Consider the following 64,841-nt stretch of genomic DNA (forward strand, 5'->3'; position numbering starts at 1 on the left):
GCTGGGCACTGCTGGCACCTGGCTCATCGCCCCAGGTTTCACCTTTCCTGACCTGGACAGAGAAGGTAAAGCCACCCTGTGCAGGGCACCTGAGCGATTTCTCCTCCAAGCAGTCAGTGAACCGGCAAGAGCCGAGCTATTCCCGACCTGCTTTGGAGACCAACTGAGGGCGTGAAATCACCAAGTTCATTACCACAGGATGCTGGGGAGGCCAAGTATGCAAATGAATTGGAGAGGGACGAGGTCTGTCAGTGGAGGTAGATTCATTAGAGCTATTAAGGTACTTCCGTCCGGATGCAAACCCTTTCCCAGGAAGTCCCCAAAGTGCCTGCCAGCAGCTGGGAGGGACGTCGTGAAGCACATCTTGTTTCTCCTGCTCTTCCCGTGAGTAGTGTTACAGAAGTGCCAGATATGGAAAACTACCCGTGAAGTTCAGAACTGAAAAAGAAAGAAAAACTAACAAAAATCTTTGCTGGGGGTTTCAGCGCTGAAAAGGCCTGCAGCGGTTAGTGAGGGCAAGCTCCAAGGCGGGGAATGGTCCTTACAGGATGGGGGAGAGCCCAGAGCTCGCGGCTCAGCGAGCAGCACGGGAAGCAGGCGGGGAAGAAAGCTGGCAAGAAAAGGAGACAGACAGCCGCTGCTGGGACAGGGAGGGCTGCCAGGAACCCAGCGGGGCCAGGCCCGGGGAGCCCAGCCAGGCCCAGAGGCACATTGCTCCCGGCCGCGGCTGGGACGAGGGCGAGGTGTGCGAGGGTGGCTGTGCCGGGGCAGCACGGTGGGGCAGAGCTGGACGCAGCCGCCCGCCGGGCCGGGGCCAGCAGCGGGGCTGGGCTCAGGGCAGAGGGTACCCCTATATCGGGGCCATGTGAGCAGGGGGACCCCCCCTTTCTGCAGGGGGACCACCCCGATGTGGGCAGGTTAGGGAGAGCCCCGTCCCCAGGGAATGCAGTAGGAGCACCCCATCCCCACGGTAATCCGGACAGGGGACCTGGGGGTGACAAGGGCGGGGGACACCCCTCCCCCAGGTGACAGGAACGGGGCACATCGCACCCCGGGGACAGCGATGTCCCCTCCCCGGGCGGAGAGGGAGCTGGGGGGATGCCGGGGCGAGCGGCCGGGGGCGGTTCCCGTCCCGTCGGGCCCGGGGCCGGTCCCCGCCCGCCCCCGCCCCGCCCCGGCCGCTCCCGCTCCCGCTCCCGCCCGCCCTCGGCCCGGGGCTGCGGCGGGCAGCGCTGCCCGGCGCCGCGGAGCTGCCCGAGAGTCCCGGGCCCGGGGCTGTGTCCAGGCTGCAGCCCAGGAGCCCGGCGGCACGGTGAGGGACGGCGGGGACCGGGCGGGACGGGACTGGCCGGGCGGGCCCGGCGGCGGCGGGGCCGGGGCTCGTCCCGGTGCGGCCCCCGCAGCCGCCGCCGCCCGTGGCCCCGGACGGGCCGCGCTGGAGCCCCGGGAGCGCGGCGGGATGGGGCGGCCCCGGCAGCCGCCGCCCCGGGGGCTCCGCCCCAGCGGCCCCGGCGGCGGGAGCGGGAGGGGAGCGGGGCCGGGGCCCGGCTGGAGCTGCTCCCCTCGGGTGGCGCCGGCGGGGAGAGCCCGGGGCCCGGGGCTGGGCACGGGCTGCCGCCCCGACGTGCGGGTGCCTGGAACGTGCTGCCGGGGCGCTGGGGATCCCCCGGGGGTGCCGGAACCCCTCAGGCTGGGGATGCTGGCGGGAACTGCAGGGCTGGGGGCTCTGGGGACACCCTGGGGACCTCGTCAGGCTGGGTGTGCTGTGGGTTCCCGGCTGGTGGGACACGGCACCCCGGGCTGGGTGCCGAAGGGCCCAGGAGTGCTCGGGGCCCTCCTGGAGCACATGGAGATCCCTCCCCGGCGTTGGGCACGGAGCTCTGGGTGTACCCCGGCTGTACCTCGGCTTCCCGCGGGTAAATTTAGTTTGATCTCCGAGCCCCTCCTCACAGCAGGACAAGCCCAGGCCATCGCTGCTGATGCAGCCCCGAGGGAATCGGGAGGTGTTGGTGGAAGGTGCTGCTGGGCAGCAAGGAGAGGGGCTGATGCTCTCTAGTGAAGCTGTAGGGAGCCTATAGTGCTGTAGGTGTGAGGGGGCTGGTAGAGCTGATCCCCACGTGGGTAAGTTTGTGTGTGGACTCTACACCTGTTGTGAGTGAGCTCAGGGAGGTCCCTGAGGGGCTGGAGTGGGTGCAGAGCCTGGGCGGCCCCTTTGGCCTCCCAGCCAACCGGGCCATCAATGACGACAACTCCAGAAATAACAGTCCAACCCTGAAATTAGGCTGTTGAGATGATCATTTCCCTTTCTCTCCCTGGGTCAGCATTGTGCACCCACCCACCTGGATCCAGCTCCTCCAGGAGCAGCTCCAGCACAGACAGCTGGCCACGGCTGCCTGGGCAAACAGGAGCAGGCTGTCCCATAGAGCCCCTGCAGCAGGGACAGGGACACAGAGGTGGCCTGAGCCCTGGACATCTACTGCTGCACCCAGCCACAGTGCTGGCACGTAACACTGCAGGTGACAAGCACGTGTGACAGCTGGCTGTGCGAGGAGCCTGAATCCTGGCAGGCTGCTGGCAGGGGAAGAAGCTGTGTGCTTGCTCAGTGGTTTCCCCTCAACTTTGGAACAGCCTCAGTTCCAAGCTTCAGGGCTTATCGCCTGCTCAGCTACGAGGGAAGCATGCCTGGCTGAGATAAATCAAGTTGTGCTGGCCAGGGCTGCTCTGGACTCTGTTCCTCTCACATTCCTCATGACCTCAGTATTTTGGCTCAGGAGGAGAGCCAGGGAGAGCCCTCTCTGTGTCCAGGCCTGGCCCCGCCGGTGGAGCAGCTCGGGTTGTGCTGCAGCAGGTGGTTGAACTGGGCTGAGGGCTGCTACAGCTGTGGCCCCCCAGGAAAAGGGCACAGAGGTCTCCAGCTTTAGGAACAGCTCTCCCTGACCTCTCCTCTGCCAGTCCTGGGGCTTGGGAAGCCCAAGGGGAAATTGCCCCATGAGGCCAGGGCTCACACGGTGCTGCCTGCAGCTGGGGCTGGGGCACGAGGCCCGGGTGGTGCCTGGGCTGTGCCAGGGTGCCCAGCCTCCCTCATCCCTGATATGACATCCGATTGCAATTGAGCAGAGCAGCTCCAGTTTTGGCCCCATGTTTCCCATCAGTACAACAGCATGAGGGGAAAATACAGGTGTGAGCCCAGGGCAAAACACAGCCCTGCCTCCACGGGGGTGGCTGGATGCCTGTGCATCCTCCTCCTCTCCCCCTCGCTGCCAAACCTCTCTACCAGTCCCTTGCTTGTACCATCCCGCTTTTCTGTTGAAACACCAGCGCTAGAAACAACACTCATTGCTTCCAAAGAGAGCTGGGATCATGTAAGGGCTCCCACAGGGGTGCATGTGCCCAGGCTCTTCAGCAACCTGCGCCAGTGCCCAAGGGAGCAGCTGAAGCTGCTGAAAATCAGCCTTTGGCACCAAAGTGGCTGATAGAATTGGCCCCAGCAAGACTTGAGCCCGGGTGGAGGGTGGCTGCCCGTGTGGTGCCATGGGTGTGGCAGCCAGGTCCAGCTGGTGCTGACAGTGGCTGGGCCACAGGTGTGGGGGCTCAACCTGCTGCACACTGGGACATCTGCCCCCACTTGTCCAGTCCAGCCCCACACATCTTCCCCAGCCCAGGGACAGTTTGCACAGCCCAAGGAACCTGGGGGGTTTTTGCTCCTTGCAGGAGGGTTTGAACATCAATGGAGTCCCTGGGGCCACTTGGACTATGGTTGGTAGCTGGCAGGTCCCATCACCATTTTTGGATCTGGGTGAAGACAGAAACTCGTCTTCACTCGCCCTGGTCCAGCCCATCGTATCAGACCAGAAGAAATGGGGTCTGAAGCAGTGGGAGGATGTCCCCACAGTTGGGATGCAGCTGCAGACATTGGCTGAAGGGGCCACAGGAGCTGGCAGGTGACAAGCAGCCTGTCCCCAGCTCAGTGGAGGGGACACCAGTGCAGTGCTGGTGCAAAGGGCCCCTTTGCAGCTGGAGTGGTGTGGGAGGTGTCCAGGCCTTGGCAGAGGAGGCTTTTCCTGTCCCCGGGCAGGACAATGGCCAGGCTGGGCGGCGGAAGGGAGCTGCCGGCCACTTCCCCCCGAGGAAACGCTCCCGCTGCCTCTGGCTCCTGCTGCTCTCTCTTCCTCTTTGATTTACAACGTGTGTGGAGCCCAGGGGAAGTTTGTCCTGGCCCCAGCACTGTTTAATTACCTGCAGCAAGGACCATGCAGAGGAGGAAGCCAAACTGTTCCCAGGGTGGGAGGGATGAGAGGAGGTGGGGGATGTGTGGACCCCCTTGGGCATGAAGCCAGCAGCTTGGGAATGGTGGATGCCAGCAGGGATGTTACCAGGGAGGTGGCATGGGTGCCTGCTCCAAGGTGGGATGATTCCAAGGAAGGTGGAATTTGGGATGTGCATCGGCTGTGGGTGGGTTGGGAGAGGAGTGGGAGAACCCCAGAATGTGTCCTAGTGGGAAGTGTTTTATCTCTGCCCGGTTGAACTCAGTGCCCAGCCCGAGCCTGGCCTGGTGCTGCCTCAGCTGCTCCAGGGGGTCAGGGGGGCCGAGGGCTGGGGCATGGCTGCAGCATTGGTGTGAGGGGCAGATTGAGGGCTGGGGCATGGCTGCAGCATTGCTGTGAGGGGCAGACTGAGGGCTGGGGCATGGCTGCAGCATTGCTGTGAGGGGCAGACTGAGGGCTGGGGCATGGCTGCAGCATTGCTGTGAGGGGCAGACTGAGGGCTGGGGCATGGCTGCAGCGTTGGTGTGAGGGGCAGACGTGGGTGTTTCTGTGCAGCCAAGGCCACATCCCGCGCCGTTCCCTGGGCAGCTCTGAGCCTCAGCTTCCCTGGGGGCTGTGTCCAAGCGCCACCATTCCTCTGTGGCATTTCTCCTCCCCTGCTTTCTTCTGAAAATAGCCCAGTGCCAAATGCTTTGCCCACCAACAGCTGCTCAGCCCCATGGCCACCTGTGCCCCATGGGCACAGCCATCAGAACTCTGGTGCCATGCACAGCAGCAATGGGTGCTCCCAAAGTGCTGTTGTCCCATCCTGCTCCTGCCAGGAGCACTTCACACCTGGGCCCCAGCATCCAGATGCTGCCTGATGTTGCAGCAGGTCCTAGCTCAGTGCTCAAGCTGGTTGCACCCCCAGCCATGATCTCCCTTCTGGACCACAGCCGTATCCTCTTGGTCCTCCTCCAGTGTGTCCGTGCCTGGCTTCTGGGAAAACCAGGCTCCCATTTCATTCCCCTCTGCCTTATCCCGCATTAGGGGCAGGGGAAAGCAGTCAGGTCCCTCCTGGGGGTCATTGGCCCCTCAGGACACCCCTGAGGCCTTGTGGGGCACCCTGGGTGGCATGAATGGGCATCACACCCAGCACTGACAGATGCTGGCTGCTCCCTGCAGTCTCATGCCTTTGCCAAAGCATCGTTTCCCTTTATCCAGAGCAAACCTCAGACTGAGTGAGGTTTTGCTCAGGGCTTTGCACCTATACAGGTTTCAGCCTCTTTTCTTTCCTGGCCTGCTCCCACTGTATGGCCAAGCTCCAACTCGTGACCCTTGGAGCTGGCAGCACAGCCATCCCAGCTGAGCTGTGGAGCATTCCTTTAATGTACAAACAATCCTGGCACCACAGGCAGCACCGCACTCGCCCAGCCACCAGCTCCAGCGTCAGCCCTGGGCTGGGGAGGCCTGGGGACCTGGCAAATGGCAGGGGGCAGCCACAGGGCTCTCCCAGGTGGGGGTCAGGGCTGTGTGGCTGCCTGGGGCTCACCAGCCCTGCAGTTACAGGGTTTGGCTGGACGTGGTCTCGTTGCAGGTTGATGGTCTTCTGGTCAGCAGCATTCCGGGAAGAAGATGGCTCAGCCGGCACCCCTGAACCAGAACCTCCCAGGTAAAGAGATCAGGGTTGTCACCGGGTAGTGAAAGTGGAAGGGGTGCAAGGGGGGTGGCAGGGCTGAGCTGTCCCGTCCCATCCCAGTGGAGTTCCTCACTCCAGCACCGACCCTGACATGGACTGTGTGCCCTGTGATACCCTACGGCACTGAGGGTGCTGGAGACAGACCCATTGCACATCATGGAGGAGATGGGCCTGCAGGCTGTAAATTCCAGTATAACCCAGTTAGGAAAGCCATCCTGTCTTCACTAACTCCTCTGTCGCTTCTCCTCTTGCAGATCTTGGGGGCCCGTTCTTGTATCGGGACCAGGATGATGGAGAGAAGAGCTCATATTCTGTGGAAACCCCTTATGGCTTCCTGCTGGACCTTGATTTCCTGAAATATGTTGATGATATTGAAAGTGGCCAAACACTCAAGAAAGTGCCGCTGCCTCGCAGGGCGAAAGGGTCCCGTGCGCCGCCCAGCACGCTGCGCAGCCCCAGCAGCCACACCAGCGCCTGGACCTCCACCGAGTCGCTCACCTCCACGGCCAGCGAGGAGGGCAGGACTGCGCTGCTGCTGTCCCCGCACGGCCGAGCAGCCCCGGAGCCTGCGAGCAAGCCAACCTCCCACCCCATCTCACCACCGCCAGTGCGGCTGCTCCCGCCTCCCACCCGCAAGTGCCTCGTGCCAAACCCACGGGTGGAGAAGACCTTGCTGGAGACAAGCAGGAGGCTGGAGCAGGAGCAGGGCCGTTTGCAGGATATCGGTGGTCTCTCCCACGTTGGCCTGCCGGGTGCCCTGGGCCAGCCACCCCACTGGGTGCCAGTTGGCGCCGAGGGCCAGGCGGGTTGGGGCCGGGTGAGCCCCGGCAGCTCGGGGCGCAGCACTCCCGCTGCAGGGCTCGGCACGGCCCCGCTGCAGCACGTGCGGGAGCAGATGGCTGCAGCCCTGCGGCAGCTCCGGGACCTGGAGGAGCAGGTGAAAACCATCCCCCTCCTGGAGATGCAGATCTGCGAGCTGAAGAGGGAGAAGGCAAAGTTGCTGGAGAAGCTGTCGGCGGAGCCTGGCGAGGCATTGTATCACCCCCGTGGCTCTGAGGCAGGGGCAGGGGGTGAGGAGGGGCCCCGTACAGGGCCAGAGAGTGAAGCAGAGCCAGTGAAGGGGCGAACGAGCAAAATTGCAGAGCTGAGGAAGCTGACAGAGAAGCTGGCCGTGCCGGAGCGGAACGCCAGGGCTTGGCCAGGCAAGAGCCCCAGGGTGGCAGAGCGGCCGTGCCGCTCCGTGGCGGTGGGGGAGGACCGGGCCATGACAGATGCCGTCTTCTACTACCGCTCGCGGCAGGAGAGTGGGGACGCGCCAGACAGCGGCACACGGGGACGCAGGGACGTGGCTGTCTGGGTGATAGAGTCCTCGCTGGGGCTGGCCACTGAGGCAGAGCGGGAGCTGGAGCTGCTGCAGCAGACGGTAGGGCACCAGAAGGAGGTGATCACCCTGATGGAGGGGCACCTGCAGGAGGCCACACGGGAGCTGGAGGAGCTGCGGCTGGAGGTGTGCGCCCGCCGGCCCCGTGGGCAGGTGGACAAGGAGGTGATGGCCGTGCCGCAGGTGGCCGAGGCACTGGTGGAAGCTGTGGTAGTGACACAGAGCCGGGCAGCTGGTGACCCCCCAAAGACAGCGGAGGCGGGTGTGGAGTGCTGCCCCCCAACCTCCTGTGTCGCCGTGGGCTGCCGCCCCGACGGGCGCGACGTGGCAGTCGGACCCGATTCAGCTGCCAGCTGCGATGACAAGGGCAGCCAGACAGATGTGGGCAGCGTTGTCCTGGCAGGAGAGGAGAAGGAGCCCGGTGCAGGTGAGGTGATGGAGCCTGGCCGGGGTGATGGCCTGAGCAGCCCCTCGGTGCCAGGTGCAGGAGCAGCGGCAGGGACGTGCCCAGAGAGCCAAGGCCCTGGGCCCGCTGTGCTGGAGACAACAGACAGCAACCGGGACCCAGCCCCAGCACAGGACAGCGGAGCTGCCCCAAGCCCTGCAGCCGGTGAGTGTCACCAGGGATGATGCCAGGGTCTGGGTTGGAATGTTCCTGCAGGAAGGGAGAGGATGGCCTTGTTGGGGACAATGCCTGCAGGGCCAGTGCTACCCATGCTCCAGCAGTTGCCCCATGGCCCTTCCATGCCTGTCTGGAGGTCTAGTGGGTTTGGGGTGCTTGGCTAGCTCCAGGAGAGACTGTTTACATGAGCATGTAGTGACAGGACAAGGGGGAGTGGTATCAAAATGACAGTAGGTTTAGATTAGATATTAGGAAAAATTCCTTACTATGAAGTGGTGATGCCCTGGCACAGGTTACTTAGAGAAGTTGTGGATGTCCCGTCCCTGAAGTGTTTAAGGCCAGGTTGGATGGAACTCTGAGCAACCTGGTCTAATGGAACGTGTCCCTGACCATGGCAGTGGAGTTGAAATGAAATGATCTTTAAGGTCCCCTCTAACCCAGACCATTCCATGATTCTAAAATTCTATGATTCTTGCTCACTGGCTCTTGGCATCCATCTGTTTCCCTGTAGGAGCCCTGAAGTCCATCATGAAGAAGCGGGATGGTCCTCCCCGGAGCGAGGCAGAGGGCAGCAAGAAGAGCCTGCAGTTTGTGGGGGTGCTGAACGGGGAGTACGTGTTCAGGGGCTCCGCCACCCCTGTGAGCCCATCCTGGTCCCCTGCGTCCCTGTCCTGGCCTAGGGCCAGTGGCAGGGCCTGAAGGGGGCCAGACTGGTGCTGTGTTGCCACTGAGCATCCTTCCTCTGTGCAGGTATGAGAGCACATCCAGCGAGGAGGATGAAGAAGGCAACAGCTCCTCTGAGAAGGCTTCGGCTGACAGCTCCAACAGTTCAGAGCAGGGAGACACCGAAACCTCAGAAGAGGAGGCAGGAGAAGGCACCTGCGAGCCCAGACTGGAGTGCAAGGGGACTGATGTAACCCTGCTGGAGCCCCCTGAGGTGAAGGAAAAGTAAGTGCCAGTGGAGAAGGCTCCCTGCTCCCTGCTCAGCTGGGAGCCATGGCACCGGCCCTGCCAGGTTGGGGCATCTGCCCCAGTTTCAGTGCTGCCAGTGGGAAAAACCCATTCAGCTGCAGAGACCATTCATCAGGAACAATTCTTCCAGTTTCTTGGGTCTGCTAAGGAAAGGATGAGAGGCCCCAAAAGCTTCTTTGCTGCAGAAAATAATTTAGAGGGGGACAAAAAAAAAAACAACAGCATTCAGTAGCATTTTTCAACAAAAGGAAAAAATGTGGCCCAAGAATGGGTGAATGGTGCCTGAGCACATCCATATAAGGCTCTGTTCTATGGTGGTTTGCAGAGGCTGGAGCAGCCAGGGTGCAGCCACTGGGCTGGAGGTTGCACTCTGGGGACCTTGTGGGGAGTTCCAGGCACTGCAGAGCTCACAGGTTTGGTGGGTGATGCAGCCCCACACCAGGGACATCCTCATGCTCTCCACAGGTTCGAGCTGAGCCCCAGGATGAGGGAGGCCTGCCTCATTGTCAAGACCCACCTGGGCCACCCGGGTGCTGCCAAGAGCAAAGAGGTGGTGAGTGGAGCACTGGGGAGGGATGGCTTGCCCAGTCCCTGCCAACATCCCCCAGAGCTGGCCCTACTCAGAGAGGGGCCAGCAAAGCCTGGCTTAGCACCTTCCCCCAAAATACAGCCCTTGGCTCCAGGTTTTGTCCAGAAACCCCAAAACCCCCATGTGGACTCAGCTGAGGCTATGCCCAGCATGGGTTTGGGCAGTTCAGGGTCCTGCCTTCACCCACCCCCTCTGGAGCAGGGATTCTGCTCCCTGCCACCTGGGCTGGCAGCAGGGGGTGGGTGCCAGGGTGCCAGGGCACGCAGAGGCTCAGCCCCTCTCTGCCCACAGCTTGCCAGCAGCAGCCTGGTCCTTCAGGAGTGGTTCCGTCTGTCCAGCCAAAAGTCGTCCATCCCTGACACGGTTGCCAACCACCTCCTGGCCTTTGCCGAGCTCTCGCCGGCTCTCCTGGCCCACGTGGTGAACCTGGCAGACGGGAATGGCAACACAGCCCTGCACTACAGTGTCTCCCACTCCAACTTCCACATCGTGTCGCTGCTGCTGGATACGGGTCAGTGCCCCCCAGCCCCAGAAACATCCCCTGGCCACCATCCCACTGGACCCAGGTCGTGTCCTGGTCCTGCCAGCACAGGGGAAAGGCATTGGCAGCAGAGGGCGAGGAGAGCTACCCTGGGCTCTGTGTGCTCATAGCTGTGGGGGTCAGAAGGCACCCCAGCCCGTTTGGGTGTCCAGATTTCATGGGGCAGATCCATCAGCAGTTCTGTGCCTGTGGGAAGGTTCACAGCACCGCGGGCAGGACTGTGAGGGGGAGCCAGGCTTGGTCCATGTCCCACACCAGCCCTGCAGCATCCTGAGCCCCCTCTGCCTACTCCCACAGGGATCTGTAACGTGGACCACCAGAACAAAGCTGGGTACACTGCCCTGATGCTGGCAGCACTGGCAGCTGTTGAGCAGGAGGAGGACATGAATGTGGTCAGGAGGCTTTTCAGCATGGGCAACGTCAACGCCAAGGCCAGCCAGGTTGGTGCAGTCTGAGGGCCACCACATCTTGATCCTCCCACCCCCAGGCAGATGCCAGAGCCACGCTCAGCTCTTCTGAGGGCAGGACAATGGCTCCAAAACCTGGAGGTGTCAGTGCATGGGGAGGGCATCACCTTAGGAGCTCCTCCTGCCTGGGCTGTCCCAGCAGTGGTCCTGTGGCGTGGGGACAAGTGGGTAGCACGGGGGCAGGGGTGGCCTGGCAGTGTCCCTCCCTTGCAGGCTGGCCAGACGGCGCTGATGCTGGCCGTGAGCCACGGGCGGCAGGAGATGGTGGGAGCCCTGCTGGCCTGCGGGGCCGACGTCAACCTGCAGGACGAGGAGGGCTCCACGGCGCTCATGTGTGCCTGCGAGCACGGCCGCCTGGAGACCGTGAGGCTGCTGCTGGCCCAGCCCACCTGCAACGTCTCCATCGTGGACAGTGTAAGGTTCTGCCACTGGGCCTGGGCAGCTCCTGTCCCCAAAGCCCTTCCTGCACGCTCTCCTTTCTTTCTAGGACGGTAACAATGCTGTTGCCATCGCGCTGGAGGCCGGTCACGGTGACATCGCTGCGCTCCTCCACGCCCACCTCACCAGCACCAAGGTACCCGTGAGAACCTCAGCGCTCCCCACGGGAGGGGACAGGGCTGAGACACACACAGGTGTCTCCAGCAAGAGGCTGCAGGAGCAAGAGCAGAGCATTGCAGGTGCCACGTGCTCAGAACAGCCCTGCTGGCCCTGAGCAGGAGGCACTGGAGGGGTCTCAGGTGACTGCTCTCTTTGCAGCAGGGGACTTCACCAACAACCACAAAGAGCCCTGGGAGTCCGAAGAAACCAAACTAGAGTGACCTTGGGATCCAGCCAGGGGCCACCACCAGCACTGGGCTGTGATTCACATCCCCCACCTGCCACCTCTCTGTGCCGAACTGCTCTCTGCAGCTTCACTCCTGCCACAAGCACCGTCCCCGCGCCTCCCTCACCCGTCTCCCACACGTGGCCACCTCACCACCAAGTCACCAGAGCCAAGTGACCTCGGGGCAGGACATGCAGGGAGCAGAAGCCACCCCATCCCCTGTGCTCCCTGCCACGACCACTGGAGCTGTGCCACCTCTGCAAGGAGCAACAGCAGAGACAGCACCTGGTTTGTGCTCTGGCAGCTCTGAGAAGGCAGCAGTGGCAGTGACACAGAGCCAGGAGGGCAAGTGACAGGTCCTGGCCCCAGCAGGGACACTGTGCTCTGCAGGCACATCTGTACAGCAATGGGAGAGGGAATGCTGCCTTGGACAGGGGCTGGGAGTATTTCCAGACTCATATACTTGCCCTTCTTTTCTGAAATTTCCTTTCCTGGCTGAAATCTGATTTTTTTCCTCTTTTCAAGCACGTGCATACAAAGAAAAAAATATATTGCTTGGCCAAGGGATGAAGTTTAACATGAAATCACTGGGGAGTTGATTTGCTCAATGGGAGCCAAACCTCTGAGCAGTCAGGGTGGCAGCCAAGTGACAAAAGGGGCTGAGGATGCATTTGGGGACTAAATCTGCCTATCTTATAACCCACAAGGGGAGCAGGTCCTTCTCCCAAGGAAGAGAAACCAATTACCTCCTAAACATTTCCCTAATTAGCCAGTCCCACAGACTGTGCAGACAGCCAGAGCCTACAGCAAAGTCCCTCTGCCCACTTTCCATCCCAAAAGGGAGAGCAGGTGAAGACACCACGAAAAACACATGGGCCAGAAGAGCTCAGAGCAGACACATGGAGGCTGCAAAGGGAACATGAATGTCAGAGAAGTGCCTGTGCAAGTGTGTGAGCACTGTGTGGGGTGGGAAGAGGGTAAGGACAAGGACAAGAAGGGTTTTGCATGGCAATGCAGCTCTGCTCTGAGCCCTTGACAAAGGTAGGGTGTTGTGGCCCCCAGCCCTGCTCCCTGGCCCAGCCTCCCCACTGCTGCCCCTGCCTGGCCTGCTCTGAGCTGGGGAGCCCCACAGCCCTGCCCACAAACTTGCTCTCAGCTTTGCACTGGAGTTCATATACAGCGCTTGCTGCACTCCCTAATACACTACTCTGTCTACTGGTATTTTAATACTGATGTTTATTTTTAAGATATAAATAAAATTTAAAGTTATTTTGAAATATCACAGTGACATCTGCAGTCTCCTGCCTTCTTGTCTGGCTCACAACAAACTCTGCAAGAGCTGCAGCAGAGGCACAGCCCCTGAGCTGAGCAGGTGACCCCACATTCCACATCATTCACTGCAACTTTCTGCTCTGGCTACATCCCTGTCTGGTTTTCTCCCTGCTGGAGTGTCCCAGGCAGCTGCAGCAGTGTCACTGCCCATTTTTCTGCAGCCCTGCACCAGCCCTGGTTCTCTGTGGTGCTCATATTACACTGCATCCCTCAAGGGCAATCACCAGACCAAGTGTGAAGATGCCAATTGCCTCCCTCCTCAGTGGACAGGGACCAGGCTGACCCCACAGGGATATTCTAGAAGCTCTCTAAGCCACTCTATCCCAGTCACCCAGCTCTGAGGGCTGGCAGGGGCCAGAGCAAACACTCTTGGGTCACTGGTGAAGCTGAAGTGGGGGAATGAACAAGAGCCACAAAACTGAACTCTGAGAGGACTTGTGGCACCCCCCAGTTCTGAGCTCTGCTGCATCACAAGCCAGGGAGCAGAGCCTTGTGCTGATTCTCTGAAACTGAAACCCCCAAAGAATCACAAACTACATCAAGCAACGGCACAAACACAAGGGCTTTCTCCATGGCACAAACTCCTCCCCTCATGTTGCCCATGAGCTACCCAGGGCACAACTAAAACTGGCAACAGGGACAAATCCCAAAAACACTCTTTAACATCAGCCCTTAACAATCCCCAGTGCCTGCTCCAGTTCAACACAATGCACGTCTGTCCCAGCAGTGCTCTGCTCAGCTTTAGGACACCCAAATCCTCAGTCACAGCTGCCACTGAACTGCCTCAGTCAAGCTCAGGACTCTGTAGACAAAACTCCCATCAGAGACCATACATGAGGCTGCACATCTGGACCATGCTATAAACAGATAAAAAATGCCAATCCTTAAAAACATGCCCTTGAACCAGCAGCTTCAAGGCTCATTCTAAACTTCTCAGCCCTACTTTTGATTAATGTAATCTCCTAAAACACCACATCTTGCTAACTGATTTTGTGATGGAAGAGAAAGCCAAAGAAAGTGAGATGCAGTAGTCAACAGGGGTGCCAAGCACATGCTGTGGATGACTGCCAGGCAGGACAGCAAGTAGGTGTTATTTATGGCAGCATTCACTGAGCAGTTTACTGAGAACAGACAGACAGAAGCAGCAGGCTGTTGCTTTGAAAGCTGGTACCAAGCTCGACTTTCAACTTGTGATTTAATTCCACTGAGGTCCAGTACGTTTCTAATGCCACTTCACCATCACATACAGAAAATTGTTTACCAGGAAAGTCAGGATTAAGACTACTGTAATCAAAACAGAATTATTTTTGTTGTGACAGGTCAATAAAGGTGCAATAACAGTGATATTACAACGCAGGCACTATGTGTAACCCCAGTAACAAGCAGGGCATGTTGCTACCGAGCCTGAGGAAAGCGGCAGGTGCTCAGGGGTGATGAGACAAACCAGAGCTGTCGGGTGGCGCTTGATGAGTGAAACCCGGGCAAGAGGCTACTGGAAAAACCCTTTATTGCAGTGACCCGGCCGCCCCGCTGCTCCCCACGCCCCACGGCGGGACGAGCGGCGCCAGGCTCCATCCCCGACGGGCGGTGGGCAGCGGGGGCGGCTCCAGCTCAGCGCAGCCGCCGGGCCTCGCGCTCCGACTCCAGCAGGGTGAGAACGTCTCCCTCGCGCACCGGCCCCTTCACGTTGCGGATGATGGAGCGGCTCGTGTCGTCCATGAACTCCACACGCACCTGCGGGGCGGGCCCACGTCAGCCTGGCCAGGCCCGGCCCGCGGCGCCGCGCCCGCCCGGCCCCGCCCGCTCACCTGAGTGCACTGCCCCTGAGAGCCGGTCCGGCCCAGCACCTTGGTGACCTGCGGGGACAGAGCGGAGAGTGAGCGCGGTGTCGCGGCCCGGCGCGGATGCCGCGGCCCCCCGGTCCCGTACCCACCCTGGCCAGCTTGATGGGCTGCACGCGGCTCGTGTCCATGGCGGCTCCGGGGCGCGGAAAGGGGCGGCCAACCCCCGCGTCCCCTTATATAGCCCCGAGTCTCGCGAGACCCAGCGTTCCGCGCGCGCGCTCCCGGCGCCCCCCGCGGCCCTGCCCTTCACCGCGGCCAACATGGCGACGGCGACTCGTCTGATCCAGCGGCTCCGCAACTTCCTGGCGGGGGTAAGAACGGCCCCGGGCTCGGGGCGCCTCTGCCCCGCGGGACGCCGCGCTGCGCCCCCGGCTCCGCGGAGCCTCCGGCGCAGGGCGGCAGCTCCGCCTGAGCTGCTCTGGCCTTGCCTTGCAGCGGGATCTCCAGGCGAAGCTGCAGCTGCGCTACGAGGAGATCGCTAAGAGGTGCCGGGGCCGGGCCGGGCGGGGCGCTGGGCCGCCCCCACCCCGGGCCCGCCGCTGACGCTCGGCTCGTTCTTTGCCTAGGAGCCAGCCGCCGCCGCGGCTCCCGGTGGGCCCCAGCCACAAGCTCGCCGATAACTATTACTGCAGCCGCGACGGGCGCCGGGAGTCGCTGCCGCCCGTGGTGGTGGCGACGGCGCTGAAAACGCTGCCCGCGGGGGCACAGGCCCGCAGGTGGGTCTGATGCGGGCGGAGCGGGGTCAGCCTTGGTCCTGATCTGTACCAGGAACACAGAACGCGCCCAGTTACCCAGATTGGCAGAGGACTGTGGAACTGATTGTTTGAGTTTATATTTCCTTGCAAATAAGTGAGGCGGGAGGAAGTTCACTCTGCTTTGGCAATACCGCACCTGCATCATTTCTGTCCAGCTCTGGGGCCTCCAAGAAGGGACCCATTACAACGAGTCCAAAGGAAGCCACAAAGACCCTCCGAGGGCTGGAGCCCCTCTGCTCTGGAGCCAGCCTGGCAGATCTGGGAGTGCTCACTTGGTGAAGGGTCCAGGGAGAGCTCAGAGCCCCTTTTGGGGCCTGAAGGGGCTCCAGGAGAGCTGCAGAGGGACTGGGGACAAGGCCTGCAGGGACAGGACACAGGGAATGGCTCCCACTGCCACAGGGCAGGGCTGGGTGGGAGATTGGGCAGGAATTGTTCCCTGGCAGAGTGGGCAGGCCCTGGCACAGGGTGCCCAGAGCAGCTGTGGCTGCCCCATCCCTGGAAATGTTCAAGGTTGGATGGAACTAGAAGCCAGAGGGGATGGTGGAAGGTGTCCCTGCCCAGGGCAGGGGCTGGAATGAGGTGGGCTTTAAGGTCCCACTCAATCCAAACCATTCTGGGACTCTGATTAACAAAGACCTCCAGCACTACTTTGCGGCTTGAACTTCTGATGAAATTCAAGTGTGATTTCATCAGAAGAGTGTTGCTAAAGCCTCTCCTCCTTTCGCTACCGCAGTTCAGGTGATGCAGAGACAACAACAGGGAAGAAACCAGTGACACCAGGACCACCACTGAGGAAGTGGGAGATTTCCAGGGACGAGCCCTACTTGTGAGCAGGGAGCGAGCTGAGGCTGCATGATGGGCACGGGTGGTTCCAGAGCAGCTCTGATGGGGAGGCTGTGCTGGATGTGGCTCCAGGCTGCTGGAGGGTGCTGATGTCTGATTAAGAAATGTATATAAAGCTGTGATTATTAGCCCCCATTCTGTGTGTTTTATTTGATTTATTCAAGTTACTGCTGTTTAATACCAGTGTATTTGTTGGTTGGAATAGTGACACAGGACAGGGGCGTTTGTAAGCTGTAGTCAGTCAATGAAGAGCAGAGGTGATAAAGCACAGCCCCGCTCACAGGGCTCCTTCCGGGCCCAGGTTCTGCGAGAAAAGTTCAGCGCCGTGGGGCAGTGGCCCCCACCGCCAGCGCCGCTGTCTTGCCGTGACCGCTCCCTGCTCGGTCCGGCGGAGCGCTGAGCGGCCCTCCCCGGGACAGCGGGGCTCTGCCGGCCGCGGTGCTGAGGGACTTCCGGGGAGCTGGGAAGGGGCTGGGCTGGCCGGGGCCCGTTCCGGTGCCGTTCCCGGTGCCGTTCCCGGTGCTGCAGGGCCGGGGCCCGTTCCGGTGCCGTTCCCGGTGCCGTTCCCGGTGCCGTTCCCGGTGCCGTTCCCGGTGCCGTTCCCGGTGCCGCGGCAGCGCCGCTCGACATGGGCGGGCCCCGCCCCCGTCACGTGACCCCGCCCCGAAGGGCACCCGAGGTGGGCGGGGCTTCCTCAAGGGCGCGCGCCCGCGCCCCGCCCCCGCGAGCACGCCATTGGTGGAAGTCGGGGTGGAGCGCACGCGCTTTTCCTGCACATTGCGTTTGTAGCGGCGCGGCGACCCCAGCGAGTCCCTCCGGTGCGGGCCCGCGGCATGGCTGGGCCGCGACTGCTGCCGCCGGGGCTCCCGGTGCTGCTGCTGCTGCTGGCGCGGCCGGTGCTGCCTCTCCCTGCCGGCACGGGTGAGCTGGGGGAGCGGCCGGGCGGGCGGTGCCCATTGGCTCCCCGCGCACGCCCTTCACTCTCATTGGTCGGAGCCCTCGTGCGCCCCGCGCGCGGGCTCCCCTGGTTGCGGGGCGCGGGGGGCTCTCCCCGCCGGGCCCCCCCCCGCTCCCCTCACGCTCCCGTTCCCGCAGCCGCCCCGCCCCGCTGCCCCCCGGACAAGTTCCAGTGCACGTCCGGCGACCTCTGCTACCCCCTGGGCTGGCTCTGCGACGGCCACCCCGACTGTGACGGCGGCGAGGACGAGTGGAGCTGCGGGACCGCGACCGCGGCGGAGCCGAGTCCCGGCGGCCCCGCGGTGACCCTGCCGAGGAGCTCGGCGGTGCCGCCCACCGGCAGCGCAGGTACGGGGCCCCGGGGGGCGGGGGGCGGCGAGCCGGACCGAAACCTTTGCTCCACGCCGTCTCTGGCCGATGCGGGCAGCTGCGGTCCCCGCGGGTCACTGTGAGTGGAGGAAGCGCTGTGGGGGACGCGAACCTTCAGCTTCCTTTGGAACGGCAATGACGCCCCTCAGGGCTGCCTCGGGAAGGGCCTTTGAAGTACATCCTTCCTTCTTCCAGAACATGCGATTCCCAGCAGCTCCTTCGAGAAGACACTGGAATCTCTCCACCTCCCGAGCTCCTCTGACCTCTGGGGAATGGGCAGGCTGCAGGGAAGAGGATGAGGAGGAAGTCTGGGCCATCAGGGCTGGCCAGGAGCTGCAGACACAGTGTCTGGGCTTGTGTCCAGCTGTGTCTGCACCCCAGTACTGTCGGTACCAGAGCCCTGGAGCATCCTCTGTCAGACCCATTGGCTGTCTGGGGTGCTTGGGAAGGCACTTCTGGCTTCCCTCACCCAGGGGTTTCTGAGGATGTGGAGAAGGAGGGGGATTACTGCAGGTGCAAGAGACTGGGTTTGGGTTTGGTGTCTGCACATGTTCAGTTGGCAGGTGAGGTGAAGAGCTGCATTTTGGTTGTACCTGTGGGTTTTCAGTGCCATGAGAACAGGCTGGGATGCTGCAGTTCCAGCTCCAGGTGGGAAATTTCCCACCTTTCCCTGCTATGCATTTCCAGTAGAACTTTTCCTCCAGTAGCAGTAGATAAGGTTTTGCTTAAGTTGAAAAAGGCCTTTTGGTGCACTTGAGGTGAGCTGGGAACTCAGCCAGGTGTAGATTGCAGACTGCTTTGAGTGCTGCCCATAAGGTGAGTTGGAAGCCTCATGGACTTGTTTCTCTTTCCTCACAGAGCCTTCAGCTACGCCTGAGGCCTCTGTGCCATGGAGCAATCAAGGTTACACATGGATCTTGATTGTTGCAGGTATGTGAGACTCAAGAGTGCTGCACATGGTCTTGGACCTACCTACCTTGGCCTATAAATTGAGTAGGGATCAATTCCAGACCTCTATCGGGAGCTGCTTTTGCTGCACCGGGAGGACTAAGGGAGGCCTGACACCACAGCTTAACTACTGCTGTGCCTTGGCTGTGTTGTGTCCTTGGAAAGGCCATTCCCTGCAATCTGGCACTAGCTTACCTCCTCTCTGTCTGTCCCTTGCCCTTGGGGACACTGCTCATCTCTGCTTGCAGGCTCATGGTGTTGAGCAGCAGTGCCCTGTTGCAAGAGCAGAGCAGTGAGTGGGTTTCTGCTTGTGCCCTCTCCTCTCTAGGGCTCCTGATTATCCTGGTAGTGGCAAGTTCTGTTGCTGCGTGGGCTCTGTCCAAAGCAAAACGCAGATCTGACACCTCCAGTCTAGAAAAAGCCTCCAGGGAGCAGCTGATGCCTGGCAAGGGCCAGAAAGGCTCCTTGCCCTGAAGGGTAAGTGTTTTGCATCCCATGTGCTCCAAGTGCCTGAGGGAGAAATTTGTTCTTGCCTTGTGTTTCTGGCTTCTAGAGCTTTCCCCTTGGAAGGGGGGTAGGTTTTGGGGGTTAGGTTTTCCCAGCTCCCCTGATTCTTGCCAACCAGGGGCATGGGGTTTTGGTCTGCCCTGCAGCAGCAGAACTCTCCCCTTTCCTCCCTGCTGCCAAGGACATGGAGCAGTCCTGCTGAGATACTGATCTTCTAGTGTGGGACTTTTTCCTCCACTTTGCATAAATTGAATTCAAACTAGGTTTCTTCCCAAAGGACTGTCAATAACCAGGTGTTTTTCTGGCTTTGTAACAGGGATCCTTCTCCCAAGGTGATAAGGTGAGACTAGCCTGGTCTGTCCCCTGCTCACCACAGAGCCTGACTGAATTGGACATCAGCTCTCAAATCTGGCTTGTTACACTGGAATACCAAGAGGATGCTCCCTTTATGAATGGTTCTTAGATTGTAGGACTGCCTTGGCTCCAGAAATAGCACAGGACCTTCCCTGGCACTGTCCATCAGCACCCCCAAAGGTGTCAGAAATGCCTTCACTGTTCTGCATGACAGTTGTTACTGCAGATGCCCATCAGTGTGGCCTTGGACTCAAAGATGTTTTTCTCCTTGAAATGCCACGTGCTCTTCAACTGTCTTCTTCCACTTCCAGCCAAGAGCCGTTTGTCATCCGTCCCATTCTTCCCCCTGGATTTTGTTAGGGAACAGGAACTTTCTCACCTATTTCCAAAAGCACTCACTGGCTGCACAGGTCAGACAAATACTCCATGTTTGCACTACTGTTTGATGCTGCTCAGCCCCCTGCACGAGAGGCTTTACTGACAGTGCCACTGTGGGGGTGACAGTTGCTCTGGCTTTGCTGTGCTCTCACCTGAGCCCATGTGGGGCAAGGAGCTCCTTGGCCCTGGGCTGGCAGCTCCTTTCACACTCCCTTCTTCCACAGCATCTCCATGCTTGGCAGACCCGCTCTGCCCACCCCAGTGCTGAATGCTGCATGGGGCTTCTCTTAACATTCTTAATGCCATCTCCTTAAAACTGTTCTGACATGAGTGGTGTCCCTCAGGGTCCGTACTGGGACCAGCGCCATTCCGGGTTTTCATCAGCACGTAGAGTGAGATCAGGTGGACCCTCAGCCAGTCTGAGGATGAGACCAGGCTGAGGAGTGCAGCTGGGGAGGGGGATGTCATCTGGAGAGACCTTCAGGCCCACAGGAATCTCATGAAGTTTGATAAGTTTGCACTTTTGTTAGGGCAAACCCTGGAGAAGAGATGGCTCCAGGGAGCTTTGTTGTGTCTTGTCCATGTCTAAAGGGGAGATTGTAAGAAACAGGGAGAGAGGCTTTTCACCAAGGCCTGTAAGGACAAGGGGCAGCAGGTACAAACTGACAGAGGATGGGCCTAGGTAGGACACAAAGGAGGGTTTTATGGTGAGGCCCTGGCTCAGATTGCCCAGAGCAGCTGCGACTGCCTCATCCCTGGGACCAAGCTGGACAGGACTCTGAGCGTCTTGGTCTAGTGGAGGTGTCCCTGGAAGTAAGCCATGTCTTTGGCCAGGGCTCCCCGTGCCACTCACACAGTGTCTGAACCAAGGACTGATGCTGTGTATCTATCTGTCAGAACTGACTGTGCAGGGGCAGATTAGTGCCCAGTGCCTCTGGTTCAGCATTGGCCACGTGTACCTTGCACAAGTGATCACTGAGTGTGCCAAGCTGCTGCCTTGACTGCTGACCTCTGTGCCTTGAAGGTGGGAGCTTGGCTTGCCAAGCAGACACCAGTCACCAGCCTTGGAGTAGGAGTCTTCCGCTCCTGGATAGTGTGAGTGCTGCCATACCCCAGGGGAGTAACTTCTATATGTGGTGTGGAGTCCTGAGTTATTCCAGGGCTGCTATTTTTAGTACCAAGGAGTTATTTGCAAGGGCACACACAACCTGTTTCCAGGGACAGAGATAGCTGTGGTGACTGACACAGGAGAATAAAGAATGTAAAATGAACAATTTCTGGAGTTTTTATTTTTCCTGGATATGGGCATTTGCATGGATTCTGTATTTGGGAGGCCGGGGGCTGTATGACCCTTTGGATTGTCACATCCTGGGAAAGAGGACTTGGGGTGGGTGGGCTGGCATGGGGTGCAGTGAGGAGGCCAGTGCTGCTGTGCCTGCCTGGGACAGATGTGACTCCAACACACACCAGCTGTAGCAGAGAAGATGAAATACAGGAACAAAGCAAACAGAGAGGGTGGGGACAGAAAGAACAGATGCCACAGTAGCACCTCTGCAGGGAGCTCAGCCAAAAAACAAGGTGGAAAAAATGCCTGAACTTGTCCCTTCTTTGCCAGAGCTGAACACGAAGTGGGGAGCACTGCAGGGCAGGAGGGGCTCCAGGAGTCCTGGCAGGACTGGGCTGAGCTGGGGCCAGTTGAAGCGCTGGTGCTGGCAGGGCCATGTGGCCACAGTCAGCTGTCACCAGCCGGTCCCGGATCGTGCTCTGAGCTGCAGTGCCGAGCCCAGCCCGGCTGTTCTGTGGTACAAGGCAGAGTGTTCCTCCCTGCCATGGGGACTGAGGCCCTGGGGCAAACTCACAAGACATTGCAGGTCTTGCTTTCTGCTCACTGAGCTGAGTGCTTCAGGGTTGAAAGAAAAACATTTTATGGATTTGTGCCAAAACTCGGGGCTGTGTTTCTGACAGCAATTTCCCTTCCTCTGTCCGGTGCCGGAATTGTTTTTGTTGTTCTAATCCCCAGGCTCAGAGACTTCAATTGTAGTGGAGCCCAAGCTGCTTTTCAGGCCAGGAGCATCTTTGTGCTCCATGTCTCTGTATTTAATTAGACCAGTTCATGGAGATCAGTGTGATGTTTTACATGTTGAAGTAGGGTCATGTTTCAGGATAAGACCTCAAAGATCAGCCTGTTGAATTTTGGTTCCCCTTTTACTTGCAAATCCAAAGGATTATTTCCTCCTTTTCAATTCCAATACTTCAGAGGAACTTTTACTGCCTACTTGCATTTCCAGTGTCCTGTTCCCTGTTCCTGTCCCTGCCTGGGTGAGTCGTGGAGCTGAAGGCTGATGTGATGGCACAGGGCAGGGACACAGCAGCAGCTTGTCCCTCAGGGAATCTTCTCGGACACTGTGGAGGTGGAGGTGGTGCCTTCACCTCATCCCCTCTAAATCTGCACTGTGGGACTTGAGGGATGAGCTGAGAGGTCATGACCATCTCCCTTCCCTGGCTGTGACAGCTGACAGCCGGGGCAACTGCATTAGCCTTTAGCGAAGGGCTGGTGCCAAGAGCAGCATCTGGTGTGGGGATACAAAGCCAGTACAAATCCTGCATGTCTGCACCTTCCTGTCCCATCAACGGGGTAAATTGAGGCAAGTTTGTGCTGTTTCCAGTTTGCTGTCATGGATGTCCTTCCAGGACACAGCATCCAGCAAATGAAAACAGCTAATAAGAACAGAATAAGGGAAAAGAGAAGTGCAGAGCTAGAAATAGTTCCTTACATAAAGGACTAGTGCCTCAATCTCATTAGTGTCTTAAGGAGCGGGCACTTGGCCGCCTCCGGGTGCTCCGATGCAAACCCCGATCAGATCAGCAATCGGCTTTGGGACCCCGGCAGGTGCCACGTGGCACTGGGACACAGCTGTGCCCCTCTCGCTGCCCCAAGCCTGCAGCACCGTCCCCGTCAGCGTGTGGCCATGGGAGCGTTCCCATGAAGGCAGAGCTGCTGTCCTGTGGCCAGGAGCAGGAGTCGCCGCTGCGGGAGGCCGGGCACCATGAGGCCGCAGCGCGCCCGGCGCGCGAGTCTCGCGGCCAGCCTCAAGATCGGGGATCACCGGGGCCGCTGCCGGAGCCCGGAGGAAGAGGAATCCTACATCCCGTTTGCACAGGATAGCCTGGTAAGGCAATGGAACTCCATGCAGAACGTGGCAGATGGTAGCCAGGAGAAGAGCCAGACTCCCATCCAAAGGAACAAGTATCTGCTCAACATTAATGTGGGTGGCAAATTGTTCCAGATAGCTTACAAGGTACTTGCCCAATACCCCATCACCCGGCTTGGGAAGCTGGCGCTCTACACAGACCCCGTGAAGAAGCTGCAGCTCTGTGATGATTACTTGGTGCAGAAGAACGAGTACTTCTTTGATAGAGATCCTTCAATTTTCCACTACATCTTCCACTTCTACCGCAGTGGGGTCCTGTGGGTGATGGATGAGATGTGCCCCAGTAACTTTGTGGAGGAAATCGAGTACTGGGGAATCCATTTGAAATACTCCCAACGCTGCTGCCGGATCCTGTTAGAGGAAAAGCGAGATGAACTCAGTGAGTACCTGAAAATAGAGAAGGAACTGGAGGCAGAACTGGAGCCCCTGGAGTCAGGGACGCAGTTTGATGGCAAGTTTCTGGGTCGGTTTCGGAAGATGGTCTGGAACCTCGTTGAGAACCCGTACTCTTCTGTCCCAGCCAAGATCATCGCTGTCATGTCGAGCTTCTTTGTGCTTATCTCCATTGTGGGCATGACACTGAGCACAGTGGAGGAGATGAAAAACAAGACAGGGAAAATGTGGATGGAGCAGATGGAGATGATCTGTGCCATCTTCTTCACCTCTGAATATCTCATGAGGCTCATATCCTCCTCCAGCTTCAAGAACTTTCTGCGGGCAGCATTTAATGCTATAGACCTGGTGGCCATCCTGCCCTTCTACATCCAGATCCTCTTTGAAAATCTGGATGATGGAGAAATGCAATACCATGAGGAGCTGCACAAGGTGGAGAATGTGAGCAAGCTGGGCAAAGTCCTCAAGCTCATCAAGCTCATGAGGATCTTCCGCATCCTCAAGCTGGCACGGCACTCCACTGGCCTCCGGGCCTTCAGCTTCACCATGCGCCAGTGCTACCAGCAGGTCTGCTGCCTCCTCCTCTTCATTGCCATGGGGGTCTTCACCTTCTCTGCTCTCATCCACTCGGTGGAACATGATGTCCCTGGCACTGACTTCACCAGCATCCCCTGCGCGTGGTGGTGGGCAGCGGTAAGGTGGGAGCAGCTTCTGGGAGAGGGGCTGGGGGAGGCTCTGCAGGCAGGGGCTGCCCCAGTGCTCGGGGGATTCACCGCTGCTGCTGGGCACGAGGCAGGAAGGGCCCAGCCTGCCCACCTGCTCAGTAATGGTGGGAGTGCCCTGGTGCTCTGAGAAAAGGAGTCAGAGGTTTGGACTGAGCCCAGAGGCTCAAAAGCTGGTGCTGGGGTGGGATGGTGGGACAGAGGTGGTGCCTTGGGAACCTCCAGAGCTGAGTTGAACAAGCAGGATGTGACTCAGCTTTATCTGTCATGGGACCCAAGTGTTGAGTGGATGCAGCCTGTGGGTATGGGGACAGCCACCCTGGACAGCCTAAGGCCTGGGCAGCATTGCAGCCCCCCTGAGCTCAAGGGGCACAAGAGCTTGTGGGTCTGAGATGGGGAACCCATGGCCACAGTGCGACTATGGCTGCAGGTAGCACCCACAGTCACACTGTGCCTCAGCCCGTGTCATGAGAGTGGACACACACTGGACACAGCTGCCCATTCACTGCCCTGCTTGTGCCAGGAGCTGGCAGCTCTGCAGAGCTGAGCGCTGTAATAAACCTGGCATTACCTCCGAGATGGGCAGCAGCTAAAGCACTTGAGAGCCACAGGTTATGAGGACGTTTTGATTTACAGATTAAATGATCCACAGATCACTTCTGCTCTTATAATCCCCTTTGGCCACTGAAGGCTGTCTGGTTCAAATTCATCCCTCCTTGAGGAAGAGCAACATCACCAGGTTCAAGCATTTCAACATCCCTTTCCCTGGGAGCACAGCTCCCTGCCAAGCCCAAAACTCTCTGGCGTCAGATCTCACCCTAGCCCTGTCCCCATTTACTAAACATGGTTTATTCCCAGGCAATGCTTCTGTTTCTCCTGGAGGGAGGCTCCAGGAAGCTTTGTTTGTCTGGGACCAGGCAGCTCACAGCCAGGAAGCTCTGGAGCCACGGCTCTGAGGGGGAAGGAAGCTCCTGCAGATGCTGACTGCTGGAGAAGGCTCAGTTCAGGGGTGTCCAGCTGCCTTTGAAGAGACACACACAATAGCAGTGAGGGAGCAGGGTGTGGCCTCTGTTCTGTGTTTCTTGGGTTCAGCCAGCCCTTTCCTTCATCTCTGCTGGTCAGCCTGCACAGCCTGGTCAGTGCAGGTTCTGGAGAGGGGACAGCTCAGCTGGCTGCATCAAGATCAGGGTCTGGCACTGGTCACAGGGGACAGGTGGCTCCACAGAGGGGCAGGAGGGAGTGAGTTCCAGCACCAGCTGTTGGGGTCTGCTGGGCTTGTTTCCATGGGGTTTTATCCTATTCTGTCCCTGCACAGGTCAGCCTCTCCACTGTGGGCTATGGAGACACTGTGCCTGACACAATTCTCGGCAGGATGGTGGCATTCGTCTGCATCTCCTTTGGCATCATCCTCAATGGAATGCCCATCTCCATCCTCTACAACAAATTTTCTGACTACTATGCCAAGCTGAAGGCCCATGAGATGAGCCAGTCACTTCAGCTTTCCAGGAGGATCCAACTGAAGCAGCGAGTCCTGCGCAAGTTCTCAGAGTGCTGGAGAGCTGACCCCCGCTATTACCGCTGAGCACAGGCTCCCCACCCCAGACATGCCCTGTCCTGGCCATCCTCCCTGCAGCTCCTGTCCCCCAGGGAGGCCCCGAGCTGTGGGCAGGGTCACAGCAGTGCTGGGGCTCTGCTGCTGCACAGGGGCTGCTCCCAGCTGGGACCTCTCTCACTGCTGCTGCTGGACAATGCTGTCCTGCAGAGCCGTCAGCCAGGGCTGTTGGTCTGCCCTGGGCTGAGGCAAGGGCACCCTGACATCATGGGGAGTGAGGATGGGACTGAAGTGTCACCTGTGTGAGGCAGGTAGCCCGGTGTGACTCATGTGCAGGTGCTGCTCCATTCCCTGCTGAGTGGGACACACACAGGCTCCCCCTGCCCAGGGCCCCTCCCAGCCAAGCAGCCCAGGCCTGGTCCAGTGTGGAGATTTCAGTGAAGGCCCAGAGGAAAGGCTTGCAGCCATACATCCTTCCAGCCAAATCTGCTCTTCTTCCCACTGCCCTGGAGTTTGGGTCCTGACTTGGGGTGCTGCTGTGATGGGACCCACAGGCACTATAGGCACACAGAGCTCGTAGCCAGAGCACCCCCAGGAACAGGATTTAATAAACCAGGCCCAAACCTTTATTGTCATGGATTCTTGTCCAGCCACTGTGTGTGATTCAGTAAACTGCTCATCATTTGGGGTGAGGAGGGGACATCTCCCCAGGGCTCACAAGTCCCTCAGTGCAAGGACAGGGCTCTGTCCATGCATTAGTTTTGGAATGAGGTACCTGGGTCTGGGTGCATTGGAATTGGAGCTGGGATGTGCATATGATCAGGACACACCAGTTGGCTCTGCCCTGTATTCACATCATGGGAGGCAGTGGGGAACATATCTGGGGGCACAGGGCAAGGATTTGCCCTCCACTGTGTGACCATGTCCAGTGAAAGGGCTTCCTGGAGGGATGTACCCTTCCCTTGGGTGACATGGAGAGAGGGACCTCGGGCTGCAGGGAGGGTTGGCGTGGGGAAGAGCCAAGAGCTGCTGCTGCTGCTTCCAGGTGAGCAGGGGAAAGAAACTGGTGCCAGCCAGGCCAGGGTACAATTCACTCTCTAGTGAGCTGGAGATGCCAGGGGGACTCCTGGTATCAGCCTGTGGCTGTGGCTAAGCTGCTGATGTTGGGAACTTGGAAAGAGACTTGGAGGAGCTGAGTGCTCTGGCAGGGACAGCCACACTCCTACTGAGAGCTGGGCTGCAGGGGACAAGGGGGCTGTGCCACCAGGTGTGAGGGGACCCCTGCGCTGACCACCAGCACCTAAACCCACTCCCCAGTAACCCACACTGACACCCACCCTCTGTGCACCTCCCCAGCACTGACCTGACCCCACAGCCTTGGGCAGCTCTGGTTCCACCCCATTTCTCTTCCATGAGGAACATTCTCTCTGGGCACAGCAGTTTCCTCTGACCATCTTCCCCCAGAGCTCTCCTGCCCCACTGTCCTGGTTTCAGCTGCAATATTGTTCATTTTCTTGGCAGGGGCTGGTACAATGCTGTATTTTAGATTCAGGGTGAGAATATTCTTGATCACACACTGATCTCTCAGCAGCCAGTTGCTGCTAGGAGACAGGCTGGGCACAGATCAGTGGCTGCTGAGCAATTGGGTATTGGGCATCATTTGTCTGTCTTGGGATTTATGACTCCCTCCTTATGGTGTCTCCCTTTTCATTACAAATATTATTAAATATTACTATATTTTATTTCCATTATTGAATTTTCAATTGGGTGTCTCAACCCAGGCGTTTTACCTTTTCTTCTGATTCTCCTCCCCATCCCACCAGGGTGGAGGGGGAGGCCAGTGGCTGCATGGTGCTTGGTTGCCACCTGGGGTTAAACCTCAACAGTCACCACTCACCTGCCCCCGCAGCATCATCTCCAGGCACCTCTACAGACACCCCCATCCCACCCCAGACCCCATCACCACATTCCCCCAAGCACCTCCATCACCTGCTCATCTCCCTGCACCCCCAGCTGCAGGCTGATGGTCCTGAGACCGTTCAGCTTTCAAGGAACCAAGGAACGGGGCACACCCACCCCATCCCCTCGCCCTGGAGACTGCGCTGCAGCTGCATCTTCATCCCTCCTTGTGCACCCCCTGCCCTGTGCCTGAGATGTCTCCTTGCCCTGCTCCTGGCAGCAGTTCAGAGTCCACAGGCAGCCTTTGGAGAACAGCACTTTTAAATAGTTGCTCTGAATTAATTTTACAATTCACAGCAATGCAGGAATGTACAGACATTTACAGGACATTGTACAGGCAGTTTCTCTCATATATTAGTGCTCTTGCTATATACATATAGTACAGCCTGCAGGAGCCTCTGCGTGGGCAGACACTCATGGCCCTGCACAGGGCACCCCAAAATGGAGCTGCGGCCCTGGGGCTGCTGTTTCACACGGGCTCCTTCGGGTTGGCTTAATCAGAGCTTGGCCCTGAGCCTCCCTTGGCTGGCCCTGTCAGGGGGTGACACCATCCTGGGCAGGCCCAGCACCCCCTTGCTTTGCTCGTCCCAGTCTCTTTTAGAGGGTTTGTGGGACAGAGACCCCGCTGGTGCTCCGGAGGGAGCGGGTGCAGCCCCACTGCAGCCCCTGCAGGTGTTCCCAGCCCCTGCTCCTCCTGCCTCAGTGGCAGCCGCAGCTCCCGGCCACCATGTCATCGTACTGCTTGAGCACCACGTTCTCGTCATCGTCGAAGTAGAGGAGGTTGATGGAGAAGAGCTTGTCGGGCACGCAGCAGGGGCTGCTGACGCCCTCGCTCAGCTTCAGGGCGTTGATGATGGACTGCACTGTGGCGTGGTTGGTCGGCCGCATGTTCTCGCCCAGAGGGAAGGGGCAGGAGCCTTTGCAGTGGAAGGCGTTGTACCCCCGTGGTGAGATGATCCAGCCAGACCAGCCAATCTCCTCAAAGTCCACGGACAAGGGATGCCTCTGGCAGGGCCGGAGCCTGCCCAGCGAGCGTGTGCTGCGTGACCTGCCCGGCTTGGGCGCTGGGAGATCGGGAGCCTGAGGCGTTAAATCTGTCAGAAAGGAGCATCCCATGTCATTGGCCACTGCGCGAGCTTGGGTGGAGGGAGAAGATACTGCAGCCCCCCCAGCCACCCCTCCCCACAGGTTTTGTCTGCAACCCTCTGGTCACAGCCTGTCACCAGCCCAGACAGAGCCAGCAGGAGGTGACAGCCTCAGTCTCACGGCCAAACTCAAAGCCAGCTTCACATCTGCAAGCAGGCAACACCCCTGAGCAGGCTACACCAGAAAGGAAAGAGCCTCTCCCAGCAGCCAGGGAAGGAGGTTTGGATTTGAGGAGCGCACATGTGGGGAGCACCTCCTGAGAAGGGATGTTGGCACCGAGGGAGTGGTGCCAGGCGTGTGGGACCCACCTGGGAAGCCGGCTGTGGGCAGCGACGCTCCGCGGCGCCCATCGTCCGTGAAAAGCACCAGCATGGGCTTCTTGCTCTCGTGGTGGCCCCGGCCAGACGCAAACTGCAGTGGTGGAGGGTCCAGCGGGGCCCCCTCCCGGCTCTGGACTGTCACCAGCAAACCCTGGTTGCTGCTTTCGTCTTCCGTCCAGTCGCGAACCTGGGGAGCCAAACCAGTGTCACCACGGGCTGGGACAGGCACTGCGGTGTCCCCACAGGCAGGTCCCGGGCCAGCAGCAGGACATGGTGACTCGGGACCCCTTGAGGCCACACTCTGTGTGCCGTGGGAAGGGATTGCTCCGGGGCTGCAGCACAGGGGACACTGTGGCAGGAGCTAGCACCAGCACACCTTGCGGAGCAGTGAGACAAGTTTGGGGAAGGATGAAGCAGCCCCGGAGCTCTTGGCAGGACTATTTCCTCCCCCTCCCAGAGGGTGTATTCGCCCCATGTCACTGCAGAGACTACAGACAGGAAACTACACTGGAGCCTGAAAGGTGAAAACAGAGGAAAAGTGACTCACAGCTGGCGTGATGGTAAAGACCTCCCAGCCCGAGGTTTGCAGTGAGACAAGCCGTGCTGCCAGCAGCTTCTTCCCTCCAGGGGTGTCTGGCTTGTCTTTCTCCAGCACCTGGTACACACTGACCTAGGGAAGGCAAAGGTGGTCACCCCGGTGTACTCTGCCCGAGGGGTTGACCCTGGACAGAGGTGTGGGGGAGATGGGGAGTTGTCAGCATGGATTTGTAACAACCTTGGTGTGCCTTTGCTGATGTTTGCACAAGCCAGAAGGATCTTTAAGAACCTGCCGCAGTTAAACCATCATGATTCTCTGTGAAACATTTGTTCATGGGATCCTAGAGCCAGGCTGTGTTCCCATTGCAGGCAAATGAATGACCACAGTGTGCCAGTGGCACCGCTGGGCACAGGCTGGGGGACAGCTCCATCCCCATCCCCGTCCCTGTCCCCGTCCCCATCCCCGTCCCTGTCCCCATCCCCGTCCCTGTCCCCATCCCCGTCCCTCACCTGGCAGAAGTGCTGCCGTTTGGGCCCATCTGTGATATCTTTGACCCTCGGCCAGAGGCGGAAGAGGTGCAGCTCTGCCGTGAGGATCTTCTCGTTCTTGGCCACGCTGGAGAGGACGAACAGGAACCGCATCTCCTCGCTGTGAGCTGGAGAGAAGGACGTGCTGAGGAGAGCAGAACCAGGGGCGGCACCGCCACCGGCCGCGTTCAGCCCCTCCCCAGACGCTTCCCAGCCCCTCGGGGACGACCCCCGCCCTTACTTTTCTCCAGGAAGCTGCGGACGGTGTTGCCCTCCAGGATGTCGGGGTTCTTGGTGACACCATCCGCGTTGGCGACACTGTTGAATAGATCCACCATGTACTGGGGCGGCTGCTTGGAGTGAGTCGGAGGGGCTGGCGGGTCTTCCATGCCAAAGACTTCCAGGAGTTTTTTCAGCGCCTCATCCCGCCGGATGGCCACGCTGGCAGGGCCCGGGCTTGCCGTGTGGGCCAGCAGCAGCAGCAGCACGGTCCGCAGCATGGCTCTGTGCTCGCTGTCCCTGCACCACTCCCGCGGCCTCCTCGGTGCTGCATTTATAACTGGACTGCAGTGAAATATGCACAGGAGCAATCAGGAGGGTAAAGAGAGCTAATTGCCGTGCTAACAAGGTGAGAAGCCCGGCTCCCGGGCCCCCTGCATCAATTAGCCCCAGTACACAAGCGGCAGGCAGGACGGCTCACCAGGCTGTCCCAGGCTGGCAGGGACACGGGGCTCCATGACCTCGCCAGGGCCTCGGCTGGGCTGCATTCGCTCTCCGTAGGGGACTAACTGGATTTTAATGACGGCACTAATGGGACAAATCGGAGCACCTTTGTGCGGAGGAATGCAGCCCATCAAGATGAGCATCCCCTGCCCGGGCCGGTCCTGCCCCTCTCAGCCGTGCTGGGAGCGAGGATCGTGGCGGGGCTCAGTGCCACCCTGGTGTCCCCGCACCGAGGATCGTGGCGGGGCTCAGTGCCACCCTGGTGTCCCCGCACCGAGGATCGTGGCGGGGCTCAGTGCCACCCTGGTGTCCCCGCAACGTGTCCCTGTCAGTGCGCAGGGTGCGGGCAGCCCCGCCTGTGCTGTGTGTCCCGCCAGAGCCGAGCCCATGGGCACAGCAGGATCCAGCAGGGATCCGGCGGGGCAGCACCCTAAGCCAGCTTCTTCTTCTTCTTTTTTTTTTTTCTTTTTTTTTCCTTTTTTTTTTTTTTTTTTTTTTTTTTTTTTTTTTTTTTTTAATAGGCTATTGGCTTCCGGGGAATTAAAAGGCATTTGCTGCTAATTCCTGAATACTTGAACTTTTACGAAATATCCGAGTAGCGGGATAAAAGCAAATTCTTTAAGTCTTATTCCAGAATCACACAGAGAAACTAAGCTGGTGCAGGTGGACATGACGCACTGTACAGCTGCCATGGGAATTAACGGAAAATATTAGCATTAATTAACTAATTCATCAAGCGGCTGATGCCCTGCTAGGACCACCTGATGGGAGACAAGGTGAAGGCTGACGTCCAGCGGTGCCCACAGTTTATTCCAGCCCAGAGGGCTGTTAATTATGCAGAACAGGCACGGCGGCACCGACCGGCTGGAGTCAATGGCGAGAGGAAACTATCGGTGTCCCCGAGACCCTCTCCCTGCTCTTGCCAGCTCTCCAGCAGCACGTCCCACGGGATATCTGGGGGTGCTGCAGAGGAGGCAGCTCTGCCCCGACGCGCTCAGCTCCCTGTTCCCTCTCCTGTCTCCGGCTCCGCGGTTTGCAGCCGGGAGCGGCCAACCCGTGCACCCCCAGCCCGTGCCAGACGGCTGCATCCTCCGGGATGCTGCATGCGGAGGGGCCGTGGAGCTGCACAGCGGAGCCCCAAGGACCTGCAAATTGCCCACGATGTTTATTTTACAAGCTGCGAAACATTTTGTAGAGAGTTCATTTATACCCGCTGGTTAAAGTAGCTTTTATTAAAAAAAAAAAAAAAAAAAAAAAAAAAAAAAAAAAAAAAAAAAAATTGCCTTTTCTCATTTACATATCCTACAGACAGTCTGGCGGGGTCTCGGGAGCCCCACCCGCAGCTGCCAGCCCCGCTAGCCCGGCGCTCCCGGATGGCAGCGACCGTGCGGAACCCGTGCCTGGCAGAGCCGAATGAGGCACCGCGTCCCGGGCAGCCTGTGCCCAAACCAGGCATTGCTCTCCGTCCTGTAACTCCCTGCAGACAGAGAAATAACAGTGCATCCCCAGGGCATCCCCAGGGCATATCCAGTACAGCCCCAGTGCATCCCCAGGGCATATCCAGGACAGCCCCACAGCCCCAGTACATCCCCAGTACAGTCCTAGTGCATCCCCAGTGCATCCCCAGGGCATATCCAGTACAGCCCCAGTGCATCCCCAGGACAGCCCCAGTGCATCCCCAGTGCATCCCCAGTACAGCCCCAGTGCATCCCCAGTGCATCCCCAGTACAGCCCCAGTACATCCCCAGTACAGCCCCAGTACAGCCCCAGTGCATCCCCAGTACAGCCCCACAGCCCCAGTACATCCCCAGTACAGCCCCAGTACAGTCCCAGTGTATCCCCTGTGCATCCCCAGTGCATCCCCAGTACAGTCCCAGTCCCAGTACAGTCCCAGTACAGCCCCAGTGCATCCCCAGTACAGTCCCAGTCCCAGTACAGTCCCAGTACAGCCCCAGTGCATCCCCAGTACAGCCCCAGTGCATCCCCAGTGCATCCCCAGTACAGCCCCCCAGTACACCACTGGCCCCCGACGTCCTGGACCTTCTGTTCACACTCAGGGGAAGGGCAGATGCTCTGGAGTGGGATGGAGAAGGGAGGCAGCTTTTTCCTACAGCATCTATTCCTTACTCCTGGAGTAACTCCACTGTCACCTCCCCCTGGCTGAGCAGAGCAGCTCTTTCTTCCTGCATGGCTTGATTTGCTTCCCTTTGCAAGCAAAGAATCCCAGAATGGTTTGGGTTGTAAGGGACCTTTAAGCCCTTAAAGTCCATCTCATCCCAACTCCTGCCATGGCAGGGACACCTCCCACTGTCCCAGGCTGCTCCCAGCCCTGCCCAGCCTGGCCTTGGGCACTGCCAGGGATCCAGGGGCAGCCCCAGCTGCTCTGGGCACCCTGTGCCAGGGCCTGCCCACCCTGCCAGGGAGCAATTCCTGATTCCCAATCTCCCACCCAGCCCTGCCCTGTGGCAGTGGGAGCCATTCCCTGTGTCCTGTCCCTGCAGGCCTTGTCCCCAGTCCCTCTGCAGCTCTCCTGGAGCCCCTTCAGGCCCCAAAAGGGGCTCTGAGGTGTCCCTGGAGCCTTCTCCTGTCCAGGTGAGCAGGCCCAGCTGTGCCAGGCTGGCTCAGAGCAGAGGGGCTCCAGCCCTTGGAGCATCTCCGTGGCCTCCTCTGGCTCCAACTTGTCCATGTCCTTCCTGTGCTGGGGACACATTTTTATGTCTACAATCAACACACAGTCCTGCCCCTTCAGCCTGAAACACCTGCCTGCACCCACCCTGCCCCAGCAACCTCCTGCTCTTCCTGCCCCACAGCTTTGCCAGCAGCTGAGGGACACGAGTGGCACATTCCAGGCTGCAGAAGCCACTGTCAGGATCTGTGTGTGCTGTCCTGGGACACCACAGGCTCTGCAGCCACCTGCCCAACTCAGCCCCATGGCAGCAGGTCTGGCTCTCCCCCGGCACAGCACAGCGTGGGGGGGAGCTGGGGGTGCTCCCCAAACCCTGCTGGGCTGGAGAGCTGGGGGTGCTCCCCACACTCTGGGGGGCTGGGTGAGCTGGGGGTGCTCCCCACACTCTGGGGGGCTGGGTGAGCTGGGGGTGCTCTCTGCTGGGGTGGGAGAGCTGGGGGTGCTCCCCAAACCCTGCTGGGGTGGGAGAGCTGGGGGTGCTCCCCAAACCCTGCTGGGGTGGGTGAGCTGGGGGTGCTCCCCACACCCTGGGGCCTGGGTGAGCTGGGGGTGCTCCCCACACTCTGGGGGGCTGGGTGAGCTGGGGGTGCTCCCCAAACCCTGCTGGGCTGGGAGAGGTGGGGGTGCTCCCCACACTCTGCTGGGCTGGAGAGCTGGGGGTGCTCCCCACACCCTGCTGGGCTGGGTGAGCTGGGGGTGCTCCCCACACCCTGCTGGGGTGGCAGAGCTGGGGGTGCTCCCCAAACCCTGCTGGGCTGGGTGAGCTGGGGGTGCTCCCCACACCCTGCTGGGCTGGGTGAGCTGGGGGTGCTCCCCACACCCTGCTGGGCTGGAGAGCTGGGGGTGCTCCCCAAACCCTGCTGGGGGTGCTCCCCACACCCTGCTGGGGGTGCTCCCCACACTCTGGGGGGCTGGGTGAGCTGGGGGTGCTCCCCGCACCCCGCTCCGTGTTCCCCCCCGGGAGCCGCAGATGCGCTGGGTGAGAGGAGCGGGGGCAGCCCCCGCCTGGCCGGGTGCGGATGTGCGGGAGGAGAGCGGATGGAGCTCGGCAGCTGTGCTTACCTAAGCAAGCAGGGATCCCCCGAGGAGCAGCTGCCCAAGCACCTTCCCACATCGATTTCCTGCAAAGATTTGCAAAACAAAGGCACAAAAATCCCCTGCAGCACCTCAGCAGGGACACCTCAGGACCCTCCACCCTCTCTCCAGCCTCAGGCTCTTCATTCATCCCCAAAGAAGGGCAGCAGCAAGGCACAGCTGGCAAGAAGTATTTTGGGGGCATAGCAGTGGTTTTTGAGTCAGAAACCCCTGTGCACAAAGGTACACTCAACTAGACAGTAGGGTCTCTGTTAAACTGAAGACATACCTAACAACTAAATATTTTTAAAAATAAATATCATTGTTCCTTAATTACTTTTTAAAATAAATCCTCACTCCAAAGAAAAAGCCATTTGTTCCTTTATGGCCCTGATACATGCATGAATTAGTGGCAGTACATTACATTTCATACACAAGAAAATACAAATGTGAGGGTTGTACCACTCTAGTTTTATGCTAGTGTGAAGCTGCCGATGTTAGAGCATCCACCTAGGAGCTCAAACCCCACATGAGGGCCCAGCTGGGCCCACCAGAGAGGAGCCAAACCCTTGGAAAGCCACCTTGAGCCATTCCTGTGTCCTGCAGAGCCTCCAGACAACTTCATAGCATTCCACCTGGGAGACACAATAGCATTTTTCCTTCATTTCGCAGTTCTCCCGGGTCTAAACCGTCTCCTCACAACGTGGGGTTTTGACCAGAGCAGTGCTGAATTTTGTGGGCACACAGAAAAGTCCATCTGCAAGGAAACAAGATGGAAAATGAACCTGGAGCTGCGCCGAGTTTCCTGTGGCAGCAGCTCAGGGCACCCAGCTTTAGGCATCCAGCACCCAAAGGCTGTTCTCTGTGCCAGGGTCCCAGCTGGGAGCTTGGGGCTCGTTCCTTCACCAGCTCAGGGCCTCAGTGGTAGGTTTTGTTCCTCCATGCCAGCTTCAGACCATGAGGAAAGGGAGGTTATTGCGGGTGCAAGTTGTGACTGCTGTCCCTGACCCTGTGAAAGCCCCAGCCATGGGGAGTGAGCACATAATCTCTGAGAAAAACTGTATTTGAACACAAAATATTGACGGCAGCACTTTTTCAGAGCCACACTCTCACACCAGGGATGGGGAAATGTGATTTAGCATTAACTCATTCATCATTTCCCTCTGGATTTGCCAGCGACTGTGCCCACAATGGGCTCCTGAGGTGCTGGAGCCAGGGTCAGGGGCTCTCCTGGAGATGCATTCCCCAGGTTTGCTCTGAATGGGCTCCAGGTGTGGCATGGGATGGCATGGGATGGGATGGGATGGGATGGGATGGGATGGGAAGGGAAGGGAAGGGAATACCCCAGTTCTGGGGTGTGGTATAAAGGAAGGCTGGTACCAGAGGGTTGGAAGGGGCAGGTGGACAATGACCCCAGCTCTGGGGGTGCAGAAAAAAATCCTGCTTTGCCTTTTCTTTCTCTATTGCAGCTTTAACTCAATGAAAAATTCCCAGGGCACAAAGCAGTTCTGTCTGGATTTGACATTCCTGGTTTGGTTGGGGGCTGTTTGGACACACCAACAGCCACATCCCCGCTGCTGTGTCACACCACACCAGGACATGCCACCGTCACAGGGCGGCCCAGGCAGGGGCTCAGCAGCTGGAGAGAAGGGACAAGGGTCCTCCAGCTGCAGCGACATCTCCTTGGCAGGGCAGAGGCACTGACTGTCCTGCGTGGCTCAGCCCTGAGCTGATGTTCTGTGCAGAAAGAAACAATATTGTTTCTGCGCTAAATCCCCTGGCTTTGCTCCCTTCACCAAGTAAATTAGGGTTAAAAATCTGCAATGCATGAGCTAGAGGAAGGGGACAAGGATGGCTGAGCTGATGGCCAAGTGCGTTTGGGCTCTGTCTGGGACCTGGTCCTGCCCTGCCCCAGCCCTTGGGTGTGCATCCTTCGGGGTTTGTTTGGCTCCTGGCTGTGAACGGGTTTTGAGAGTTTCCTGCCCCCTCACAACTACTTCAGCAGCTGCTGGAGGGGATTTCTTTGTTCCACGATGGAGCTGTTTCCAGGGGAAAGAAAAGTGATTTCTGAAAGCAAGTATCTCTGGGTGGGACACAAAATGACAATGGATTTCTGGACGTCAGTGATTCTGGGTGAGATTTTAACATACTCCTCCAGCCCCGCACCCCCGTCCCCGCCCCATTCCTCTGATGATTCCAAATTTTGACCATGACACTGAAAGCATCAGCCCGACTTTATGCAGGGAAATGCAGAAGGAAAGTGCAGAGACTGCCCTAGGGCAGAGGCGAAGCTGACGGCGAGTCAACATTTGCCAGCCCTGAGCTATTACTGTGACTGAGATTTTCCCTCCCCGGGGCAACAGAATTGTCCAGCACCTTCCACTAACACGTCTGGGAAGTAAATGTTGATTCTCCCAGCTGTGGAAGAAAGCACTTCACGCTGCCTAATTGCCTTTTCCATTTGCAGCTGGACCAGCAGCAGCTGCTGCAGCTGTGCCGCCCTCCTGCGCTGCCCGGAGGGGACCGGGCCTCAGGCAGCGCCGCTCCCGGCCCAGGACTGTCACCGACATCTTTTCATAAAAATCCTTTCTTTAGGCTTTTTCCCCCTTCTGAGAAGCTGTAGCCTCAGCAACAAAATGTAAACAATGGTTATCTGCTGCTGTGGGATGCAACAGGTGGATCCGTGATTGGTCTCGGGTGGATGTTTGGATTTACTGACCACTCACGGCAGAGCTGGGTCTCACTCTGTGCTGAGACACAGCCCTTTGTTTATTCATTCCTTTTCTATTCTTACCTTAGCTAGCTTCTGAGAACTTTTCTCTCTATTCCTTTTTACATAGTTATAATGTAATATATATCATAAAATAATAAATCAAGCCTTCTGAACATGTAGTCAACATTCTCACCTCTCTCTTCACCCTGAAGACCCTTGCAAGCCCTGTAACACAGGAGGGAACCCGGCCTCAGGCAGAGCCGCTCCCGGCCCCTGCAGCCCCGGGATCGTGGGGTGAATGCCCGGGTCCGGGATCGTGGATGAATCCCCGGGTCCGGGATCGTGGATGAATCCCCGGGCCCGGTATCGTGGATGAATCCCCGGGTCCAGGATCGTGGATGAATCCCCGGGCCCGGGATCGTGGGGTGAATCCCCGGGCCTGGTATCGTGGATGAATCCCCAGGCCTGGTATCGTGGATGAATGCCCTGGTCCGGGATCGTGGATGAATCCCCGGGCCCGGGATCGTGAGGTGAATCCCCGGGTCCGGGAACATGGGGTGAATGCCCGGGTCCGGGATCGTGAGGTGAATCCCCGGGTCCGGGATCGTGGGGTGAATGCCCGGGCCCCGGGATCGTGGATGAATCCCCGGGCCCGGGATCGTGGGGTGAATCCCCGGGTCCGGGAACATGGGGTGAATCCCCGGGTCCGGGATCGTGGGGTGAATGCCCGGGCCCCGGGATCGTGGATGAATCCCCGGGCCCGGGATCGTGGGGTGAATCCCCGGGCCCGGGATCGTGGGGTGAATCCCCGGGCCCGGTATTGTGGATGAATCCCCGGGCCCGGGATCGTGAGGTGAATCCCCGGGTCCGGGATCGTGGGGTGAATGCCCGGGCCCCGGGATCGTGGGTGAATCCCCGGGCCCGGGATCGTGGGGTGAATCCCCGGGCCCTGCGCTGCTCCCGGGGCTCACCCGGCCCTGCCGCGGTCTCTGTCCCTCCCTAGTGGCCCTGCCCCAGCCCTGCCGCAGCAGCTCTGAACGGACTGGCTTCTAGAAATGCCAAAAAAATGAACATCAGCAAATTCCAGCGCAATGGAATTTGTCACACAGTTGGGGTAAATCATTTCAACACCACTTTCAATTCTGATAAAATCAGTTCATCTCCACTGACGTGTCTGGGTTGTTTTATGAGTGAACTCACGAGACAGCTCACCAGTTGACAATGAATGAGTTCAGCTTTGTCCCAGTGGGAGGTTTTGACCCATCTGGAATGATTTCGTTTGGAGTCTCCATTTCCAAGTGATTTTTGAACCAGCAGTGTAGTTCTCTGGTACTAAAAGGGTATTTTAGAGTGTCAGTAAGGAAATTTGAATTTTCCAGTGCTCTGTTTCCAGCAGAGCTTTTATTATCAGGTTGGTTTCCTTGCTTTGATTGGGAGGGTTGGAGCAGAGACCCCCGAAGTCCCTCCCAGCCTAGGTTACTCTGATTTCATCTCTGGCTAGAGGACATTTCCCTGCGTATGAGGTGCCTGTATCCCCATCCTCACCCATTCACACAGCAAAGAATTATCAGTGTGCTTGCAGACCTGTGTGGTAAAGGGCCAGCAACAGGAAACTCAACCCCAAAACACAACCCCAGTACTCCCCAAGGCAGAGGCTCTGCTCAGCAGGCTGGGTGCCCTGAGCTCGGACACTGGTGCCGGTCACACAAGAGGGCTTGCTCCTGTATTCCCAGAGGGAGGGAGGGAGCAGGGAGGAAGAGGAGCTCTCCCTGCGCTGTAGGCTGGGTCAGAGCATTTCCCCCGCTAATTGTGACCTCCCAAGGAGTGTCTGGAAGGGTTTCCAGGGCCAGGAGCCAAAGCCATCCCCCAGGGCAGGTGCTGCAGTGGCAGATCTCCACCACCCCCAGCTCCCTCGGGCCTGGAGGAGCAGGAGCCAGCCCAGGTGCAGCTCTCAGCAGGAACACAGGGCCCTCCTCTCACCTGCAGCACAGGACACGGCCAGGGGACACACCCACATCAAAGCACTGCCTGCATACCTTTAATGACCCACATGGTTGACCCAGAAATGCCAGTTGATGTAATCTTTTTGAATTTCAGTGAAGTTTTTGATACTGTCTCTCCCAGGATCCTTCTGGACAAACTGTCCATCCCAGAGCTGGATAAACACATCATGGGATGGGTGAGCAACGGGCTCATGGGTCAGGCACAAAGGGTGACGGTGACTGGGGTGACATCAGGCTGGCACAAGTCACCAGTGAGGTTCTGCAGGGCTCCATCCTTGGTCCTGTGCTCTTCAACAGCTTCACAAATGTCTTGGATGCAGGACTGGAAGGGACACTGAGCATTTTCACAGACGATGCAAAACTGGGCGGAGCTGCTGACTCCCTCAACCACAGACAGACCTCAGGAAATCAGAGGGCTGGATCATCACCAACCATATGCAGCTCAACAAGGGAAAATGCCAGACCCTGCAAGTGGGATGGGGCAGCCCTGGGTGCAGGGGCAGACTGGGGATGAGAGGCTGGAGAGCAGCGCCCTGGGAAGGGCCCTGGGGGTCCTGGTCAGTGCAAGTTGGATCTGAGTCACTGCTGGGTCCTGGCAGCCCCAAGGGCCACCCTGTGCTGGGGGCACCAGGCCCAGGGAGGGATTGTCCCACTCTGCTCTGCCCTGGGGCAGCCTCAGCTCCAGTGCTGGGGGCACTCTGGGCACCACGAGATCAGAAGGACCCAAAGCTGTTGGAGAGTGCCCAGAGGAGGGACACGGGGCTGGGGAAGGGCTGAGGAGCAGCTGAGGGCACTTGGCTCGTTCAGCTGCAGCCCAGGAGACTGAGGGGAGGCTCATGGCAGCTACACCTTCCTTGTGAGGGGAACAGGAGGGGCAGACACTGATCTCTCCTCTGGTGACAGTGACAGCCCCGAGGGAATGGGCTGAAGTCATGCTGGGGAGGTTGGGGCTGGGTGTCAGAAAACGGTTCTTCCTCCAGACAGTGGTCAGGCACTGCAACAGGGAATGGCCACAGCACCAAACCTGACAGAGCTCCAGGAGCACGTGGACAATGCTCTGGGGCACATGAGGTGACTCCTGGGGACGCCTCTGTGCTGGGCAGGGAGTTGGACTTGATGATCTTTGCAGGTCCCTTCCAACTCAGCATATTCTGTGACTCTATGATTACATTTTCATCATTATTTATTCTTCTAAAGTTGGTGTCTCTGGAGCTGACAAGCTGTCACTGCTGGTAACAGCTCTTAATTTAGGTAATTTTATCACTCCTATTGTACACAAGTAGCTGGTATTTGGCAAACACTAAAGGTTAAATTTGTACAATGCTGCTCTCATGCACTGGAAAATCCTAAGAAACCTCAGAGAGTAAAGCTGCTGTGTCCTTACAGCCACTGCAAAGGGGAACAGGGCCCACAGATTGCTGCTGAAGACCACAGATGAACAAATGGAGCTCCTTTCTACTTCATCTGCTTTCTCTACTTTTACAGGGCAGCTTGTTGTTTACCTACTAATAGCACTTACAGCATCAGTCCTGGGAAGCAAAAGCCTGCAGTTGCCCTGAATTTATGCAGCAATAAACAGGGAATTCAAACACAGGATCAACCATGGTGCAGCTCAGGTCCAGGGAACTGAGTACCTTTGTGCAAAGAACAGCCAGGGATCAGGCTACTCATCAATTCCTGTGCTACAAAAGATGTTTAAGTGTTGGATTATCTGGACAGCAGGTCCCCAGCACATTTCTGTCCTTAATTCCCCAAGGGAAAAGCCACTTGGAAAACTTCAACATAAAAAAAGCACCAAGGGATGGGCAGGATGTGAGTGTGGAAGCATCAAGAATCTTGGTTTCTGGAGGGTGAAGGGGAGCTCAGAGGAGCTGTGGCTGTCCCATCCCTGGCAGTGTTTAAGGCCAGGCTGGACAGGGCTTGGAGCAACCTGGGATAGTGGAAGGCGTCCCTGCCTGTGAGAGGGGTGAACAAGAAGAGCTTTAAGGTCCTTCCAATCCAAACAACTCCATGGTTCTGTGAACTCACCACGCCCAACACGGAGGAAATGGCTCTGCCTCCTGCAGCAGCCCCTCTCTGCAAACAGATCCCCATGCTCCTGCACTCTGCTGACAGCTCCTGCACCTGCAGTCACAAACCACTGAGCCCAGCATTACCCCAGGTACGATTCCCCCCCATTTCTGCCTGACCTGGGATGAGGCAGCTCCAGCTGCCCCCTATCCTGAACAAAATGGCTCCAGCACAAAGAAGAAATTTTATTACAGATGGACAGGACACATCTGACCCTGGCTGGGTGGGCTGAACACCCTGTTTAGTTACTCCAGGAAAACACTTGCCCTGTTTCTCCCCCTTTCATCTGCTCTCTTCATTTCTACCTTTCTGCAGACCTGGGTGAAAGGAGCCCCCTCCCACAGCACAAAGGAGCTCATGGGCACTAAACCCCCAGACTCCTGCACAGCTTCTCCTGACACAACCCCACACTGCCTGCCAAGGGCAGCCACCCCTCCGTGCTGCTCCCCGTGGGAAGCTCACACCAACCACAGCAGCACCGTGTGTGAGCAGAGCCCCCACAGCCCCACAGCACAGCCCTGCCCTCCCTGCCAAAGGCCAAGAAGGGAAAAGGAACTCACAGGCAAAGCTGGGAGCCTGCAAGAGCCCTGTGAGGAAGACCACAGCTCGTGGGTCCTGCAATGCTGCACCCTGGGAAGCACAGGAAAGTCTCCAGCACCTCTGACACACACCCCTGCCCTCCCTGGCAGGTGACAAGGGGACAGCTCCGAGCCACACAGGCTCACACATCCTGACACATGTCCTCACTGTGATCTGAACAAACACCTTGGCCCTGGGAAATGAGCATCTCTCCCCCATGATCAGGATTGTGCTCCCAGCTTGGATCAGGCTCTTAGCAAACTTCCAAGTGTTTCTTGAGAGCCACTGGATTTGCTGACAGCCTGGGGAAGCTCCCCTGAGGGGTCCTTGTTCTTATCACCACTTCCAAACTAATTTAAGTTTGTGGTGATTGGGAGCCACTCTCAAACATCCTCATTTGAAAGAGCGTGCATCCTTCATCCTCCTTCATCCCATGCAATGGTTTTATCTGGGGACAACCCACACCAAGTGCAGTCAGAGCTGGGAACACAGCAGCACATGTCCCAGCAGGGATGGCAGCATGTCCCCCACAGCCACACAGTTCTGCTGTTAACCCCAGGGAGGAAAGCTCTAACTAAAGTGGAAAAGTTCCAGTGAGCAGAGTCCTGGCAGTGCTGGTGCCCATGACAGGGCTGGTGGCAGCAGTGCCCCTGAACAAGGATGGACTCAGATCCTCACCAAGAACTCAGGGTCTCTGCACCAACTCCTCCAGGCTCGGGGCAGGGAACAGATCCAGGTCCCAGGGAAAATGTTTTGCCAGATTCAGGAGTGGGAGCACACACGAGAACAGTGATGGCAGCACGGACACTCCCCTGGCATTCAAAATGAGGTTTGGGGGATTGGCTTGGGTTTTTTTCCTACAATTACTTACAAGTGCAACAGCCACAGACACTTAGAGAAGCTGCTCAGCCCTCGGGCCAAGCCAAGCTCCCCTGCTCATCCCCAGCTCCTGGAGGACAGCTGGGTTTCTCTGGGATGGATGCCTTGAGAAAACAATTAGCAAAACCAAAATGCTAGAGAAGGCATCCTACCAAAACTAAACCATTTCCCACCAGGCTACAGGAACCCCAGCCCAGAGCAGGAATCAGCACAGCTGCTCAACACCAACAACATCAACAATTTAATTGTGTTAAGAGACAAACATATTAACAAAATCCACATTTAAATAAAAAAAAATTCCTTGTGCCTGGGCACCTGAGCCAAGCCACTCTCTGTTCACAGCTCCGTGGTGCTGCAGAGTATCCAGAGAGGCTGGGACTGCTACTGGGAGTAACTGCTGTGTAACCTGGCCAGAGCAGAGAGCTGCACGGCAGCCACATGGGAAGGGACATACAAAATAGTTATGAAAAAATATCCATTTTAAATAAAGAACTTACAACAACTTTATAAAAAATATCATGGTTGCATGTCTCAATTCTAGGAATTATTTCTGAACTCTCGGCATCCTGTTTTCCATCTCACACCACCTCTGCAATCTCCAGAGAGCTCTGTTCCTGTCCTGCTCAGTCCAAAGTACCTGAAAATGGAAAAACACATTACAGTCTCAAGAATTAGAAGTGCAATTCTGTGAACAAATAAATCTTGTTTACAAACTGGCAAAAGAAAACTTTAAATTTTAAGCAAATCACACATGAGTAAAACCAAATCTAGCAAAAAAACCCCAACTACTGCACGTGCCTCAGGGTCCAGCTGAGCCATTCCAAGCCACACTAGGAATTACTGAGGATGGGGAAACAGAGAGCTTTGCAAATGATTCAGTTCTTTCTCTCCTAAGTAGGTTATTACATAAAACACTGAAATCAAGTAGAAACTCACCTTCCAAAAAAGCAAATTCATCAATAGCTTCAATGGCATTATCTGAAAAGCAAATTGAGAACAATTAAAATAGATAAACTAACTCCATCTTTGCATATGTTCCAAACTGCAGCATTTGAAATTACATCATAACACAGTTACCAATTTCAAAGAGATTTATTTGATCTGGAGATGGTGTGTGAAATTATTAGTGTAGTCTTTGTCTCTCCCATCTTCAGGGAAAGAAAGAATAAATCCATAATTACTTCAGCACCTCCAGACAGGTGGGCAAATCCCCCATTGGAGCAACCCTTTGCTAAGAACAGCACAGAACATGCTCCCATACCCAGGTCTTTTCTTTGCAGGGTTTTCCTTTTTCCTTGCTGGGCATACATGTAAGCATCTTTGGCTATGGTTTCAACAAACAGCTCCTGCAAGGCAAAACGGGACAGGTTCACACGGGACAGGAGAGAGAGAATATCCTGAGGAAAAAGAAAGGTCCTACAAGGCTTCAGGATTAGCTCAGAATTTCATCCTAACATTACTCATTCCTAGTAAGCAGGTGTGAAAATACCAAAGGAAATGGCTAGGCAGTGATGCCCAGGACAAGCAGTGAGGGAGAGAGCTGGGAAGCTCCCACAGTCTCTGGGAGACCCACTCCACACCAGGGGCTCCCAGGGCACCTTCCGAAGGGGGAAAGGTGTCCTGTGCTCAGCAGATGAATCATAGAATCCTTCAGGAGGAGGGAATCCTTCAGGGAATCAGGAATCCTTCAGGAGATCATTGTGTCCAACCACCGGCCCAGCACCACCTCCACATTCACCCCCATGCCTTGTCCCCAAGTGCCACATTGTTTGAACAGTTCCAGGGACGGTGGCTGCCCCGGGGAGCCCGTGCCAGAGCTTGACAACTCTCTCCATGAAGGAATTTCCCCAATATCCCAAACCTCCCCTGGCGCAGCCTGAGGCCATTTCCCCTTGTCCTGTGCCTTCCTGCTTGGGGGAAGCGACGGACGCCCCCCGGCTGTGCCCTCCTGGCAGGGGCTGTGCAGAGCCACAAGGGCCGCCCTGAGCCTCCTTTGCTCCGGGCTGAGCCCCTTCCCACCCCCTCAGCCTCTCCTGGAGCTCCAGCCCCTTCCCCAGCTCGGGCCGGCCGCAGCCGCCCCGCGGGTCCCTGGGAGAAGGAAAATCCTCCTGGGCAAGACGGAGCAGCATCCCCGCAGCGACCCGGGCCCAGGAGCCGCGGGGCCGCCCCTCACCGTGGCCCGCGCCAGCACGAACACGGCCTCCTGGCTGGCCAGGGTCACGTCCGGGTCCGCCTTCACCAGCGCCTTCACCCGCGCCAGCGGCAGCCGGGCCAGGCGGGCCGGACCCGGGCCCTGCTGCCCCGCGGCCGCCGCCTCCTCCCCGGGCGCCGCCGCCTCCGCGGGCCCCGGGCCCGGCCCCGGCACGGCCGCCGCCGCTGCCATCCCGCCCGAGCGCTGCGCCTGCGCGGGGCCGCGGGGCCGGGCGGCGCTCGGCGGGGCCTCGCTGCATCCCCGGCCGGGCCCCGCGGCGCCGCCGGCCCCGAGCACGGCCCCTCCTCCTCCGCTTCGGGCCGGCGCCAAACGCCGCGGCTCGTCTTCCCCTTCATCCCATTCCCAAACGGCCCCTCATCCTCCCCTTCACCGTGTCCCCTAACACAGCCCGCACAGCCCCATCCCGGCCCTCCCCACGGACGGCCCTCGGTGCCTCCCTGCACAGACAGGGACACTGTGCCCGCCCCGTTGCAGCGGCAGGAGCAGTGGGGCAGCTGGGGCGGCCCTCACTGCTGTCTGTCCGTGCTGTGCCCCAGAGTCAGCTCCCCGTGGGTCCCCTGTGGGACCTCCCGGCACCCCCTCTCCATCCCCTCTCCATCCCATCTCCAGCTGGTGGGATCAAGCCCTCCAATGCTTCCCAGGGTGCCCACCACCCTCCACAGGACCCCCAGGACCACCTCCCTTGGCCAACAGGTGCCCGCCCCAGCCTTCCCCATGTCCTCAAACTGTATCTTATCCTTAAACCATCTGCAGGCAGGAGCCATCTCGGGCACTGCTGGTGGGACGCTGTCCCAAAGGGCTGCAGGGACACACAGATCCTGGAGCGGGGACACCAGCACCAACCTGCAGGCCAGAGCACCCCTGCCAGGGTGTCAGACTGTTCCTGCCTCAGAGGCAGTAAACGGTGACACCAGGACATTTGGACACGGTGCTGGCCCGACACAGCACCCTGCGTGCACAGCTTCCCCTTGCTTCCCAGAGGAATTAGGCTTTCCAGCCGAGCTCATGTCCCCCATGAAGAGCCTGATTCCAGGGAGCCACAGGCCCTCACGCAGCTTTTCTGTGCTCCCACAGAGCTCAGCTGAGCACCCTCTGCACCTCCCCACCCCGCAAGTCCTGTGCAGCTTTGAGACCTGACCTGCAGAGGAATCCTGGGCCACCATGGACAAGGACATTGCCCACCCTCCCTCCCCATCCTGCAGTTCACAAAACTGGGGCTCTCCTCTTATGGCCAGCAGGACTTGGTGGGCTGCAAGTGTCAAACAGCAGCAGAGCCAAACCAGCAGTGTACCAAGAGCTGCTCCTCCTCCTCTTTCTCCTCCTCCTTGTGCGGTCTCACCAGGTCTCATCAGGCAAAAGCAACTTCCTGGCATTGCACACAGCTCCTCACCAGCTGTTAGGAAAGAGCTGCTGGTTTCAAGGCAGGGCACCTCAGAGAGGCTTGTCCAGAATGCATCAGGTGGTCTTCAGCAAGGAGGTGAGCACACAGGAAAGCATCCACTGATGGAAGATGGTGAGTAACAACCAGACCTGGGCTAGAGTGGACATGGGATGGGACACTGGGCCTGGCTGGAAGGGTTTTGGGGATGTCCTTGTGAGAGGCTGGATCAACAACCTCACTCCTGAAAGGCCAAGTCCTTCTGTACATCTGAGCTGGATGGAGCTTCGAAGGTGTCTGACCAGTTTCTGGGCTCGGAGGAAGGTTTGCTGGGTGAACTTAGGTTGAATATAAACATCTGTGAAAGGAGGCGGCCACACTCCCACCAAGTCCAGGAGAGCTCCCACCAGCACAAAATGGATTGGAAAACCTGGAACTGATCACAGTGATGGCAGTGCTGTACATCCGAGGGCTCTGAGCAAGTCCCAGCTCATGGAACAGGCCTAAAAATGATCATTACAAACCACCAAATCATTCAGGTGTCAAAAATCCCAACAGCATGTTTGGGAATCTGGAAAACGTTGATTTTTCACTAATTTGAGTGAAAGCCCCCGTGCTGATATACAGGAAATGACAAATTCATGCTGCTTCAGCACTGCTATACCAAGTGCTGCATTTGAGGGTTTACCAGGAAAACTGGGGTGTTTTCCTGGGGAACTTGCACTTTTGTAGGTCTGTATATATACATTTGATCTATTATGCCTAAAAATATTGCATCAGCTTCTCTCCATATCAGCCTTTCCCTTTTTTAAAAATTTTTTCTCTGAAAAAAAAAATAATTATGCAATCACAAACCCAAACTGAAATCCCAGAAGGATAAAAACTCCAAATCCAAAGGGTACAGCTCCAGCGAGGCAGCCAGCCCCGGTGCAAAGGGACACTGAGGAATGGGGACAGGGGCATGGGAGAAAGATGGGGAGGGTAAGGTGATCCCTCCCCTCTCACAAAGTCCATGAGAAGATTAGGAAAGATGTGGCCCCATCCCATGGCTTTGTGCCACCCCTCCAACCTGGCAGCCTTTTTGCAGGGGCTGTTCTCAGCCTCCTCCTGGCAGTTTCTCTGCAGGCTCCAGGGAAGGGGGAGTTTGGTCACTGAGGAAGCGAAGCTAAAGGCAGCTCTGCGCTGGAGCAGCCGTGTCCTGGCTGTGTGTGCTCAGTGTGAACCGCACAGGAAAGACACGTGTCAGGAAAGTAGGGCACCCTGCCGCCCCTTGGCCTCGTCGTGTCTGCCCGCAGCCTGCCGTGTCCCCGCAGGGCCGTCCCCGCTTTTCCTCCGGGAGGGATCCGATGGCCCTGTGCAGCCTCCCCCACCGACTCATCTCGGAAAACAGGACCACGGCAAGGCAGGTTGCTCCCATCTGATCCCTGGGAATCTCTGGAGCTCAGATTCTGCCCTCAGGAGCTTTGCTACTGCCACCCAGTCCTGTGGAATTGTTATCATCGGGAGGGGAAGGGTTAACAGTCCCTTCTCGGTGGAGCCAGTGTCAGATTGCAGGCGGGTTGTGCAGGGTCCCGGGGTCTCAGCCGAGGTTTGAGGGGTGTCTCCCATCTGTGACTCACCAGAGGATCAGCAGACACATTCCCGTGAGTGTGCAGCAAACCTTTTGTGTTCAGCCTCGGCTGCGAATCCGGGGGATCCATCCAGGCCCTGGTTCTTCAGCCAACATCGGAGGTCACCACGTGTAGTGATGTAGGGTGCCCCTGTGGTGAGGAATGATTGGCACCTGACTCCATTGATTCACAATGCTGAGTAATTGCTTTATTAAAACTATATTATATTGCATTATACTATACTATAATAAAGATAATATACTATAAAGAATACTAAAGAAAAACCCGTGACTGTCTGTAGACAGTCAGGACACAGCTTTGAGTGATTGGCCAAGGAAACATAACAATCCTCAGCAGAATCAATTGACAAATCCCTTCAGGTAAACAATCTTCCTAACACATTCCACATGTGCAAAAACAACAGGAGCAGCAAGGAGAGATAAGAATTGTTTTCTCTTCTTCTCTCTGTGCTTCTCCAGGAAAAAACCCTGAAAGAGAGAGTGATCTCTCTCTCTCTGTTCAGAGAATGTGAATGCCACACAGTCCCTCTGATTTGATGGTCCTTGGTTGTGGACAGAGGGTAGACCAGACCAAAAGACTCCATGAAAGGTCTCCTGGATGCCCTCGTGAGGTAACCTGGTCCCAGTTTGATGCAGCCTCATGTTGTTTACTCAGATATATTCAGGACCTTTTTGAGCAAAGACCTTGTTTTTTGGAGAAGACTTAGAGTGAGACCATGTTGAAGGAGTACCACACTCCCCACGGGGAATTTTGACTCATTTTCCTCCATGGTGTTTAAACTGGAACTGTTTTTCTTAATGGTTGCAGATGCCTCTGGAGGGGAGAGACGCCGTGGTGAGGCACCTTCGGGCAAAGTTCCAACAGAACAGGAAAGAACCTCCCAAAGTGGGTGGCTGGCCAGAGGGTCACCCTGCAGCCTCTCATGGACCAGAGCCAGGACAGACCCCTGCCGTGGCCTCCAAGGGTGATCCTCCTCAGGAGGCCCCCTGGAGCAGGAGGGACTGCAGCAGGGCCCCTCCAGCCCACAGTGCAGGTCAGAGTTTGGGACAGCACTCACCTCACTCTGCCTGCGAGGCCCCAGCGGTGTGTGGGAAGAAGGGGACGGCTGCCGGTGGCAACTTCCACCCAGTGCCTGCAAAGCCAGGAGGAGATGTGTTGAACAAGAGGGTGGAAGCCAGCTCTGATCCTCCCCACAGGAAGGCAGCCCAGCAGACACGGCCACCTGCCAAAGACAAGGGGGCTGCAGCGGTTCTTGCCAAGGGTGCAGCTGCTGCAGCGCCCCTGCTCGCTGTGGGCAGCCCCCAGAGGATGGAGCACCCAGCTCTGCCCAGGAGGAAGCCTCTGCCACATGTCAGGGCACTGGGGGCGAAGCCAGGCAAACCCCAGCGCCCTCCTGATGTGGATTTGGCAAAGTTCAGAGCAGCTGCACGGCCTGGGACGTCCATCTGTCCTGCCACAGAACCACCAAGGAGTGCACAGCTGGGTATGGCCAGGCACAGAAAAGCCTCTCAGCAAAGGGCACTGCTCATTCAGGAGGGAAAATCTCCCCAGTTAGAGCCTGCAGCTCTTGGGAGAGGGAAACACTGGGAGGGCTTATGGAGAGGTGGGACTTGGATAAGCAATAGCATGAGAATGAGAGAGAAGGAGGGCAGGTGAAGAAACAAAGTGCCCTGTCCCTGGCTGGGCACAAGTTTCCATCTCTGGAATCTTTGTAGGAAGTAAGGTTGGAGTATGTAAGATAAGAGATATTGCCAAATTGGAGTGAGCCCAAGATGGCTGGGGACTGGAGCACATGGAGAAAGAAGGGCTGAGACCCAGGCTTGTTCAGCTGGGAGGAGAGGGAAGAAGGGGAGATGTCACTGCCCCAGCTACCTAACGGGGAGAAAATGGGGCCAGACTCTTCCCAGAGGTGCCTGGGCAGGCCTGGGGTGATGGGCAGGAGCAGCAGGGGAGGTGCCAGTCAGACACTGCCAGAGCCAGGCTGCTGTGGTGCTTTCTCACAGCTGCTGTTCTGCTAATCCACACCACAGTGATGAGAGCTGTTTCAAATGCCATTTCTTGCTTGGTTTCTCTAACCATGAGAGTAGACTTCCCTTCCTTTCCTTAAGAGAACTGAAAAATTGAGCTGGTCTATGTTATAATTAAAAGGTGTTATCAGGGCTGGCCATGCTGTTGTGCTGGGAGATTCTCACATGACTGGCTACAGGTATTTATTTGTCTCATGGGTCCTGAGGCAAGCTGCAACATCTAGAATCACACCTTGCCTTGATTTGATAGTTTTTGTTAATTCTTAGGGCAATCTTATGATTTTTAGGGCCAAGTATGTGATTGTATATTACTTGGTACTGTAAAGTAGCAGAGATTTGATGTTGTACTCAGGACTTTGTGCCCATTTTTGGTTGGTCTGGTTGACCAGGCTGGAGACAGGGCTTGTGATACAAATAAAGGCTTGTTAGCAGGGGTGTGGTCATGCTGGCAATCCTAAAAGGAGCAGCAGTATCTTCTGACTGATGATGCTCCTGAGCATGTGGACATATCCAGGACTTGCCCTGACTCTGGTACATATCTGAAATTTAGGGGTTTTCCACATTCATGATACCTGTTTTGGCCTCTTCCCCTCTCCTTCCATCATTTGTCCAGAAAAAAAGTAACATTAGAAATATGCAAACTGGGAAATACATAATCAGGGTCCTCAGTGAGGAACCTGATGAGCTGTGCACTGGTGTGCTGGAAGAAAATCCCTGGTCAACACGTGTAGTCAGTTTTATCTCCCCACCTCCTCCTGCACTGAATCCAGCCCAGAGTGGCTCTCACCTCAGGATGGCTGATAGAGCTGAGGAGAAAATATGAAATAATCCCTCCCTGCTCCCTCCTGCTCTGTTGTTTGTCACAGGTCCCCTGCAACCAGGCTGTGCTGCACCAGTGCCTGCACGATTCCCACTGCAGGATGCTCCGAGTGCCACGGGGTAAGGACTGAGGCAGCCCTGCTGCTCCAGGCTGTGCCAAGCCCCTGGGAAGGGCACAAGATGTGACAGCAAGAGGATGTTTGGGTTTTCCTGCCTGCTGCTGGAGCCCAGGGTGTGGAAGCAGCTCCCACAGTGTGAAGATGGCCATGCCTTGGGGCTGTGTTACCTCACTGTGGCCATTGCACGCTGCTGCCTGTCCACATCCAGCTGTGTGAGGAGCTGCTGGCACAGGGCACGGGGCTGCTGTCCTGCTCTGGCCCAGAGCCAGGGCCAGTCCATGGCCAGCCCAATCCTCCTCCTGATTCTGCCCTCAGCCCCCACTGCAGCAGCACCTCCTGTGCTCTGCCTCCCTGCAGGGATGAAGATGGGATATACGACGATGTTGAGTCTGTTGAGCTGGCCAGGAGAAGCCCGGGCCTTGTGCTGCCTTCTGTGTCCCAGCTGTCTGTGTGTCCCTGCCCCAGAGGAGGTGAGTACAGCCTGGATGCTGTTTGGGGTGACACCTGCAGCTCCAAGAGCTGTGAGGCCCCAGCGAGCCATGGGCAGCAGCAGGGTCTGTGCTGAGCCTGCTGCTGCCCACGGCAGGGCACTGGCTTCCTCTTGTAAATGGGCACAGGAAGCCCTGATCCCCCCAGACTTGGGGGCAAACTCAGGATTTGGTCCCAGGAGGAGAGAGCTCTTGCTGCTCTTTGTACCCTGCTTTGGGAAGTGTTTCCACCTCACAGCAGCCTCATGGCAGCACTCTCCCTGGGTTTGGTTTTACAGGTGGAAATGCTGGCCGAGCCTCCAACAGGGTTACCTTGCTGGCAGCTACACAGAGGTAAAGGGGCTTTTTTACTCTTTCTAAGGGTCCCAAAATGGCCAGGGCTCCTTGCTGCTCTGACAAAGCTGCTGCTTCAATGTTCTCTGCTGGGCTTGCAATAGGAAGGTCTGTGGTGAAGAGCACAAGCTGCAGGCTGCACACCTTGGCCTGAGAGCCTCCACAGCCCCAGGGCTGGTGCAGGGAAATGCAGTGGGGAGCAGCCAGGAGGGAGAAGGGGATGGGGGGGAGCAGAGCATGGGGTGGGGTCATCTGAACCTTCCCATGGCTTTCAGTGGCTGCAGAGAATCCCAGGTCTCCCAGAAGATGAAGACCATGACACTCAAGGCATGCAAGAAGGAAGAGAAGATGGACAGGGGGTTTCAGAAGAAATTCAAGGTGAGCAGCAGTGAGTGATCACTTTTCCCTTTGAGCTTCTTCTCCCCTTCTGGGAAGGGTGCAGTGCAATGGCAGAAAGGAGCTGTGCTCCTCAGGGACCAGTGATACCCGGATCACACCCTGCCTTGTTCCCCCAGGTCAGAGCAGTCCCACAGACCATTTGGCCAGGAGGAATCTGTTCTTTTTCAAGGAGGGAGAGCGGTCAGACCTGCCTGACTCAGCTCCCCATGGGCACTGCTGTTTGTGTTTCAGTTCGAAGGCAGCATCAAAGTCCTGACTCAGATGATGGTCGACCCTGCAGCGACAGAGAAGAGGGGCGGAGCGAAGAACCTGCCACTGAGACCGGGAGAAATCCTTGATGTCATTCAGTTCACAAATCGGGAGCAAATCCTCTGCCGGAACAGCCAGAGGAGGTGTAAGTCTGCAGGGGGATGGGGCTCGCCCGCAGCAGGGAGCAGAGCACAGTTTTGGGAAGAAGCTTCTTCGTGCAAACATGCCCTGACAGACCCGCTGGCAGATCTCCTCCCCCTGTTAGACAGATCTGACAGGTACCCTGCTATCCTGAGAAGGCTCCCACTTTTCTCTGCACAAATATCCTGCTCTTCCTTCCACTCAACAGCAGCATCTCTGCTGTGAGCTGGGCTTGTCCTTTCCCTCTGCTAGAAGCTTTGTCAGTCCTCGAAGCCTCCAGGTGGAATGGGCTGGAGGTTGCTCAGGCAGAGGGGAAGGGTTCAGGCTCTTCCCTGCCTGCTGCCATTCAGCCTGGCAGCTCCTTCCTGACTCTGCCCAGAGCAGGTTCCTGCTGAGGGTCCAGCTGGGCTGCCCAGAGCTGGATTCCTTCTTGTCCCAGCTCTGTCTGGGAATGTGAGGTGTTGCTAAACCCTGGGCAGGGGCAGGTGCTGGGGTGATTCCTGCTCATGCCCTGGTTCCCAGCACAACCTGACATGTTTTTCTTCACTCTGTTGCAGATGGCTACGTGCCCCGGGCTGTGATGCTGCCTCTGTGAGTACCCATTCCCAGCCCCTTCATCTCCACTCCATCAGCTACAACAGCTGCTCCATGAGTGGCCAGCACCAAACTAGTCCTGGCTGACAGCTCAAAACTACCCAGCTCAGGCTGGGACCACAAGCCTAACACCAGCAGGTTCCCCTGGGGTGGAATCTGCCATTTTTGGTGTCAGGAGACATTCTGTCCCTGGGACTCTGGAAGCACTGCCCAGGCTGTGGCCCCTCGTGTGGGACCTGCCCAGACACTGCTCAGAGGCTGCTGCTGGGACAGGATGAGGGTGCAGCCCCTCTGCAGAGCTGGGTCTGCAGCTCCTGGCAGCCTGGGATGAAGCCACCATCCTGAGAGGGGCCAGAGCCACCTTAACCCCACTCCAGATGGTCCCAGCCATGCAGGGAGGGGAAACGGGGCTGCAGGTGGACACCAGAGTCCAGAGACAGGTCAGCAGGAGCTGAGACAGACCAGGCAGCAGGAGCTGACCCTTGCCTCAGGGTTGGGAGATGGTGGAACATGGGACACCACACTGCCCACAGCACCCTGTCTTTGTGCTTGCAGGGACACTGACATCTATGATGACGTTGAGATTTATGGTAGGTGCACAGAACTGCTGCCATACCCCTTCCCTGGCCACAGTTACCACCACACCAAGCACCAGGATTCCCCTCCTCCTGACCCTTTGCTGTTTTGCTGCCTTCTCTCTCTCTCTTCCCTCTGTGTAATTCCTCTTCCTCTCCCTGAGGTATCCTTTACTTACTCACAGTTCCCTAAAAGTCTTCATGTTCCTCTGTTCCCAATTATTTGGACTCCTCTGCACCCTGTTCTCAGCTTGCTCCCTCCACTTGCTGCGAGCCCCAGGGCCCCTTCAATGTCCTTTGAGGTGTGCCTGATCCCCCAGAGAGCTCAGACTTCCCTTTCCTGAGCACTTACTCTCTCCTGACATGCAAACTCCATCCCTGGCTGGCAGTTGGCTCTGAAGATGGAGCTGAATAGAGACAACTGTATTTCAGCTCTGCTCACAAGAACACTCTTTCCCTAATTCTGGCAGGCTGAGCCAACCACGCTGAGGCCACAGGCACAAGACAGCACCACAGAGACCCCAAGGGCTGAAACATGAAGAGCACCAGACACCAGGCTCCTTTTGGGAAGGAGCTCTGCTTCCTCTGAGACTGACTGCAACACCACCATGTCCCTGCCAGAGCAGAACAGTAGCGTGGCTGCTCAGCCCCTGGGGCTGCACAGATCCTGTCCCATGGGGCAGGGGGCCCCAGATCCTCGAGTCTGTACACCATCACTGTAGCTCTGTTTTGTCTGTGTAAAATATAGCCGTGGTTCAAGAGGATTTTATGGCTGGTTGAGGGTTTTATGGCCCTTTTTTTGGGGGGGGGGATGAGGTGGGGAGAGAGGGGTAAAATCAGGCCCATAAAGGTTTTAATATTTTCCCATTCCCAGAGCATCTTCAGCCTGGGACCCACCTGCCCTTTTATTCTGCACCACACTCTGGCCCCAGTGGCACTCGTGGCCTGAACCAGAGGCAAACTGAACACAGAAATACTCTAAAATATCATGAATTATGGACCAGCTGCTCCAGCAGCATCTCATAGCCATGGGGCAGCTTCCCTGGAGAGCTGGCAGGAGGTTGGATCCCTTGGGGCAGATATTTGTGTGGGGATGTTCAGCATCACCTCTTGGTGCCTTGGGCTGTGCCTGCAGATGCCGTGTGAGGTTCCCTCATTCACTGAGAAAGTTTCCCTTTGCTGACCCTGCCCTCATGAAGCCCTCACAGATGGGGGCAGGACTGGGGTGCACTCACAGCCAGCGGGGAGCACAAATCTAGTGCAGGACCCAGATCTGGTGGCAGGATCCACTTTTGGTGGATCCTTTTGGATCAGGAACAGTGACAAGTTCTGGGGCTGAGTCCCTGCTCTCAGTCTGCACACTGGCCCCCATCCCGGGGCTGGAGGGTTAAACTGGGAGGGTTCAGCACCTCACGGCGGGATGCCAAGCCCAGATTAACCCGTTGAAGACGTCACTTTCCATTATGGGAAAGGCTCCCAAATATCCCTGAAGCTTTTGGTTGTGGGGATTAAGCAGCAGCACACTCAGCTGCGGGCACAGAGCAGGCTCGTTGGCGCTGCGGGGCCGTGGCCATGAGCGGGGCTGGGAGCTGCTCCCAGGGGCAGCTGAGGGGCAGCTGAGGGGACCATGTGGGAGTGGGTCAGGAGAGCTGTGCTGCACTCGCTGGCCACGGCCCTGCTGCGCCTCTGGAAGTGGCTGCGGGTGTTCTGGTACAAGAATGGCCTCCTGACCCTCTCCATGCTCTCGGTGGTCACCGGATGCCTCCTGGGGTTCCTGCTGCGGGCGCTGGAGCTGACAGACCTGGTGAGCCTGGCTGGAATGGTGATGGGAGTGAGGGGATGGAGTGGGGCAGGGGCAAACCCTGGTGCCAGTGAGGGTCCCAGATGGGCACAGCCCCAAAAGCAAGGGCACCTGCCCAAGAAAACCACCTTGAGGCAGGTTTCTCCCCATGGCTTTTTTCTCTTTTCTCTTTTCTCTTTTCTCTTTTCTCTTTTCTCTTTTCTCTTTTCTCTTTTCTCTTTTCTCTTTTCTCTTTTCTCTTTTCTCTTTTCTTTCCTTTTTTTCCAAGAAGGTGCCAACAAATGCCCAAGCTATAGGACAAATATTGCCTCCCTCCAATGAGAGTGGGGAGCTCTGGGCTGGACCTCATGGGGCTGCAGGAGCTCGAGGTGGGATGAGGATGGGAAAGGGGGAATGTTTACTCAGGGGCTAGATGCTCAGTAAACATCTCCACAGCAGCTCCAACACCACCAGCAGCACTGGCATCTGAGGAATGGGGTCCAGGGGATGGGTTTTGAGGGATGGGGTCCAAGGGATGGGGTCCAGGGGATGGGGTTTGAGGGATGGGGTCCAGGGGATGGGGTTTGAGGGATGGGGTCCAAGGGATGGGGTCCGAGGGATGGGGTTTGAGGGATGGGGTCCAGGGGATGGGGTCCTCCCATTACTCTCCCCAGCCATGTGCAATCAAAGCACATTTCCATGCTCTGGAGAGGACCCAGCAAATAAATAGAGGGCTAGTGGGGAGTGTGGAGGGCTTTGAGGAGTCACCTTCCTTTGAGGAGACAAATGCATTGGAGAAAACACACGAGAGAGAAAGGCACAGTTGGCTCAGCCCCTTCCAGGAGCATCACACTGTGAAAGGCTCCGAGCTGAGAGCTCTGCCCTGGGGCAGCAGGGCCATGGCTCAGCCCTGATCCTGGGCCAGGCTGCGGAGCCCAGAGGGGGAATGCTGCTCGGGAGAGCTCAGCTGATGCTGGAACATCCCTGTGTTGCCCACTAGGATTTAGCAAAGTCTTGTCATTTCAATTAGGCCCTTCAGCATCAGCGCAGCAGGGATGATCTCGTTACTTAATTGAAGCTGGGTGTAATCTCCCTGCTTCCCAGTGCACACACCCGTGCTGGGCTGCAGGCTGGCAGAGTCTTGGGGCTCCAGCCCCTCGTCCTGCCATGCATCAAGTTTATCCTTCCTCTGCTCCAGCCCATCCTGCCCTGTTGCCACAGCTCTGCTGTGGGCCTGTCAGCCTCTAGAGACTGTCCCCAGTAAGGACTTTTGTCACAAAATCTGGAGGAGAGCTGGAGAGGTGGCCAGTCCCTGCTTTCCTCCCGGCAATGGGAAAGTGTCGCAAAGCTGAGAGACCCCTGGCAAAGAGATCCTGTTCATTTCTGGCACTACCCCTTGCACTCAGCTGGGCCCGTGGCAGCTCTGCTCTGCCTGAGCTCCCTGGGGACATCAGCCACGTCCAGGTCACACACTGGGACAGTGCAGGGACAGCACAGGGGAACAATTGAGCAGCTGCCTTGGCACCCCTCAAAGCCTCAGCCTGAGGTGGTGGCTACTTTGTAGAAACCAAAAGTACCTGAGGCCAACTCAAATCCCTCCCTGACAGCTCTACAGAGGCACAGCAAAATAGGGGGATCAGGGATAGAAGGATGATGGATGGATGGATGGATGGATGGATGGATGGATGGATGGATGGATGGATGGATGGATGATGGATGGATGGATGGATGGATGGATGATGGATGGATGGATGGATGGATGGATGGATGATGGATGGATGATGGATGGATGATGGATGGATGGATGGATGGATGGATGGATGGATGGATGGATGGATGGATGGATGGATGATGGATGGATGGATGGATGGATGATGGATGATGGATGGATGGATGGATGGATGGATGGATGATGGATGGATAATGGATGGATGATGGATGGATGATGGATGGATGGATGGATGGATGGATGGATGGATGGATGGATGGATGATGGATGGATGGATGGATGGATGGATGGATGGATGGATGGGGGATGGATGGATGGATGGATGGATGATGGATGATGGATGGATGGATGGATGGATGGATGGATGGATGGATGGATGATGGATGGATAATGGATGGATGATGGATGGATGATGGATGGATGGATGGATGGATGGATGATGGATGGATGGATGGATGGATGGATGGATGGATGGATGGATGATGGATGGATAATGGATGGATGATGGATGGATGATGGATGGATGGATGGATGGATGATGGATGGATGGATGGATGGATGGATGGATGGATGGATGGATGGATGGATGGATGGATGATGGATGGATGGATGGGGGGGATGGATGAATGTGGGGATGGATGGATGCATGGTTGGAGGGATGGGTGGTGGGCAGAGACAGGGATAGAGGGAAGGAGGGATGCTGGCCAGGCTGCTGGTCCCACAGACCCCTCACTCTCCCCTTGGTCATGGCTGTGGGATTCAGACTTTGGGGGATGTCTCTGCAGCCCTTCCCCATGTCCATGTGAGGGGTGTAGGGGGTGGAGAGATGCCATGGCACCAAAATTGTGCCATGGATGGGCCAGACACCTGGGCTCTCCCAGAGCTCATCTTTTCCAGCTGCAGCTATGAGATAAATCCCACCTTTTGTTGCTGCCAACAGCTTTGGGGCACTTTTGCCCCAAATCAGATGCAGCCAAGCCTCTGCTCCCTGGTAATGAGAGCAATGACTTTTGGGAGGAGCCAGTGGTGGGAGCATGTGGACCATTCCCCAGAAGGCTACAGAATCAAGAATGGTTTTGGGAGGGGACCAACCCCCCCATGCTCCTCCCTTGTTTGTAGCCAGGTTTGCCATGTGGCCAATATTGCCCATCCTGAGCCAGCTCCCAGTAAGGGACAGCAGAGGAATGGCCTCAACGAGGGGCTGCCAGTTCAGAACCCAGTTCAGAGCTGGGTCTGGTTGGGAAAAAAAGGCAAATTGATCAAGCCTGAGCCTGAAATCATTTACCTGAAACATGCTCTGTTCTATGTGCAGGAGAAGCAGTATTTTTCCTTTCCTGGAGAGCTCCTCATGAGGATGCTGAAGATGCTGATCCTGCCCTTGATCACCTCCAGGTAAGACATTGTCTTCTGCTCTAAAGCACCATCTTTCCATCACGTTGAAAAGATCACCCTGCAACACCCCAGTGAGGAGATTACCCGAAAACTGCATGGGGTGAGAATAATGCTGGCTCCAGGCAGCTGGCAGCCAAGCAGATGGCTTGGTGTCCATCAAACCCCACTATTTCCATCAGCAGTCTGGGACAAATCCTCACCTGGATTTGGTAGGCACTTGCACCCACCTCAGATACCTGCACTGGCTGGGGTGTTTCCCTTCTTTTGGGCAGCTGGTGGTGCCAGGACCATCTGTGGGCAGTTGTGATGGGCTGCTTAACCTCAAAGCAGATTCTCTTAGAGGGATTTGAGAAAGTTTGGGTAAAAAATCATAGGTATTCCTCAGTGCTGTGTATGTGTTTGCAAATTCCCATTTTATTGGTCCATACAGACCTAGAAATAAGGAACAGAGCCAGCAGTCCGACTGGGGTCTAAGCAAGGTCTTGAAAACCTTGTATGGATTGAGATATTGCAAACAAATGTTGGCATGTGCTCATCAGACACACACAAATGGTCAAGTCCTTGCTCCCTCGAGGATGTGTCTTTTCTCTATTGTTGGTCAGAGTTTGCTTGTTGTCCCATTTGTCTCTGGTTCATTTTGAGGACAGAGTGGTCTCTATCCTGGCCACACTTGACCTGTTCAGTGAGGTCTGTACCTCACATCCCTCCCTGAGGTGCCTGGTGGTTCCCTTTGCTCTCAGCCCTCCCTGCAGCAGTTGCTGGGTGCTCTCCTCTGATCACTCTGCTGTCTGTGGGTGCAGGCTCTGCAGAGCCTCCTGCGAGTTTTCTTTCATGTTGGATTGAACCAGGGACTTTTCTATAATTACTGAATGATGGTGAAGTCGTAATTCGGCTCCTGCTGGGTTCAGATTTGCCCCAGCAGGCTGCGCAAGGTCTGGATAGCTCAGTCCCTTAGGGACAGACTGCCCGGATTCCCAAGCAGCTCTCAGCAAGCTTAAGGGATATCAGCTCTTTAGTGATTATCAGCTCTTTAGTGATTCCAGCTCTTTGTGATGCCAGCTCTTTGCTTGCTCAGTGCTGCAGGCAGGCAGACTCAGCGTGAGAGAGGAGAAGGCTGTTCTGGTGTTCCCCAGTGATGTCTGTGACAGCGGTCACAAGGGTTTTCAGGTGAAGGGAGAGACGAGAATGTTGACTTCATGTTCAGAAGGCTCGATTTATTATTTTATGATATATATTACATTATGACTATACTAAAAAGAAATAGAAGGAAAGTTCTCAGAAGGCTAGCTAAGCTAAAAATAGAAAAGAATGAATAACAAAGATCTGTGTCCTGGCAGAAAGCGGGCACAGCTCTGCCGTGAGTGGTCAGTAAATCCAAACATCTACAGGACACCAATCACAGATGCACCTGTTACATTCCACAGCAGCAGATAACCATTGCTTACACTTTGTTGCTGAGGCCACAGCTTCTCAGAAGGGAGAAAAATCTCAAGAAAAGATTTTTCACAAAAGATGTGTGTGACAATGTCTTTACTGGGTGATCTGTGAAGGGTTCCAGCAACAGCTCCTCTACAGAACCGGGCTAAATCAGCCCATTATACGGGGTATAGGGGGATCAGAAATTGTCCAGTAGCAGGGGTTAAAAGGGAGTGACCTGTGGGCTTACAGAGAGATAAGCTGGGGTCTGAAAGGCAGAAGAGAGGGGCTTCCAGCTATTCACCATGACTTGGCATTTCCTATCTTTAGGCCTCTGCCGGCCCTGGGGCCTTTGCAATCCCTGTGCCTGCTACAGAGTGGTGCCTTCGCTCTGCACAGCACCCCGAGGGGCCTGGGTGTGCTCTGGGGATGGAGCTCTGCAGATCCCCAAGCCCTAAGGTGGAAAGCACCACCTATGCCAGGGTTGCTTTTCTGGACTCTCTTGAGTTTCCAAGGCCCTTCTCCTCCTGGATGTGTGGCTGCTGAATGGGGTCCATGGGCTGGCCACCACCTCAGCCCCCCTGTGTGTCCCCAGGGCTGGCACTGACCCTGCAGCCTTCGATCATGTGCAGTGTGGGTCTGTGCATGGGGGGCACACTGCAGCCCCAAACACTCACATTGCACAGAATCCTGGAATATCCTGAGCAGGGAGGGACCCTCAGGGATCATTGATCCAGCCCTGTCCCTGCCCAGGCACCCCAACAGCCCCACCCTGAGCAGCCCTGGGAGCTCCTGCAGCTCTGGCAGCCTTGGCACCATTCCCTGGGCAGCCTGGGCAGTGCCCAGCAGCCTCGGGGGGCAGAACCTTGCCCTGAGCTCCATGCCAAGGCCTGGCACAGCTGCAGCCCTTGCTGGGCTCCTGTCCCTGTGCCAGAGCAGAGCTCAGCCCCTGCCCCTGTGCCTGCCCTGGGGAGGAGCTGCAGCCCCCGAGGAGCCTCCCCTCAGTCTCCTGGGCTGCAGCTGAACGAGCCAAGTGCCCTCAGCTGCTCCTCAGCCCTTCCCCAGCTCCGTGTCCCTCCTCTGGGCACTCTCCAACAGCTTTGGGTCCTTCTGATCTCGTGGTGCCCAGAGTGCCCCCAGCACTGGAGCTGAGGCTGCCCCAGGGCAGAGCAGAGTGGGACAATCCCTCCCTGGGCCTGGTGCCCCCAGCACAGGGTGGCCCTTGGGGCTGCCAGGACCCAGCAGTGACTCAGATCCAACCTGCACTGACCAGGACCCCCAGGGCCCTTCCCAGGGCGCTGCTCTCCAGCCTCTCATCCCCAGTCTGCCCCTGCACCCAGGGCTGCCCCATCCCAGGGCTGGATCCGACACTTGCCCTGTCAAACACCACATGGCTGGGGATTTCCCACTCCTCACATTTGTCAGGGTCTCTCTGTGTGGCCTCTCTGCCCTTGAGAATGTCAGCAGTTCCTCCCAAGTGAGCCTCAGCAAACCCAGTCCTGCACCCAGCTTGTCCCCACCACCAGCACTGCTCTCCCTGCTGGGGCAGCCTGTGATGCCCTCTCTATTTTTAGTTTTGCTGAGAAGTAGCTTATGGGTTACTTCTTAGGAAAGCTTATGTGTGCATGAAATCTGAACCTGCAGGTCCCTCCTGGGGGCATGAGGTCCATCCCCAGCAGGATTTTATGAACCTTGCTGGTACCTTCCTTTGCTCCTCACAATGGCACGCAGCAGTGGCACGAGGCAATGGAGATATAAGATAACAGCATCTCACAAAAAAGGAGCAACATCAGAACAACTTAGAACAACTAAGAAAATAAACTTATTAACCCTCACAGAAAACACAGCCAGACCTTGAGAAGAAGCTTGGAGGTGTCTCCTGCCCTTCACAGCTCAGCTTGGGGTGTCACAAGCTCATCCTGGGTGTGAGATCCTGTAGATGCTGGCACAGGAATGTGCAAGAGCTCAGTGATGCCCTTAGGCTTTGGTTTAAAAAAGCTACAGAAACCCCTCCCACCTTGGAGATTTTGCCCATCAGGTGCATCTTGTGCAGTCTGGGGAGCAGACAGTGACCCCTCTGTTCTGTGCTGCAGCCTCATGTCTGGGCTGGCCACCATGGACTCCAAGGCCTGTGGGAAGATGGGGGTGATCACCATCACCTACTACCTTTGGACAACCTTCATGGCAGTGACCGTGGGGATCATCCTCGTGGTCAGCATCCATCCTGGGGCAGCTGCCCAGAAGGACAACTACTCTGTGGGGAAAGTGGTGCTCAGCTCCGCCGACGCGTTACTGGATTTAATCAGGTGTGTCCTGGAACCCAGCAGAGCCAAGGCTGTGGTAACAAACTCTCCCCAGAAGGTTCTGAGTTCCCAGAAGACCCTGAGTTCTCAAGGGGAACAGGAGAACCATTGGCCAGGTGCTGGTACCTCCAAGCCCAGCAATATGGGGTTCATTCCCCCCAGCCATCCCCTCCAAGCCCAGCAATATGGGGTTCATTCCCCCCAGCCATCCCCTCCAAGCTCAGCAATATGGGGTTCATTCCCCCCAGCCATCCCCTCCAAGCCCAGCAATATGGGGTTCATTCCTCCCAGCCATCCCCTCTGGCCCCTCTGGCACAGCCCCTGCTCTCCCAAAGCCATCAGCAAGGAGATGCCCTCCAGCAGAGATCAGGCACAGTTCCCAGCAAGGTTTGGATTCTCCTCTGCAGCCCCAGCTGGGACAGGCTGAGCCCAGAGCTGGGTCAGGCATGGATGGGGTTACCTGGGGAGGGGTTGCAGCAAACACCCAGGGGCTGGAGGAGAATCTCCATCTCTGGAGCTACTGGATTGACTGGACCAGGCTCTGAGCAGGGGCTGCAGATGGGAGATGTCCATCCCAGGCTCAGGCTCCCCACCAAACCCATTTACTCATGGTTCTCAGTCCTGCTTTGCATTCACCTTCCAGCCTCTCTTTGCTCTCAGCCTGCACAGCTGTCATAAGCTGTTGTTGGCTTTCATGTCCTCCTCTGGACATTGTGCCCACCAGAAGTGCTTCCCAGGATGCTCCCTGTGCTCTCATAACACTCTAGCCCTGTGTCATTGGTCTCTTACAGAAACATGTTTCCTTCTAACCTGGTTGAAGCTTCGTTCCAGCAGGTGAGTTCCCCTGACCCCTCTGCGTGCTCAGCTCCACACGGGGCTGCCTCTCTGCCCACCCACAGCCTGGACAGGAGCCCTTTCCCCTCCCTGAGCTTCCTCTTCCCTTCCTCTGCATCCCCCACACTCACCCAGGGCGGGCCCTGAAGGTGGGAGGGCGCTCACAGGGACCCCGTGCCTGCCCTCTGCCTGCCAGGCTCCCCAAGGGAGCAGCACAAACCCCTCAGACCCTGCTCAAACCCCCCAGACCCTGCTCAGACCCCCCAGACCCCGCTCAAACCCCTCAGACCCCGCTCAAACCCCTCAGACCCCGCTCAAACCCCTCAGACCCTGCTCAAACCCCCCAGACCCCGCTCAAACCCCTGAGACCCTGCTCAGACCCCCCAGACCCTGCTCAAACCCATCAGACCCTGCTCAAACCCCTCAGACCCTGCTCGAACCCCTCAGACCCTGCACAAACCCCTCAGACCCCACTCAAACCCCCCAGACCCTGCTCAAACCCCCCAGACCCCACTCAAACCCCTCAGACCCTGCTCAAACCCCCCAGACCCCGCTCAAACCCCTGAGACCCCGCTCAAACCCCTCAGACCCTGCTCAAACCCCTCAGACCCTGCACAAACCCCTCAGACCCCTCTCAAACCCCTGAGACCCCACTCAAACCCCTCAGACCCCGCTCAAACCCCTCAGACCCTGCTCAACCCCCTCAGACCCTGCTCAAACCCCTGAGACCCCGCTCAAACCCCTCAGACCCCGCTCAAACCCCTCAGACCCCACTCAAACCCCTCAGACCCCACTCAAACCCCCCAGACCCTGCTCCTGGGCAGGGCAGGGCGGTGTGGGCTGGGCACAGGCAGGGAAGGGGGCACAGAGAAGGGACACCGAGAAGGGACACAGAGAAGGGACACAGAGAAGGGATGCCTGAGGGAAGGTACAGTGGTCAAAGGGGACAGCTGGAGTGGCCAGCTGGGCTGTAGGGACAGGGAAAACAAACTGCTGGCATTGGGAAAGCATCGCTAAAGCTCCCGGGAGGGGGAATGGCGGGACAGAGGGACCCCAGCGCTGGGCTGGCAGCACCAACACCACGAGTCTGCTCTGCAGCCTTGGCTGAGCACGGCCTGCAGCCAACAGCCACTGCTCCCCCTGCCTGGCTCTCACCCTTGTCCCCACCAGCCTTTCACTGCCCGGAAACCAAACCTCGACCTCCAGGAGCACCAGCCCAGGGCTGGCTTGGCCTCCGTGCTGAGAGCAGGACAGAGCTCACACCAGCACACACTGACCTCCCTCCTTTGCTTCTCTTCCAGTACCGAACTGTTCTTGTCCCGGTGGTGAAATCTCCTGGTTTTCCAAAGATCCCGGGAAAACCTCTCAATTTTATTTACTTTGCACCTGATGACAAAAACCCTGAAATCCACCGGCCTGTGTTCCTTGAGCTGACACCATCGCCCGAGATGACCTACAGGACCCTGGCTGGGACCAGCAATGAGATGAATGTCCTGGGCATTGTCATCTTCTCAGCAACCATAGGTACCTGCTCCTCCACGGCCAGGGCAGCCCAGGGTGCCGCTGCTGCAGCACCAGGGTTTACAGAGCAAAAGATGTGGGACAAGGTTCTTTTAGCTTCAGCTGCCCCACCCCTGGGAATGGGCCCAGCACAGAGCTTGTGCCAAGGCCCTCACTGAAACTGGAGGCATGGGCAAGGCT

General features: G+C 57.4%; 9 protein-coding genes across 12 annotated transcripts in view; 6 read left to right on the plus strand and 3 right to left on the minus strand.

Moving 5' to 3' along the window:
• The first annotated feature begins 318 nt into the window (after nt 1-318).
• On the plus strand, nt 319-12,626 carry KANK3 (KN motif and ankyrin repeat domains 3). Of its 4 annotated transcripts, none has more exons than XM_063160784.1 (11): nt 1,225-1,312; nt 5,842-5,916; nt 6,198-7,934; nt 8,458-8,557; nt 8,697-8,894; nt 9,384-9,471; nt 9,799-10,018; nt 10,346-10,488; nt 10,729-10,929; nt 11,003-11,089; nt 11,272-12,626. In XM_063160784.1, the coding sequence occupies exons 2-11, from the start codon at nt 5,880-5,882 to the stop codon at nt 11,326-11,328; spliced, it is 2,868 nt and encodes a 955-aa protein (XP_063016854.1). In that variant the 5' UTR covers nt 1,225-1,312; nt 5,842-5,879; the 3' UTR covers nt 11,329-12,626. The 4 variants fall into 4 exon arrangements, with proteins under 4 accessions (XP_063016851.1, XP_063016854.1, XP_063016855.1 ...); XM_063160785.1 differs by having other exon boundaries at nt 11,275-12,626; XM_063160781.1 differs by lacking the exons at nt 1,225-1,312; nt 11,272-12,626 and adding an exon at nt 319-384 and having other exon boundaries at nt 11,003-11,264.
• A 1,132-nt stretch (nt 12,627-13,758) lies between these two features.
• On the minus strand, nt 13,759-14,708 carry RPS28 (ribosomal protein S28). Its single transcript, XM_063160787.1, has 3 exons — nt 14,604-14,708; nt 14,479-14,526; nt 13,759-14,404 (listed from the first exon to the last, which is right to left on the minus strand). Exons 1-3 carry the CDS (start codon nt 14,640-14,642, stop codon nt 14,282-14,284), a joined length of 210 nt encoding a protein of 69 aa, XP_063016857.1. The 5' UTR covers nt 14,643-14,708; the 3' UTR covers nt 13,759-14,281.
• An 18-nt stretch (nt 14,709-14,726) lies between these two features.
• Nucleotides 14,727-16,247, plus strand: NDUFA7 (NADH:ubiquinone oxidoreductase subunit A7). The gene is made up of 4 exons (XM_063160786.1): nt 14,727-14,825; nt 14,950-14,999; nt 15,081-15,230; nt 16,003-16,247. Exons 1-4 carry the CDS (start codon nt 14,775-14,777, stop codon nt 16,097-16,099), a joined length of 348 nt encoding a protein of 115 aa, XP_063016856.1. The 5' UTR covers nt 14,727-14,774; the 3' UTR covers nt 16,100-16,247.
• A 554-nt stretch (nt 16,248-16,801) lies between these two features.
• On the plus strand, nt 16,802-20,899 carry CD320 (CD320 molecule). The gene is made up of 5 exons (XM_063160788.1): nt 16,802-17,033; nt 17,208-17,417; nt 18,297-18,368; nt 18,715-18,863; nt 19,210-20,899. Exons 1-4 carry the CDS (start codon nt 16,946-16,948, stop codon nt 18,858-18,860), a joined length of 516 nt encoding a protein of 171 aa, XP_063016858.1. The 5' UTR covers nt 16,802-16,945; the 3' UTR covers nt 18,861-18,863; nt 19,210-20,899.
• Nucleotides 20,900-22,672: 1,773 nt separating this feature from the next.
• On the plus strand, nt 22,673-26,048 carry LOC134420540 (potassium voltage-gated channel subfamily V member 2-like). The gene is made up of 2 exons (XM_063160693.1): nt 22,673-23,923; nt 25,268-26,048. The coding sequence occupies exons 1-2, from the start codon at nt 22,673-22,675 to the stop codon at nt 25,532-25,534; spliced, it is 1,518 nt and encodes a 505-aa protein (XP_063016763.1). The 3' UTR covers nt 25,535-26,048.
• A 1,691-nt stretch (nt 26,049-27,739) lies between these two features.
• LOC134420541 (bone morphogenetic protein 4-like) lies at nt 27,740-30,494 on the minus strand. Its single transcript, XM_063160694.1, has 5 exons — nt 30,236-30,494; nt 29,977-30,122; nt 29,477-29,599; nt 28,918-29,116; nt 27,740-28,557 (listed from the first exon to the last, which is right to left on the minus strand). The coding sequence occupies exons 1-5, from the start codon at nt 30,492-30,494 to the stop codon at nt 28,163-28,165; spliced, it is 1,122 nt and encodes a 373-aa protein (XP_063016764.1). The 3' UTR covers nt 27,740-28,162.
• Nucleotides 30,495-42,939: 12,445 nt separating this feature from the next.
• On the minus strand, nt 42,940-46,108 carry POLE4 (DNA polymerase epsilon 4, accessory subunit). Its single transcript, XM_063161310.1, has 5 exons — nt 46,072-46,108; nt 44,895-45,262; nt 43,983-44,067; nt 43,658-43,699; nt 42,940-43,358 (listed from the first exon to the last, which is right to left on the minus strand). The coding sequence occupies exons 1-5, from the start codon at nt 46,106-46,108 to the stop codon at nt 43,345-43,347; spliced, it is 546 nt and encodes a 181-aa protein (XP_063017380.1). The 3' UTR covers nt 42,940-43,344.
• Nucleotides 46,109-49,250: 3,142 nt separating this feature from the next.
• On the plus strand, nt 49,251-54,392 carry PRAM1 (PML-RARA regulated adaptor molecule 1). The gene is made up of 9 exons (XM_063161311.1): nt 49,251-49,425; nt 50,836-50,908; nt 51,265-51,377; nt 51,674-51,728; nt 52,004-52,106; nt 52,359-52,521; nt 53,075-53,108; nt 53,667-53,701; nt 54,157-54,392. The coding sequence occupies exons 1-9, from the start codon at nt 49,251-49,253 to the stop codon at nt 54,159-54,161; spliced, it is 756 nt and encodes a 251-aa protein (XP_063017381.1). The 3' UTR covers nt 54,162-54,392.
• Nucleotides 54,393-55,313: 921 nt separating this feature from the next.
• The window catches only part of LOC134420613 (excitatory amino acid transporter 5-like), a 16,182-nt gene continuing 6,654 nt past the window's right edge, over nt 55,314-64,841 (plus strand). The window contains exons 1-5 of the mRNA XM_063160789.1: nt 55,314-55,490; nt 58,508-58,587; nt 62,097-62,309; nt 63,098-63,140; nt 64,442-64,664. Of these exons, the coding sequence (XP_063016859.1) occupies nt 55,314-55,490; nt 58,508-58,587; nt 62,097-62,309; nt 63,098-63,140; nt 64,442-64,664 (736 nt within the window). The remainder of the gene's footprint in view (nt 55,491-58,507; nt 58,588-62,096; nt 62,310-63,097; nt 63,141-64,441; nt 64,665-64,841) is intronic.

The sequence above is a fragment of the Melospiza melodia genome, chromosome 7 (genome assembly GCF_035770615.1).
Source record: "Melospiza melodia melodia isolate bMelMel2 chromosome 7, bMelMel2.pri, whole genome shotgun sequence".
In the NCBI taxonomy this organism is placed as follows: Eukaryota; Metazoa; Chordata; class Aves; order Passeriformes; family Passerellidae; genus Melospiza; species Melospiza melodia.

Coding starts and splice junctions, on each gene's coding strand:
- CD320 (XM_063160788.1), top strand. CDS start 16,946: ATGGCTGGGCCGCGACTGCTGCCGCCGGGGCTCCCGGTGCTGCTGCTG. Junction 17,034..17,207: donor GCCTCTCCCTGCCGGCACGG/GTGAGCTGGGGG, acceptor CCGTTCCCGCAG/CCGCCCCGCCCCGCTGCCCC. Junction 17,418..18,296: donor GCCGCCCACCGGCAGCGCAG/GTACGGGGCCCC, acceptor CTTTCCTCACAG/AGCCTTCAGCTACGCCTGAG.
- PRAM1 (XM_063161311.1), top strand. CDS start 49,251: ATGGAGCACCCAGCTCTGCCCAGGAGGAAGCCTCTGCCACATGTCAGG. Junction 52,107..52,358: donor GGTTTCAGAAGAAATTCAAG/GTGAGCAGCAGT, acceptor TTTGTGTTTCAG/TTCGAAGGCAGCATCAAAGT. Junction 53,109..53,666: donor CGGGCTGTGATGCTGCCTCT/GTGAGTACCCAT, acceptor TTGTGCTTGCAG/GGACACTGACATCTATGATG.
- NDUFA7 (XM_063160786.1), top strand. CDS start 14,775: ATGGCGACGGCGACTCGTCTGATCCAGCGGCTCCGCAACTTCCTGGCG. Junction 14,826..14,949: donor TCCGCAACTTCCTGGCGGGG/GTAAGAACGGCC, acceptor CTTGCCTTGCAG/CGGGATCTCCAGGCGAAGCT. Junction 15,231..16,002: donor GCGGGGGCACAGGCCCGCAG/GTGGGTCTGATG, acceptor TCGCTACCGCAG/TTCAGGTGATGCAGAGACAA.
- POLE4 (XM_063161310.1), bottom strand. CDS start 46,108: ATGTCCTTGTCCATGGTGGCCCAGGATTCCTCTGCAG. Junction 44,068..44,894: donor TCGTGCTGGCGCGGGCCACG/GTGAGGGGCGGC, acceptor TTTGCCTTGCAG/GAGCTGTTTGTTGAAACCAT. Junction 43,700..43,982: donor CCTGCAAAGAAAAGACCTGG/GTATGGGAGCAT, acceptor TTTGCTTTTCAG/ATAATGCCATTGAAGCTATT.
- LOC134420541 (XM_063160694.1), bottom strand. CDS start 30,494: ATGCTGCGGACCGTGCTGCTGCTGCTGCTGGCCCACACGGCAAGCCCG. Junction 30,123..30,235: donor CCGCAGCTTCCTGGAGAAAA/GTAAGGGCGGGG, acceptor CCTTCTCTCCAG/CTCACAGCGAGGAGATGCGG. Junction 28,558..28,917: donor GCCCACAGCCGGCTTCCCAG/GTGGGTCCCACA, acceptor CCTTTCTGACAG/ATTTAACGCCTCAGGCTCCC.
- LOC134420540 (XM_063160693.1), top strand. CDS start 22,673: ATGAGGCCGCAGCGCGCCCGGCGCGCGAGTCTCGCGGCCAGCCTCAAG. Junction 23,924..25,267: donor GCGCGTGGTGGTGGGCAGCG/GTAAGGTGGGAG, acceptor GTCCCTGCACAG/GTCAGCCTCTCCACTGTGGG.
- RPS28 (XM_063160787.1), bottom strand. CDS start 14,642: ATGGACACGAGCCGCGTGCAGCCCATCAAGCTGGCCAGG. Junction 14,527..14,603: donor AGCCCATCAAGCTGGCCAGG/GTGGGTACGGGA, acceptor CTGTCCCCGCAG/GTCACCAAGGTGCTGGGCCG. Junction 14,405..14,478: donor CTCAGGGGCAGTGCACTCAG/GTGAGCGGGCGG, acceptor CCCGCCCCGCAG/GTGCGTGTGGAGTTCATGGA.
- KANK3 (XM_063160781.1), top strand. CDS start 5,880: ATGGCTCAGCCGGCACCCCTGAACCAGAACCTCCCAG. Junction 10,489..10,728: donor TCAACGCCAAGGCCAGCCAG/GTTGGTGCAGTC, acceptor CCTCCCTTGCAG/GCTGGCCAGACGGCGCTGAT. Junction 10,930..11,002: donor ACGTCTCCATCGTGGACAGT/GTAAGGTTCTGC, acceptor CTTTCTTTCTAG/GACGGTAACAATGCTGTTGC.